The sequence below is a fragment of the Phaseolus vulgaris genome, chromosome 11 (assembly GCF_000499845.2).
Source record: "Phaseolus vulgaris cultivar G19833 chromosome 11, P. vulgaris v2.0, whole genome shotgun sequence".
NCBI classification, from domain to species: Eukaryota; Viridiplantae; Streptophyta; class Magnoliopsida; order Fabales; family Fabaceae; genus Phaseolus; species Phaseolus vulgaris.
This window is the reverse complement of record NC_023749.2, coordinates 44,427,286-44,496,591: the sequence shown is the minus strand read 5'-3', so window position 1 is coordinate 44,496,591 and position 69,306 is coordinate 44,427,286. Positions and strand designations below refer to the sequence as shown.

The 69,306-nt window shown below is 33.5% G+C and overlaps 5 protein-coding genes across 7 annotated transcripts; 3 read left to right on the top strand and 2 right to left on the bottom strand.

The window, feature by feature from the left end:
* Window positions 1-10,946: 10,946 nt before the first annotated feature.
* Window positions 10,947-18,852, top strand: LOC137820817 (diacylglycerol kinase 1-like). Of its 3 annotated transcripts, none has more exons than XM_068625089.1 (14): window positions 11,201-11,547; window positions 11,888-11,932; window positions 12,208-12,415; window positions 12,542-12,664; window positions 12,784-12,912; window positions 13,391-13,476; window positions 14,213-14,336; window positions 14,809-14,857; window positions 15,061-15,143; window positions 15,604-15,668; window positions 16,540-16,611; window positions 16,941-17,028; window positions 17,163-17,279; window positions 18,202-18,852. In XM_068625089.1, the coding sequence occupies exons 1-14, from the start codon at window positions 11,498-11,500 to the stop codon at window positions 18,523-18,525; spliced, it is 1,563 nt and encodes a 520-aa protein (XP_068481190.1). In that variant the 5' UTR covers window positions 11,201-11,497; the 3' UTR covers window positions 18,526-18,852. The 3 variants fall into 3 exon arrangements, with proteins under 3 accessions (XP_068481198.1, XP_068481190.1, XP_068481183.1); XM_068625082.1 differs by having other exon boundaries at window positions 11,243-11,550; XM_068625097.1 differs by lacking the exon at window positions 11,888-11,932 and having other exon boundaries at window positions 10,947-11,209.
* Window positions 18,853-22,130: 3,278 nt separating this feature from the next.
* LOC137820810 (chlorophyll a-b binding protein 13, chloroplastic) lies at window positions 22,131-24,240 on the top strand. Its single transcript, XM_068625069.1, has 3 exons — window positions 22,131-22,519; window positions 22,847-23,008; window positions 23,627-24,240. The coding sequence occupies exons 1-3, from the start codon at window positions 22,382-22,384 to the stop codon at window positions 24,134-24,136; spliced, it is 810 nt and encodes a 269-aa protein (XP_068481170.1). The 5' UTR covers window positions 22,131-22,381; the 3' UTR covers window positions 24,137-24,240.
* Window positions 24,241-26,079: 1,839 nt separating this feature from the next.
* LOC137829933 (pentatricopeptide repeat-containing protein At3g24000, mitochondrial) lies at window positions 26,080-29,839 on the bottom strand. The gene has a single exon (XM_068636965.1). It carries the CDS (start codon window positions 29,667-29,669, stop codon window positions 26,532-26,534), a length of 3,138 nt encoding a protein of 1,045 aa, XP_068493066.1. The 5' UTR covers window positions 29,670-29,839; the 3' UTR covers window positions 26,080-26,531.
* A 10,913-nt stretch (window positions 29,840-40,752) lies between these two features.
* Window positions 40,753-43,231, bottom strand: LOC137808371 (putative F-box protein At1g67390). Its single transcript, XM_068609449.1, has 4 exons — window positions 42,446-43,231; window positions 42,251-42,325; window positions 41,993-42,133; window positions 40,753-41,100 (listed from the first exon to the last, which is right to left on the bottom strand). The coding sequence occupies exons 1-4, from the start codon at window positions 43,229-43,231 to the stop codon at window positions 40,753-40,755; spliced, it is 1,350 nt and encodes a 449-aa protein (XP_068465550.1).
* A 20,411-nt stretch (window positions 43,232-63,642) lies between these two features.
* LOC137820802 (uncharacterized) lies at window positions 63,643-66,799 on the top strand. Its single transcript, XM_068625059.1, has 8 exons — window positions 63,643-63,882; window positions 64,082-64,181; window positions 64,292-64,412; window positions 64,518-64,639; window positions 65,184-65,305; window positions 65,390-65,549; window positions 66,195-66,310; window positions 66,565-66,799. The coding sequence occupies exons 1-7, from the start codon at window positions 63,756-63,758 to the stop codon at window positions 66,307-66,309; spliced, it is 867 nt and encodes a 288-aa protein (XP_068481160.1). The 5' UTR covers window positions 63,643-63,755; the 3' UTR covers window position 66,310; window positions 66,565-66,799.
* The last annotated feature ends 2,507 nt before the right edge of the window (window positions 66,800-69,306 follow it).

Below are 69,306 nucleotides of genomic sequence, written 5' to 3'. Positions count from 1 at the left end.
ACACCAACGCCGCCCTCTCCTCTAGCTCCAACACCACCAGTCCAAGCAACTCCCTTGGCTGTCGCGCCCCCTGTGGTTGAAGGCAGCGAGCCTAATTTCATTGAGAATCCTCCAAGCGCCTCCACGCCATTTGTATCTGCTGGAGAGGGTCCTCCTTCAACCACCTCTATCGCTGGGGCTGCACCAGAAGGAGATGAGGGTGGCCATAACTCGCCAATCCTGATAACAGAATCTCCGACTTCACCACCACTCCAAGAAGCCCCCCTCGCCCTACAAACTCAAGAGGGTGGTGGTGAAAGTCAGTATCAAGCTCCTCCAGCACCTCCACCGGCAACAACCTCAAGTCGCCCCTCTTCTGTCGACGAGGCCTTGAGGCCCTTCACGGCCAAGCTGAAAATGATGGCAGAGGATCTCTCCTTAATCGTAACAAAAGCTGTGGAGGAGTCCAACAAAAGGCTTCGGGACGAGAACTCAACGCTCCAGGAGGAGAACCGCCTGACAAGGATTGAGGCAGAAAAACTGTCTTGCAACCTGATGGTGGCAGAAATTGATCACTCAAGGGTGGAGGACGCCATGAACGCTGAGCTAAGGGGCGCACGAAAGGAGGCCTCCGACCTGCGCCAAAAACTGCACCTCCTAGCTCAAGAGAAAATTGAGTTGGAGAGTAAGCTGGTACCCTACAGGCTCAAGGTGGCCAACTTGGAGGCATCAATGAAAGCAGATGCAGCCAAGGTGGAGAACCTTGAAAAAAGGTCAGCAGATCGGGAGGTCCTCCTCGGGAAAGTCGAGAAGGAGAGGGATGACACCATGGCTGAGCTCGCCAAGGCTCAAGAGGAAAACAAGAAGATCGTTGCAGAGCTGGCCCAGGCGCGGGACAAAGGCAAAAAGGTTGTTGAAGACTTTGCTCAAGCTCGCGGGGAAACTGAAGAGCTGAAGAAACGAACTGATGAGCTGGAGAAACAAACCGAAGAGCTTGAGCAAAACTCCGCCCAAGTCCTTGCCGCCGGGTTCGACGCCGCTTTGGAGCAAGTCTCGTGCCAATATCCCGAGCTCGATCTCTCCATGGTGTCAATATGCAACGAAGTGGTGGATGGGAAGATCGTTCCCTCTGAAGATTAATTGTCTCCCTCCATCACTTTGCTCTTTGAAAACTTGGCGCTTATTTCTGTTTTGTAAAAACTTTACGTGTAATTTTTCTTCTTATGTATTTGAACTGACATTGCTTTACGTAACTCCTTCTGCTTTTTGCACCTCGTCTTTCTGTTTACTTCGCATTCTTTAACCTTCATCTGCTTTCTTACTCGCTGTATGGTTGATCAACTTATCTGGTGAAACTTGCTTAAACAAATCAACCCAGCGATACTCCGGGCTCAACTGTTCACTCACCGCTTTGAACTTGAGCAAACCGTTAATCTTATAACAATTTATTGAACTGTTAACTCAAAGTAAGACTTGAGAAACTTATTAACCTTCAAACGATGACATTTAACGGAACTTGCAAACTTAAGGCAATTAGTTACTTACTATGCAGCAGGCTTTAACTTAAACTGGTATCACAATGCAGTTTACCTGATCTGCCCAGCAAGGTTAGCCTTTACTCCTGTCATCGCCTGGAATTCTTCTGATCGTCATAGGGTTCCAGCGATGTAAGCTTTCTTTGCTTTCATATCTTGGCTTTTGTTCCCTCATCTGAGGGGTAGAGGCGCCTTTCGGATCCTTCTCTACCTCCCTGAGTTTCAGAACAATAAGCCGGATAGCGAGGTGTTCTTTTTAAACCTACCTTAGCCATCTTTTAAAACTTTTTCCACCCTTCACGCCATACCTGAACTCGTTCAAGACGAGAAGGATTTTATCTTGCCTGAACTCACTCTGAGGTGAGAAGGACTTTATCTGGCCTGAACTCGCTCGACGGCGAGAAGGACTTTATCTGGCCTGAACTCGCTCGACGACGAGAAGGACTTTATCTGGCCTGAAATCGCTCGACAGCGAGAAGGACTTTATCTTGCCTGAACTCGCTCGACGGCGAGAAGGACTTTATCTTGCCAGAGCTCGCTTGACGGCGAGAAGGACTTTATCTTGCCTGAACTCGCTTGACGGCGAGAAGGACTTTATCTGGTGCCTCAACTTACCCAGGGTGTACATCTCCTCCCCCCTGGATGCACTGAGGACTTTTTCTCGCCTCCAAACGCACGAGAGCACTGAGGTCTTTAGTCGTCGCTGGTGCCTCCGATCACCGAAAGACGATGAGGACTTTAAAACTTTAACTGATGCCGCCAATCGCCGAAAAGCGATGGGGACTTTAAAACTTTTTCTTAGAAAGCATGCAGCATAACTTTAAACTTGCCTTGAATCACGTACGAGTGATAAGGTCTTTTTCTAAAACTTTCGAAACAACAAGCATGCAATCTTAGGAACTTTAAACTTTGAAAACTCTTCTTTATTGGGTGGCCTCATTAAAAACCCTCCTTAGGGAAAAAAGAGTGCCCCCTTCAAACTGTTTTAACAGAAAGCTTGCAAATCTCTTCATGTTCGTTTTTACTTACAGAGCTTTAACTGTAATATAACTTGAGGTGTGTGGCGTTCCAAGTGCGAGGAATCGCCCCTCCTTCCAATGTCTCTAAGCGGTAGGCGTCGTTCCCGAGCGCCTCGGTTATTCTGAATGGTCTTGTCCACTTAGGCAATAACTTGTTATCTATCTCGTACTGGTGGGCCTTCCTCATCACCAGGTCGCCTTCTCTAAACTGCCTTGGCATCACCTTCGAGTTATACCTTCGTTCAATCCTCCTTTTCACTACCTCGGCCTTTACCCTTGCCTCCTCCCTGACCTCATCCAGGAAATCCAGATTCAACCTTCTTTCTTCGTTCGAGTCTTCCGCTACAAAGTTCTGGAATCTCGGCGAGCTCTCCTGGATTTCCACTGGAATCATTGCATCACATCCATAAACCAAGCTAAACGGGGTCTCATGAGTTCCTGACTGCTCGGTGGTATGGTACGCCCAAACTATGCGGGGTACCTCCAATATTCTGTAATCGGGTGTTACAGAATCAACTGAAATCATTACAGAGTAATCCTATTCCACTTCTCTCTTGAATAACCAAAGCTCAAGTTCAATCTCAAAATGCTTTCAAAACTCTTTGAAAAAACTCAAATATGTTTTTCTTTCTTGTTGTTTGTTATAAAACATTAACAAACTATTTATATTATTCAAATCTTGGTCAAAGCATTTAAAGCAGGAGTGTATTCATTTATGAAATCAATTAAAGCTCTTTTAACCAACAAAACTATTTTCTGTTAGGATTCCAAACAAACAATCGATTGAAATAGCGAATCAATCGATTGTTTGGGTTTGACAGCAAGTCAACCATCCAAAACAATTTTCAAACTTTTTCAAAAACACCTAAGTATAAAACATGTTTCGACAAAACAACAGGTTGTTTTTCACTTAGTTTGAAAAACACTTTAATCTTAAAAGATTTGAAAACACTTAAGCTTTAGATTCAACAAAGAGTGGATTACAAATATAATCTACCCCAGATCCTATTCTAAAGCACCTCAGCAACAACAAGCACATCCAGCCTTCCATCAAACACAATAGATTTGGATTCTTCAAAGCTTGAACACACTTGATTCAACAATATGTTTGCCAAGATTGTTTGTATCATAAGCTTTCTTAGATTAAATTCTAAAGCTTGAATGTGTAATATGTAGTGGAGGTTGTTGTAAATGATGTGGAATGAAAGTAAGAGAAATTCTAGGAGAAAAAGGATTCAAAAGAAACCTGAAATTGGAGTTGAACGAAAGCTACCATTTTGAATATCTTATATAGTGCTTGAGCAGTGCATTCTATTATGTTGAGTGAATGCATTAAAATTTTGAAAAATAATTTCTCTTTTTAGAATTTTCTTAGTGAAACCTTATTCCTCCAGAGAATATTAACCCGAGAGGGCCAATTTTTGAATTCCTCTTTTGGAATTGTGTGAATTAGGTTTGGCTTGAGCGAATTGAAATGCATAACTTTTAAGAACAATTTTCATTGAGCATATCACCATTGGCTTAGAGAATTCATACCCGAGAGCAACCCTTTCTTCTAGTGATATTTCGTTTTAAACGCTCTTGATTTGGCTTGAGTGAATTTCTTTGAAGAGTAGATCTTCATTCTTGATGAGAAATTGACTTAAGCACTTTGAGCTAGGCTTAACTAATTGTCGTCAAATTGAACAGAGGATTGTATGATCAGTCTGCCTGAGCGCTATGTGTTAGGCTGAGCAAATTGTGCAAAAATATTTTTTCTAATTTTTTCAAAAAATGTTTGCATTTGGCCTAACCCTTACTCTTTATTTCGAGTCAATCCTTTCTTTCTTTTGCCAAGGTTTTCAAGAACTTGATTTTTCTTTTAATTACTTCCACTCCTTTCCCTTTAGTATTCTTTTATTTCCTACAAAACATGAAATCACACAAAATTACAAAAATAAAGAGAATTTTGAGTTGCCTTTCAATAAGCGCTTGTTTAACGTCATTAGTTGGACTCATGTCTTCTGATTTTTTATTGTTCTGAAAAAAGGTGAGACTTGAGTCTCCTTTTTCTCCCCAACTTCTAATTTTTGCCTTTTGAATTTTTCTAAAAGAATTTGCTTTGACAATGCATGTTGTCTCACCTTCATTTGTGATTATTTTAAATTAAGTCCCTTTAGGTTTTGGTGTTGCATATTTTTTCATAGATCCACCATAACCTCATCATCTGACACTTGTAGCTTTAGCCTTCCTTTATCAACATCAATCAGCATTCTTCCAGTTTGTTGGAAAGGCCTTTTAAGGATTAAAGGTACTTCTTTACATTCTTCAATATCCATGACCACAAGGTCAACAGGGAATGTGAACTTATCAGTCTTGACCAGCACACTCCCATTAGTCATTCTTAATATCTAGTCGACTTCATGGTCACTCGTCCTATCTTTTTCATTAGAGATAAGGGAAAAAGGTTTATACTAGCCCCTAAATCTTACAATGTTGTATTAAAATGGTTGTTGAGAATGATAAGAATTATATGAATTTGAGGTCACAAATTTGAAATGATATGTAAACAATTGTTTGAGTTATGTATTAAATCAAGAAACTTATATTATAACAAAAATCTCCTTATTTTATTGATAATCCAATCACATAATTGATGACTTAATTTCGGAAAGTTTACCGATTCAGAAGTAATAATTTGTCCCTAAGGACGAATAGAACTCATAAGGAACAATTATTTTAAAATCTCAATGTATAATATTCACTAAATATCAAAAGATGTGCTAAAGTTTGATTGAAATGTTTTTGGTATCATAAATTTATGTGAGAAATTAAATGAAAACAAAGTAAACTATTAAAATAATTCAATTGAGAAAATTGGGATTGAGGTTAATCCTTCTCACTCGTTTGTATTTTCAATGAATAAAAACATATTATACTCCAACTTGATTGGCATTGATATACATATAAAAATCATTCACATCGATTCCTTGCATATAAAATTATTAAGATTGTTGATAAGTGTCAGATTTCAGTAATATTTCACATTACAATATAGACACTTATGAATATTAATTGATAAAATAACTATAATATAATCCTTAATTTATGAATTTATACCTTTTTACATATTTTGTGATTTTAATTTGAATAAGAATGATTTATTCCCAAATTTGTGTTTATTTCAAGATTTTAGGGAGGAATGGGGATGAAAGGGCAAAAGGTGAATATACAAAGCTAAAAAGGGAAAGTTGGAATGCACCAACATTCACCCAAGCTCGCCCAAGCTAGAAGTCCCCAGAGGATCTCGCCCAACGAGCCCTATCTCACCCAAGCGAGATCACTCTAGTAACGTTGGGCCTTTTTTCATGCAACTCGCCCAAGCGAGCCCAATAACGTCCAGGTGAAAAGTCACTTAGCCTAAGCTCAACTAGGTTAAATATGAGGCTTGAGGCACAACTCTAGACATCATTAAGTGGATTGAAATCCAATTGGGAGAAAAAAGATGTTAGAAACTCTAGAGGAGGCATCCGTCAAGGAGAAACATCCTGGATCTTCTTTTCTTGTTTCCCATACTTGTAATAGCCAACATGAGTGACTAATTCTACCATTTGGGATTGGGAGTCTATTCAAACTCTTGTGTATTGAGCTGATATTTAAGTATAATATTTTGTTCTTTATTGATGATTGGTATTGTCATTTTATTTGTAATGTTTGTTTCTATGGTCTAGATTCTTAGATTTGATTGGAAAGTACTTCTAAGTTTCTGACCCAAATGAAATGCTTAACATATTTAAATGCTACGAATAGATTTGAAATGTTAATTGTTATCAACGTCTAATCGTAATGATAAGAAGTTATATATATATATATATATATATATATATATATATATATATATATACGAGGAATAGATATTTAGGAGACTCTCTTAATAATTTTGCATGCGAGGAATCAATATAAATTACCTTTATACAGACATCAACATCAATCAAAGGATAGAATATTACCATGGTAATCAAAATAAAAAAGACTAAGAATGATTAACCCCAATCCCAATTGAACCAACAAACTCTTTGACTTGTTTTCTTTTTAATTATTGCAATCATAAAAAACTCCCAACAAACTTGATTATCTTGTTTTCTATTTAGTGAATATTTTACTTGATTATTCAATGTTCCTTGTGGGTTTGATATCCGTCATTAGGGACAAATTATTACTTCTAACAACACAATGCACTTGTCGTAAATCAATCCTCAATTGTCTCTTAAATATTGATTCCTCACATATTTATAAAAACATTCTTATCATCAAGAACATATGTTATAAAGCAATTAACATTGTAAATTTATTCCTAACTTTCATATATGTTAAGAATTATCATTTAGGTCAGATACTCATAAGTACTTTCTAGTAAAATCTAAGGATCAAAATCGTGAATAAAGATTCAAGCTTTAAGAATAAAAAGATAATACCAATATCAATCAAGAACAAAATATTATAAATAAATATCACCTTAATACATAAGAGTTTAAATAAATTACTTTCAATCTCAAAGGGGAGACTTAGTCACTCATATTGGCCATTACAAGCATTGAAAGCAAAAAAAGAAGATCCAGAGTGTTTCTCCTTGACGGTTGCCTCCTTTAGGGTTTCCTATCTCTGATTATCCTCTCTTCTCCTTTTTACGAATCTACTTCACACCCTTATTTAACCTAATTTTATGTAGGTTAAGTGGCATATCGCTCAAGCTAGATATTTCTTGCTTAAGCGAGTTTCATGATAATAAAAACCAACTTCACTAGAGGAAACTCGCTTAAGCGAGTTTGAGTGAGTTCAGGGCAAGTATGGGCGAGTCCTTGGCGAGTTTTCTCCAAATAGCAAGGTTTGCCTCTAGAGTGATCTCGGTTAGGTGAGTTTGCTCTAGAGAGAAAGTTTGTCTCTCGAGTGATCATGTTTGGGCGAGTTTGAGCGAGCTCTAGGAATTTTAAATGCCCTAACTTTGTATTTTCTCCTCTTCCCTAACTTTTTTATTCCTCTTTTAGCCTTTTATCTCCATTTATCCTAGATTTCTGAAATTAGCATAAACTTGGGAATAAATAGTTCTTATTCATCTCATGATCCAAAAACATGTAAAAAGATTCAAATTCCTAAATTTCAGGTTGAATTATAAATTTATCAACAATTAAAATTCATAAGTGCCTATCTTTTTGCATAAAATACCACTAAATTATGACCCTTATCAATAACCTAAGATATCATGTAGTGAGAAGTTGAGGAGGGAGTTCCACATCATGACATGTATAGATATGCGACTTGAGTTGTAATGAACTTACCTTAATCCATTACTCTTAGGTTCACTTTTTAACCTAAGTATTGGTTTAGATTAGATACTAGTCTCTAGTAGAACATACTTAATACGAATTTCCTAAACACATGAGTTGATATTCCATTTCTTGAATATCCTTTAATGTATGAATTCATGTGTGGTTTATATGGTTTTGTATGTTTTTGTTTGATAGAAATGAACTGTTTGTGCATTGTAAAATTTAATGTTTGTTTACATACATTTGTATTATATTAAAAATTCATTTCAATATTTTTGTATGTGTTTTGTATGGTTATCTCGTATGACTATACTATGTATAGAGTATATGCATCTACATGTTCTAGAATCGTAATTGAAAGAGACTAAGAAATAGTATAAATTATCTTTTTGAAAAACATGAATATGTATACATATATTTTATTATGTTTAGTTTTCTTTTGAAATACTAATTATTTTGTAAAGATTCTCCGTTATACTTGTAGTAGAGTAGATAGTTTTGTAAGACCGCTATATAAAAACTTATATGGTAATTAAGAATTGATTCTTACTAATAATTAAGAGATTTTTTGGTTGCTTTTACTCATTTTTTATTTTTTAAATTATAATTTTTTTGGAGCAGATAGAAGATTAAGGTAGGAAAATTAGCTTTTCTTTATGGACAAATTATATTAAAGTTATGTATATTTTGAGTAGAAACATTTGAAGCAACGTGTAAAATTATAATAGTAAAATAGTTCTATCATAATTTTTCTTGAATAAATAGTAAAATTAAATTATCACTTAATGATTGTTATTATTTAATATATAGGCATACTAGTGTGTTAAATTTTATAGTAATACATTATAATATATTACACCTTTTATAGAAAAAAAAATATCACTTTAGGAGGGGAGCAACTAACGTGTCAATACCTTTTTGAAATAAATGAGACCACACGCATGGCAGCATTTACTGTGACGGCGTCTAGCAGGTGCAGCCATTGCAAGCGCGTACAAAAGACTATTTTTGAAAAATTGAAACACGTGTGGACCCATCTCAAACTCTCTTCGAACTTTCCATTTAGGGTTAAAATTATGACCAATAAAAATCCAGGATTTGCTTAATAGAATATAATCAACATTTAATAATAATAATAATTCTGATTTATTGTTTTAAAAAATATGGAAAATTTAATAGTCATACATTTATTATCATTCAATAATAAGTTATTAGAGTATAATTTCCTTTCTTATACTCTAATTTTTATTTAATTGGTTTTTATGCTCATAATTGAATATGAAATAAAGAGGTATATATTATATACACTTTTTATAAGCGACTCTTCTCTTTTGTTTAACTATTATAGTGTTCGTCATTTGCATATTATTACTTTATTTAAAGCTAATTTTGAATAATATGGAATTTTATATTTTTTTTAAGAATTCAGTATATTTTAAAGTGAATTGGGTTTTATTTTGAATTATTTGGATTTAATTTAATATTATGTGTCTATTTAAAAATAATATTCAACAATTATATATTACAAATAAAACTTCTTGTATTAATTCGTTCATAAGTGATAAGTATTCTTTGATATTAGTTATTTTTAGATAAAAATCTCTCAAATATTTTTTCTTATTGTAGTACTTTTAACTAATATCCTTCATTATCTTTTCAACAAGTTATTCCTGACTTAAGATGAGACAAGTAAATTGTTTTTGTGATCAATAAATCACAAGGTTTGCTCACTACAGAGGAGTTGCGTCTTTTGGACATTTACAAAGTTAAAAATTTTCTCCTAATTTGCTAAAGATTGAATGCAAATTGTGTTCTTACAAAAATTTAAAGGCACAAAATTGTTCTTCTCTTTGAAGCATGTCATTATATAAGTTTGAAGAATGCAATTGTTGCATTTCTTTTCTTCTTTTGTCTTTAAGTAGTTTTGAACTCATTTTAATGTTTTCTTCCTTTTCTTTTATCATTTGTCGATTTTGAGCTTGAGCCTTGAAAAACATTTGATTCACTTCATGTAACATTAATTGTCCTCTTCTTCACACAATTTCCCTGATAGTTGACAATATTTATCGTCCTTGGTAGTAGAAACTTGTGCACCAAACTATAGTAAAAGTGAACATTGTATTAGATAGATAGTTATGTCTGAAACATGTTTATGTTAGGATAGTTGTTGAATAGTGCAACTTTAGTCAAACTTAAGAGATCTTGATGTTGACTTATCTTGAGTGTGGAATCTCTTTACAAAAGACGTTGAAAACATTCTTGCAATACAAACTTAAAGAAGTATTCCTTATGTTTACACTAGCTTTAAAATATGTTAGCATTTATCACTTTATGTTCATCAACACCTATCAAACAAAATGAAAAGTAAGTTGAATGTTTTGTCTTTTGTTAGACAAAACATTTGCACTTACATAATCTGTTATTTTTCTTTAACATCTATACATACATGTTCACACACCCATATGCATAGACGGACACACACATATACGTACACATACACAAAGTTGTATTTTGAAATGCTACATGTATATTCTCTAGTGGATTATATTATATTTTCTCATGCTCTTAAGTGGTTGTTACACTTGTTTCAATGAGTTTTATTATTTTACAGAATTTTTTTATTTTTTATTTATCATTACAATCTTATTCATCTAAATTGAAAATTTATAAGAATAATTAATTGAAGTAAAATTAATTCATAATTACTATTTATTTTTAAAAGTAAACACTAGTCCAATCAAGCTAGACACCAGTTCCACTGCTCAAATAGTCTAATCAAATCTAAGTAAAAAATAAATACCACATAATATAAAATAAGTAGCATCAATAACTAAATTTTGTGAAAAAAAAAATATAGTACAAAATTTATTAACTTTAATGATAATTACTTTAATTTTTATTTGTCCAATATACTAATATTTTACTCTCCTGTGTTTTCCTTTTATTACATTACATTTATGTCTTTTTTATACACAGAAGAGAAAGAAAACAAAAGGAAAAAAAGAGTTAGGAAATTTCCACCTCACACAATTCCGTTGGAGCGTGGGCCCCACTCCTAAAAGACGAACTCAACAATCAATAAAGCCACTGAAACCGTGGCCTGACGTGGCAAACCCTCGCAGTAATCTTTCATTGTTTGAAAGCCTCCATCTTCCTCTGTCACATTCAACCTTCACCTTTTCGTCTATATAACCTTAATCGTTCACTGCAATAATCACCCTTCACGTATCTTCTCTTCGCGCACTCCATAGAAATCTTCTAAGGAATCTCCTCTTGCTTCGTAGCTAAACAAACCAAACGCGCTTTCTCTGGATCGCTCTGAATATCTCGTTACAAAAGCAACTCATCACGCTTATACGGTACCGTTTCGGTAAGGCATCTTCTTCTTTTCTCCTTTTCAAATATCTGCGCACTGCTCACATACGTTGCGTGATGCCTGTTCGTACTACTGCTGCAAGGTCCTGTTTGGAACTCCGAATAAATTAGCTTTTGTTTTCGCTTTTGCCGAATCCGGTTCCTTGAAAAGTTCAAGTCAAAGACAGTTCGTTTGTTAAAAGTTCATTCTCTTTGTTGTGCATGCTTGCTTTGCTTAACTTTGCTGCGTTCGCCGAAGTGGCAAAACGACACGCGTGATTATCTTTCGTGTCGTTTAAGGGAAATGGTGGCGAGAGATTACAAGCGTTCGTTTTTTCGTTTCCTCGTTAGGAGGTGGTGGTGGATCGTCATTACCGTGTTGCTTTTGCTTTGTTTATTTCATTTTTTATTTTTCAACTTTCTAATTTTTTATTATTATTTTTTTTTCTTGAGCGCGTTAGGATGCTTTTGTTTTTTAAATTACTTTGAAAATTTACATGGAAAAACGTTGATTCAGCTCCCTCAGTGCCTTTTCGGTATTGGTTTTTAATTAAAATTAGAATTTCACTTTCTTAATTCCTACGGAAAATAAGTTAAGTGAAACTCTAGTCTTGTTGGAAAAATATTTCGTTTTTGTTCCAATTTATATACTTAAGAAATATAATATATTTTGTTGTGTGACAAAAATACGCAGTTGTGAAATGGCAATGCGTGATGGTGATTACTCTAGAAAGTCGAGGTAGTTTTGTACTTCTAATTACATATTGATGGATCGTCATTACTGTGTTGTTTTTGTTTTTAATTACTTGAAAATTTATATGGAAAGAACTTATATACAACTCACAAGTGATTTTTAGTATTGTTTACCAAACAGAATTGTAAACTAATAGCAAAAGTTTTGCATTAGCATCATAAATTGGGTGAAATTTCAATTATTAAAGAACGTTACATAAAAGTCTTGTTGCATTTTTATATTGAATTTGAATTTTTTCTTTTGGTGATAAAAATATGCAGTTGGGAAATACCAATGGGTGATGGTAGTTATGATAGAACTTTGAGGGAGTTCTGTATTCCGGATTACATATTAGTGTCTGGATCTGAACGAAGAAATGTCTCGCATGTACCTGCGTGCCCTGTGATTGTTTTCATAAACTCCAAAAGTGGTGGTCAGCTTGGAGGGGAGCTTCTTGTTTCCTATAGTACACTTCTTAACAAAAACCAGGTAAACTGTTTTTTCCTGTTTTGTCTTTTTTTTTTTTTTTTTCAAGAGGGCACATTATGTTAGTTTTTTTTTAGGGTGGGACAACCTGTTTGATGGAAAGACAATTTAATCTAACTTATGTATCAGGTTTTTGATTTGGGAAAAAATGCTCCGGATAAGGTTCTGCAGAAGCTTTATGCTACTTTGGAAACACTCAAGCACAATGGGGATAATTTTGCAGCAGAAATTCACAATAGATTGAGAATAATTGTAAGATGATTGCTATGCTGTAATCTCTGACTTGTAGCAAGGATGAAGATTCGAGTTGTTATAGTTTAATTATCTGATGATTTGATTAGTATTTGTTTCTAATGTATTCTGGAAAACAGGTTGCCGGTGGAGATGGTACTGCTAGCTGGCTTCTTGGAGTTGTATCTGACCTTAAATTACCTCATCCTCCACCAATTGCAACGGTGCCATTGGGGACGGGAAATAATCTTCCCTTTGCGTTTGGATGGGTATTTTATTTAACTTTCTATTCGGTCTGCTGAACTATTTGAATTTCATTTATGATTACTTGGATCAGTTTTCGTTTTGTTTATGTTCTTACTAATGAGCATGTCGATCTCAATTCGTGTAGTTTGACTAGTTATAATCACATAGATCAGTAGTAATTTTTGTTTATATTTTTATGGTCATTTTCTAGTGTGAATCTTATATGTCAAATTGCAACGCTAATTCTAATCGGATGCTTTGATTACAGTGGTACAAGATATGCCTGGTTGTTTACAGGATTTTTTTTCTTGGACATTTTCCAATGTACATCAATTATCAATTTATTGCGTGTGGGTGTTCTATAACTTTTTATAAAATATTAATAACCCAATACATTAGGAGCTACCTTCCTTTTTAACCAGGGTCAACTGCAAGGTTTTGTTCTTTGATATAAACAGTGCATGAGTTGTACATGTGCTGAGCATGATTTACTATTTACAGGGAAAGAAAAATCCAACCACGGATCTTCAATCAGTGACGTCATTCCTAAAGGATGTAAGATTGGCAAACCAAATGAAAATAGACAGGTATCTACTCCTTTTATTTGAATTTTCAAATTTGTTGAAACTTCTTACGTGCACCTGCATAAATGTATACTATATTCAATATATCGTTGCTGAAAACATTCAGTGGAAGTTTGCTTTAAATGTCTAGAAATGTTCTGGCTTCAGAAGTTGCATGAGCATTTGTAAGACTTGTGTCCGAGACATGTGAGAGACTACTGCGTGTTTTGATGATAGGCTTCAAGTATTTTTGCATTTGTATAGTATACGTTTTTTTGTCTCGTATTAAAGATACCCTTCCTTGTCCTCCCTTATTTTACTATAGTCAATTCAACACTAAGGTTTCACGATATGATGTACTTTAAAAGAAATGAATATGGATTTTTTTTTTCCTTCAGCAGTAGCATTGTTGATTTCTCTCAGAATAGTAGAGGTCTGGACCGAAATTAGGCATGTTGTGCAATTGGTTATGTTTTTAAGGGTACAACATATCATGTATTGGGTTTATTATGCCATTAGTTTATTTTAAGGTTTAACATTGTTGATTGCTTTAGATTTTAACGATGTTAATTTTACTTCTATTAACCTTGTCGCCTCCTGATCAAATATATACCTGTTAGGATATTGGCTGCTCTGTTTTCCTCTACATCCTGCATTTCCATGTAGGAGCTTGTACAGAAGAAGAACATGACATATGTACCATCTTTTATTAGTTATTTTGCAACTGAATAATTCCTATCACTGCTAATTTTTTTTACAGCTGGCATATTGTAATGAGAATGAAGGCTCCAAAAGAAGGTTCATGTGACCCTATTGCTCCCCTTGAGCTGCCTCACGCTATGCATGCATTTCATCGTGTCTCTTCAACAGATAAGCTTAACATGGTGAGTTATATGTATTTTTTAATGAAAGTAAAGATGCTTGTGAAGCAACAGAGTTCTTAATCATTTGATGAAAAATAAGTTAATATTTACTATTATGAATTTCTTCTTTTTATCAAAAAATTAGGCAATTTCTGGCTCGCTCAGAGTCAGAAACATGACTTATGATTCACCACCATCAAATAGTTGTCATCCTTCATTTGGACACTGTATAAAATGTATGGTATATAGACCTTTTAGAGTGTCAAAATACAATTAGAATAGATTACTATGGCAGGCATATGATTTTAATGATTATCTTGTAATCACATGAATATAAAAGTGTTAGAGAAGTGATTCATTATCGAATCAGGCAACTGCAGTGCTAAGCTTTTATTTCTTTAGTTTTTCTTCTTTGCAAGTCCTTGATATTTTCATATACTGTAAGGAGTCTGGGCATTCCATGCATGCTTATCAGTGAATTGTCTGTTTACAGGACGGTTACCACACTTACCGTGGAGGATTTTGGAACTACTTTAGCATGGGTAAGAAGATCAGACATGTCTTTAAACTGTTAGGGTGGGGGTGGCAAGTACATTTCTGTGTGTACATTAGAAAAAAGTTTTGATCTGCAGAAGTTGCGTAACCACAGCATTGCCTCTGGGGAAAAATAAAGTTTGAGTTTTATAGCTTTTGTACTCGTGCAACCAGAAAGTAAGCCCTAAAATTGTGTATGTGTTTTATGCAGGAATGGATGCTCAAGTATCTTATGCATTTCATTCTGAGAGGAAGTTACATCCAGAAAAATTTAAAAATCAGTTATATAATCAGGTACCAAATTGCTCAATATAATATATGCTATGTTGGAGCGATACATTAGCTCTACTAGATATTTGGGTATTATAGCTATCCAAGCTCAATATGATTTTCTGATAAATACAAAATAGGTATAGATGGTGGTAATAAATTTTCAGTGCATAAACTCAAAATCTAATAGCTTTTAGCTTGTCATCCTTTTGCCAAATTAGCTGACATTTTATAGCTGACATTTTCAATTGTTTTCCTCTTCAACTGCAGTCTATTTTGAATGTCCTGGTCCTGGATATTCATTCAAGACAATTTTCAATTATAAAGTAACTGAAAAATTTGTGGAGGTCTTGAAAGCCGGTTCATATCATTTAATCAAATCAATAATAGATTTTGAAGCTATGGGATATGTTTGGTATAAGTTAGGGGTGAATCTTCGTACTAATAATTAGCCCTCTCATCATACCTTTCTTCTGTTAACCAGAGTGCCTATCTGAAGCTTGGATGTTCACAAGGGTGGTTCTTTTCTTCTCTGTTTCAATCTTCACGGTTAGTTACTAAAGCGGCACCAAGTTTATCTTTTGAGTTCATTTTGGCAAAAAATAGTACAATTGATTTATTCGAGAGCATTTACTAATAGCATTTTACTAAGTTGGGGGTTACAACCATTCTCGTGCAAGAGCTGAGGTTTGTTTGGTGTAAATAAACCTGGTTTTGTTCATACGCTGATGCTGTGTACTGGCAGCATTTACGTATTGTCACTATTGAGAAGATAAACATAAATTTTATTTTAAGAAAACGAGAATTGATCCAGTAGCGTGAAATTTCCCTTTTGCCTTGTCCATTTAAATTTTTTGACCAGTCCTCCACCTTAATTTCAACCAACAAGGTCTAGCACAGTTGTTAGATGATTGGATTCATTAAGCATGCTTTGTTAATCTCTTAGTTGAGAGAGGCAAAACACACTTTGGTAATCTCTTCTAAGAAAGAAATTGGTCTCCGTCTATAGGTTGGGGGAAAGCCTTGGTGCACATACAAAAAAAATGGTTTTAATTTCTAAATCTAGTATTTAATGTCGTTTTTGTTTATCCATTTAAGTTTTCTATACGAGCTCATTATAGTCAGGTCTATAATATGCTAAAGCCAAACCGTTCTAAGTTATGAAAATTTCCTCAAATATTTGCTTAAATACTTATGCTTCTTTGATACTAACTGAGAAAGTGATAAGCTGAATTTTAATATTGTTCAATGGCGATGCAATGCTTATGTCTCAAGTCAGTTTGTAGTTGTAAACAAGAAATGCTAGTTTCTGCTGGAATATTTCTGTTTTTCGTTGTCTTTTATTTTCTGAATTATACGGTGTTGAGTTTGCAATTTATCTTGTGGTAGCCTAATTCAAAATGAATAAATTTTGACACAGGAATATAGCTCAGCTAGCAAAGGTTAAGATTATGAAAAAAGGTCATTGGGAAGATCTCCACATACCTCGCAGGTGACACACTTTATGAAGACTCATTTTTCATTTTTATCCAATTTATTTTGGTAATGCAATTCAGCTTCCCTTAAGATTTCATACATAAGCAAATATCAGTCTCCTTGGATTTCTCTATTAAGATCTACTAGCCATAGATGTGAAAATCTCTTTTACATATTAAGCATTTCGTTTCTACCAAATAAAAGTATTCATATAAGGTATGTCTGAGAAAGGTAACAGCATAAGATGTAGGAATAATGCTGAAGAAGAAAGTAAACAAGACCTGTAACCTTGGTATAATTTTATGAATCTTCATAACTAATTCAAACGTTTAATTTCATATACAGCATTCGGTCTATAGTTTGCCTCAACTTGCCCAGCTTTTCTGGTGGACTCGATCCTTGGGGAAAACCAAATAGGAAGAAATCAATTTATGTAAGTGCCAAATTTCATCTCTCTGTTTCCTCACGTTCCAAGAATCTTGTAGGGAGCATACTTGTTAAGAACTTGGATATATTTATTACGTATGAGGATTCTGATAAAATATTCTACATAATTTTGCCTTTCAGAGGGACCTGACTCTTCCCTATGTGGATGATGGCCTATTTGAGGTAGTTGGTTTTAGAGATGCTTGGCATGGTCTTGTTTTGCTTGCACCAAATGGACATGGGACTCGTTTGGCACAGGTAGGTTTTATGATCATACCAGCTAGTTATTTTTTTTTCTTAGTATATAATATATATGATGGGAGAGCCTTAGACGTAATAAAAATGTTCCTTCTACTACTTCATTATATCTTGTTGTTTTTATGTTTTTCTACATTAACTTTTATAAATTTAATATGATATTTTATGTTTAGAAAAATTAACTTTTAATAGAAATAGTGAATAGGTATCAAAGTCACGTTTAATGTTTTAGTTATAAAAGATTAAAATGAATATTAAAAAAATAAAACAAGCCTTCTTAAAAATTAAAAAAAATATTAAATTTAAATTTTTAAAACACTTTTAGTTTTAGTTAACATTATTAACTTTTTTAATAGTTTAGTTAGAAAGATCCAATTAAGCATTTTAAAATATAGAATATTAAATTAAATTTTCAGCATTGAATATATTAAAACGAAAAAGATACTTACTTGATTTGACAAAATCTTTTGCATTTAACTGCAAAAGTTTGTACGAAATAATGAAAAACAACTTTTTGGACTTGTTTATTTTTATTTTTATTTTAAAAAAAATAATTATTTGAAAACACAAGGTATAGTAAAAATGAGATGACATTTTTATTAATTAAAGTGAAGAATTGAAAACATTTTATTAAATTAAACATATCCAATTTTCTTTATAGCGTTTTCTGGATAATCTCATTTTTTTGTAATAGAAAATAAAGAGAGAAAAGATTTTTCTAATGAAAAATAAAAACAAAAATGGAAATTATTTTTCCATTCCAAATGTAAATGGTCACTGTTAAACAAAATTTAAAACAAATAGAGTTGTTTTTAACTATTCCAAATTTTCTAGTGAGCAAATAGGGATTTAAACATGAGAACAAGCGATTTAAGTTCTCCTTTCTCTCTCCCTTATGTTCTATGTTGCTCTCACTATGCAGACAAGCAGAATCCGATTTGAGTTTCACAAGGGTGCAGCTGACTGCACATTCATGAGAGTTGATGGAGAGCCATGGAAACAACCCCTCCCAAAAGATGATGACACAGTTGTTGTTGAGATATCACACCATGGTCAAGTTAGCATGCTTGCCACCCCATTGTGCCGTTCTAAAAGTATGTATGATCCCTCCTCACCTTCCGTTGACCGGGAAGAAGATGATAGCAGTGATGATGAACTACAAGAAGATTGGGAAGAACGGCGCAAATTTGGTGCAGCTGATACATTCAAATATCCTGATGGAATTGATATAGCTCAAGTAAGTTAGTGTACAGAAAGGAATAACATCTAGCATTGATGTAAGTAAATGAAAGGGTAGAGGTAAATTTTTTCTGGTTTAGTGCATATAGTTTTCCTTACTCTTGCTTGTAATGTACAGATGATTTTGAATGAAATTAGTGTAATACATTTCATGGTAAATTGGAATGTTTGAGGATTTAATTTTTAGCCAAGATTAGTGACTCGTGATTCATGTCATGTAATCAACCTAGAATCGGGTATTGTTGTAATTGTTGGCTTACTTCTAGTGTATATGCATTTTAGGTATGAGTACATTTTAACCATTACAAAATAAATTCTTTCATCTCATTGCCAATGATGGAACATTGTTGATTCATGTTTACTCTTTCCATTCCTAGTTTCATTAGGGAATATTTTGAAAACAAAATATGGCTGAATCACTCCGAAGAGCTGAATAAGTTTTTTTAAACTTTTGATCTATTAGTTGGATGAATTGGTTCTTTTAAAAACTTTTGATTCATTACTAGATTCTTTAGAAAATATTTCTTCAAATTATGTTTTCTCACTATTAAAGAAACAAGATGATCAAAATAAAGAGATAGAGAGGTTGCACATGATTTTTTTTTCAACATTCGCATTTTTCAACACTATAATCAAAACATCTTCACTTGAGGTTTGACGTTGTCTTCAAGTATAATAAAGTATGTAAAATGTTTCTCTCAATTTCTCAAACACCTGATATCCAATTAATCATGTCTTCAATACTTACAAATCATAAATTAGTTAACATATCATTACAAATCATAAATTGGTTAACATATCATTCCAAGTATCTTACCTCAGATGATTCTAAACAATCATTGGACCCTTAAAGAAATATAACACATAATTTCTTAATTAATTCAATTAATCTAAACATAATAATTCTCAATTTTTTTGGAATAAAAAATTATAAAATGTATTATGAAATATGATTATTAAGTGATATTCCCTAATAAATAAAAAATATCTTGGGACCTGCTTTCTTAAGCTAGAATAGGTCACTTGAGAAATAAAATCTATTACTGGAGAGTATCAAGTGATATATTCTTAAGACCTAGAAGCTCTAAGATCCTATAGACCGTCTACACCCCTCTAGACCGTCTGGTGACATATAAAACTTGTGTGAAGATTTTGATGATAACAAAAATAATTTAAGTCTTCTATGTGTTTTATATGTGGTTAATAAACATCTGAATGTTCTAAAAAGTGTTTGATCCCACACAATCATCTACACTTTTAAACTCAAGAAAGAGGGTTTAATAGAATAATTGTTCCTTTATAAAAGACTTTATTTAATCAGTTGAAAGCGCAATCTTTAAACATTGTATAATATACAAATGCTAAAAATGTTTTAATCCAAAGGCTATGCTATGTGAAAAGAAAATATGTTTTCATCGCTAAAGGTCACATGATTATCTTTGTATGGAAACAAAATAGTTTTCAGTTCTGTTATAAATTGGATTTAGCTACGATATATTACAAGTATGTTTGAAGCTCATATCAGAAGTTTGTTTTTAAATAATCTACAACAATAAAGATGAAGACATGCATATATGATTTTGTATTGAATCTTGCCTTGTTGTTTTAGAGCCTCAACAGTCTAATCCAAAAATTTATATAAAGTGCTCAAAAACGAAGATGAATATACATCTACAAAAAGCTTAACAATCTACTTTGGAATTTAGAAAAATACAAATATTAATGAATGCTAAATTTCTACAAGCTTTTGAGAGTCTATCATTTGGATTGTGTGAGAAATTTCTAAATTCTCCAATTTGTGAAATTATACAATTATGAGCTTAATTATCCTTTTTTTGAGAGTGTTATCTTTTTCTTTGAAAGTTCTTAGTCTTAGGGGGAGATAGAGAAAAATAACTTGGAGAGATTTGTGTAGTTGATATAACCTAGAGAGGTTTGTGTAGTCACTATAACCTAAAGAGGTTTGTGTAGTCACTATAACCTAAAGAGGTTTGTGTACTCGGGACAACCTAGAGAGGTTTGTGTATTATGTGTAATCAAGTTTCTTGATTAATGAAACCTCTTAAGCAGTTTGCTTAAGGAAAACTAGACATAGCACGAGTTTTGGTTGACCAATATGAAATGTTTGTGCTATTTTTCTCTAATCTTACTAGACGTCTTTCTTGTTTGACTAGACATCTATTAGAAGATATGTTGTTTTTTCGCTGCGAATAGAGTCTTAAGGCTCCAATCAACCCTCCCTATTCTAGATCCAACTGTCTTTACATATACTTCAATCTTAGCAAATACTCTACAACGTCTCTCAATTTATTAGAACTTCATCATTTGAGTAACATGTTTGCACAATGTCTCCTACAATAATTGCACTGCTTCGAACAATTGATGTAACATATAATAATATTTCCCTTAACAATTGTTTCATTGGGAATCAAATTCATAACATACAAATTGTTGGATTGTGCACCTACCACTTAAGAAAAAGTTATAATTGATAATGAGTATGTAACTTTTTTTACTTAAGAGCATAACAACTCAAATGTCGATATTCGATTATAACTTGAATTATTCGATCTATGTGATGAGACAATTAATCTGATCCACAACAATGACTAGTTAAGCTAGAAATTATACTAAAATTCTATAAAGCTAGGAAAATGTTTCCAAACAAATCAAAACCAACTAAGGATGAAGTAGTTGATTGAACAACTTTTTCTCGCATTATAGAACTAATAAAATTGCCAATTCGTCACATAATACACTAAATCATCAGGGAGAATTGGGATATGCATAGCAATAAAACACTCACTCCAAATTTAATCATGGTCGGATATATTTCTCTTATTTTTTCCGGATCTTTTCTTATGGAAAACGGGATTGAAAATTTAAAGAAATGGGGAAAAAATGAAAATTTTAAAGAAGTTTACTACATAAGAAAGAAGAAAAAAAGAACGCGAAAAAGAACATGCAATGGGCAAGGCCCTTGGACTTCACATTTTCTGTTTGTCTAATTTATTTATTTTTTTGAAAAAAAAATCTGTTTCTTTAACAAACAAAGATTGACAACTCGTTAGCTAAATATTAAAAATTTATTTCAAAAAAATCATGATAATCCACTTTTTTTTATACCCATTTTGACAACTCCCGATATTTTTTTAATAATTTTTCACGTAATTTAATTATAAATTTATACTCTATTATATTATTTTTTTAAAACAATCACATAGTGGTTGTCAATGATATTTTTTCTAAATAAATATACATACTTTTTGTTTTCAAGTGAAAAATATGTGGACAAGCTGCTTTATCAATATAATCAACATTCAGTAAAAATTCCAAATAAAAAGAAAACAGAAAAGTAATGAGCATAATGATTGTATAACTTTATTAAGAAAAAATTATTGAAAATAAAATTTTTGACAGCATATTCTTTAAGTTATTTTTTTTTTCTGACTCACTTTTTATGTGAATTATGCAAATGACTTTATCTCATTTTTATTTAATAAAACTCTCATAAAATACATTTTCCAATTATATAAACAGCAGAAATAAGACAAATATTTTTTATATATTATTCTTCAGCAAAGGATAAAATGTGGATAGAAAGATGAGTAGGAGATTCTATAAATCTTTTGAAGCCTTCTCATTGGTTGCTCCAAACAACACAGTTCCCACCACAAACATGCCATGACATTCTTTTGTTTGTAACCACTCATATCTCAGATTTTCTTTCCCTATATACAATGCTTCATGCACACAACCTCTTCCCAGTTTTTACCAGCTTCTGTTGAACCATTCTTGTAGCCTCCTTCTATTTAAGCAAGTTAAAGGTTTCAAGTTTAGCTGAAGAAAAGCACTTGAAAGCCATGGCAGCAACATTAATGGCAGCCTCAGCAAGCACTGGCACTGTCCTTAAACCAACACCTTTCCTTGGACAAAGTAGGGGAACCAATGCCAACCCTCTTAGAGATGTTGTCTCCATGGGACCTGGGAAATACACCATGGTACTTTCCAATATATATATGTTTATATTACATAGGGTTTGGTTTCCTAATATTGTTGTACTTGTTTTTCTAGTAAGAGTTTATTCCCAAATTGTAAGTTTAGGTTTGTTAATTATTATCAAGGTGTAACTTCAAGAAATGTACTATTTACAATTTAGGAGAATTTTCTTAACAATTTAGATTTGTTTAGATATTCTGGTATAAAACTGTAACTTCCTATCACACTTGTTAGAAAAAAAGGAGGAAGTTTGTTCATATTTTTTCTTACTGCTTTTAGTTTTTGGGTTGTGTTGTGTGGCTTATGTATTTGTGTTGATGAGTGAGCAGGGAAATGATTTGTGGTATGGGCCAGATAGAGTGAAATACTTGGGACCCTTTTCAGCTCAGACTCCTTCATATTTGACTGGGGAATTCCCAGGGGACTATGGATGGGACACTGCTGGTTTGTCTGCTGACCCTGAAGCATTTGCCAAGAACAGGGCTCTTGAGGTCAGTTATTTTTGCTTAAACTGCTATAAAAAAAGATTTCACTTTTTCATAGCACCAAATTACATAAGGTTTCATGTGAGCACAAACATACCATTCATCAAGTTTCTTTAACATGAAAAATATTGAAAACCAAGCCTCCACAACATCAATTGCTCTTTGCAGTAAAAACTCAGTTCTAATTCTTGAGGTCTTTTTGTCAATTTTTATTCTGGTCTTGGTCCTGTATTTCAAAAGTTTTGGTTTTTCAATTGCTGTAATATGTTTAGACCCTATCCTCCTCACTCATATTTGGTTTTGATCCCACAGCAAGACTAATTCTTTAACAAAAGAAACCTTAAGGATTCAACCAAACTTCTAATAGCATGTTTGGTTTAATCTGTTGAGAAGTAGGAAATCACATTGTAGATGGGAAAACTATAACTATAGCTTCTTAAACTCATCCAAGATTTCAAACCAAAAATGCTCCAAGTAAAGAAACCAAACCAAAAATTGAGAAAACTATAGCAATTCCAAATGGATTCAGCCCTTTGTTTCATAAAGAAATCATTAAAAACCAAATATAATTTCTCATTTATTTCTTATGCCATGTTGAGACACTGAATTGTTATGTGAAACAAGGTGATCCATGGGCGTTGGGCTATGCTTGGAGCACTAGGATGCATCACCCCAGAAGTGCTTGAGAGGTGGGTGAAAGTGGACTTCAAGGAGCCAGTTTGGTTCAAAGCAGGAGCTCAAATATTCTCAGAAGGTGGCCTAGACTATTTGGGGAACCCCAACCTTGTGCATGCACAGAGCATCTTGGCAGTGCTAGGCTTCCAAGTTGTGCTGATGGGTCTTGTTGAAGGATTCCGCATCAATGGCCTTCCTGGTGTAGGAGAGGGCAATGACCTCTACCCTGGTGGCCAGTACTTTGACCCTCTTGGCCTTGCTGATGACCCTGTCACTTTTGCTGAGCTAAAGGTCAAGGAGATCAAGAATGGAAGGTTGGCCATGTTCTCCATGTTTGGCTTCTTTGTCCAAGCCATTGTGACTGGCAAAGGACCACTTGAGAACCTTTTGGATCACATAGACAACCCTGTGGCTAATAATGCTTGGGTCTATGCCACCAAGTTTGTCCCTGGCTCTTAAATTGCTGTTCCTTTGCTTGGTTTGTATGAATGCCATGATATGGAATTTTCCTTGTAGATTAACTATTTCTCAGATTAGTGGACCTTTTATGCTTCACTTTCCAACCGTTGTTCATCCATTCAAACAAATCAATGAGAAGACACATCAATCTTAAAGCAACAAAAAAAGTGACTATTTACAGTGTGTAAATAAACTTGAAATTGGAAAAGAGAATGCCAAATCGGTTCTGATAACTAATGTTACCATTTTTCTTATTTTTTCCCCATGCAATGCAAGAGATTTAAGCACTTACAATATCATAAAATAAGAAGAATCATGTTATATTGATTGACACTGTTCAAAGTTGTGCTTAGAAAAACTTATCCAATTCACTGTTTTTTAGTAGAAGCTACCGTATCTTGTGGACAATACTGATTTTCTTCTAAGAAACGCTCGTGGTAAGAAAGGACATTATATCTCCAAAGTAGAAAGTGACAGTTAATCTAAAACTTTCATTCTCAGGAGAAATACAAGATACCAACCTTTTACCATGGAAACCTGAAACATAAAGTAAATATGAAGGTTTTATGTTGTTGGAAAATTAACTATAATTGGAAATATTTTCAAAACTGATATTAAATATGAGAATATGATATTTTGAAACATGCTTTTTTTTTCAAGAATTTTGTGTGATGTATTGGCTCTAATAATTACTAAAATAAATGTCTAATAGTGTTAAATTTAGTTAGAGCCTACCGTCTAACCCTTGTATTCTTGAAGGCAATGCATTTCTTTATTATCTTAATGGTTTTTTTTTTATATATTTCTTATTTTTATATATAGAGACATGTTACTCTTTGGAGTACGATATGTTGTTGATATGTATGCTTTATGCATATAACATTTTACTATAGTATATTTTTTTCTTTCACTCTTGTTCTTGTGTTTTATTGTTATTTTGTGTTACCTAACAATTGACACCAGTTGTGGAGATATAAAAGAAAGTTAAGAAGAATAAGGTTTGAAGACATGCCTATCAAGTTTGACATTGAGAAATTTTCTTGTAAAAACGATTTCACATTATGGAGGATCAAGATGGAAGTTATCTTAATACAACAATGTTAGAGTAAATTTTTTTGTCACAACAAAGTGAGAAACATGAAGAAGTTTTGCCTTAAAGATGTTGAGTTATGAAGCAAATCATGTAACACACAAGTGTTTCATATAATATGTGATACAACACCTTGCAGTTTTCACTTTGTCTCATAAGTGAAATATTTCTCAAAAGATAAGTGAACATAGACCATAAGCTTACATTGTACTTATCAAAAAATTCTTTAAGCATATTATTGTATTGTAGGGAATGTCTTCATCTTTTGTGTACCTAGATGATTTGTGCAAAGCACAAGTCTACATCAAGATCACTAGGGATACGAGTTAAAGTTGTTTTGTTTCAACTACCATCCTAACAGAAGCTTATGTCAACTCTAGTCTAACTATTTCCCTTGTATAGTCTCTACTTTTACTTCGTTTTAGTGAAAAGTTATCTTACCTAATGTTGCTAAGTACTGCCACCAGCTATAGGAATGTTGCTTGAAGAGGCTATAGGAATGTTGCTTGAAGAGGAGATTGACTAATCCAGGATGTTTATCCGGAAACATGTTTAGGATTGCTCAATTCGAAAGGTATAAACAAATTTCAAATTATTAGAGAGATTGCTTCGTATTACACAATCTAGAATATAATAAAAACTATACCATAGCCTATACCAAAAACGAAAAAAAACCACAGTAAATGCACACCTCCAACTATCACCACAATGACAAACAACCACGAACCACCACGAGCCACCTTGCAACTCACGACGAAAGCAACACACGCACTTACCCCACTCACCTCCACTACGAAAACTCCATAACATTTTCGTCTTTCAATTTATACTAAGGTGATCTTCGTCACACAAGTTAAATTAAGTAAAATTATAAATCAGTTTCAATAATTTGGATAACATGTTAAAGAGAACATATCTACATTCTCTTAGTTTCCAAACATGAACAAACAGACAAAATAATAAGCAAGAATAAAATATAATACTGCCATTTCAATATAGTGAACTGGAATCAGATGAAATTGATCTATAATGAACACCTCGATTCCTTGCTGCAGCTAGCTATATATTTTTCATGATGAAAACGTGAAGCTTTGTAAAGAAAATGTATAAGGTGTGGCTCATTTATAATACACACAGCTGCAACCCAGAATGTAAAATGAATTCCTGAAGACTGCAAGCCATATTTTCACAAGCTTTTGTCGCTAGGGCATACCCAAATCCTTGAAAAATCCCCAATTTTCATCTATCTATTTAATTTATAAGTTAAACATCTTTCAAGTACTTCATCCAACTAAATCCAATGCCTTACCAGTAGTCCAAACAGGAGCACATGCCATTACTGAAATGGTGAAACCGGTATGCATCCCTTAATATGATTTTCCTGCCAATTATTTGACTAACCATCTTGAAAACAGAGTGGCAATCACCACAGACACGGAGATTCTTAAAAATTCTAAGAGGCAAGCCTTCTGGGCTATTGATCAACCCAAATGCAAGGGCAATTCTCTCACTATGGTTCCAAAGGTTATGCTCCTTTTGTTCTTCATCTGTATCTTGCAATGAATAGCTAGTATCAGGCACATATCCTGCCTCAGTAATGATCTTTTTGAGTTCTTCCAACTTTGCATAGATTTGTGCATTTTGTGGATGATACTGGTCACCCATTCCGAAAGTAGTAACCTGGCTTTTCAACTTGATCCAACTACAGGCAGGTTTCTTCTTTATGTTGTGTGATTCCATTTGCTTTCGTATATCCTCCATATCTCGCCATCTTCTAGTTGATGCACAGACATTTGAGTAAAGAACATAGGCTGAATCATCTGATGAGTCAAGTTCGAAAAGGCGGTCAGCAGCTTTCCTTGCAAGCTCCAAATTGCCATGTATTTTACAAGAAGCCAACAGGGTACGCCACACAAGGTCATTTGGTGGAACTGGCATCTTATTAATGAAACTTTCAGCCTCAGCAAGTCTTCCTGCTCGCCCAAGAAGGTCAATTATGCATACACAATGCTCTATTCCAATGGGGACACAGAATTCGGTAGACATTGAAGAGAAGTATGCAAGGCCCACGTCCACCAAACCCCCATGGCTGCATGCAGACAAAAGTGAAACAAAAGTGACGTGGTCTGGTCTCAGTCCTAGATCAAGCATCTCATGAAAGGCTTCCCTAGCCTGTTGGAAAAAACCATGCCTGGCTAAAGCTGATATTAAAATGTTCCAAGATCTCTGTGACCTGCTTCTTGGTTGGGGAAGGATTCTGAACACATCATCAATTTCGCCACATTTTCCATACATATCCATTGTTGCATTTAACACGTAATCATTTGACTCAAACCCATGTTTGATAATCAAACTATGAAGCTGCTGACCTTCATCCAGTAAAGTTAAGTTACCAATAATGGCAAGAGCTACGGAGAAGCTAAACTGATCTAAATGAATCCCATCATTCCTCATCTTTACTATAAGCTTTAGTGCCTCCTCACCAGGTCCATAATGAGCATTTGCAGAAACAATGGCATTCCAAGTACTAGAGTTCTTGTTAGCTAATTCATCAAAAATATAGTTACTTGTATTAAGATCACCACATTGGGCATACATTGTAATTAGGGAGCTTTGGACAAACGTATCTAATTCAAAGCCTGCTACTACTATATGTGCATGGATGGGCATTCCGTGTTCCAAAAGGTTTTCGGGAGACAAACAAGCACTGAGAAGATTAACAATGGTAATATAGTTTACAGCTACACCTTCTTCTCTCAACAAATTGAAGGCTTCAATTGCCGCATTGGTTTCCTTGTTATCAGCATGTCCACCTATTAGTGCATTCCACGTTACTTCATCTTTCTCAGGCATAATTTTGCAAACCCGTTTTGCTTCAGCCATCGAACCAAATTTCCCATACATGGTAACCAATGCATTACCTATGATCAAATTGGAATGGAGACCAAGAAGAATCACAAAGGTATGAACCATCTTTAATTTTTCTAAATTATAACAGGCAGATAATGCAGTAGTGAAAGTTACATAGTTCGTCGCCTTTCTTGTTTGGAGCATCTCAATCAAAAGTTGTAGGGCACGTGGATACTTTCCATTCTCTACATGACTTGCCATCATGGAATTCCATGAAATTATATCTCTCTCACGCATTCTATGAAATACAAACTCTGCATCCCCCGATTTTCCAGCCTGAGAATACATACTTAGAAGACTATTGCATACACAAACATTTGATTCCAGTCCGGATTTTACTACCATACCATGAAGCCCTCTTCCCCACCTCAAATTTTGAGCAGAGCCACACACTGGTAACATGGCTGAGATAGTAATATAATCTGTTTTTGTGTGAGTAAAACGCATCTGAGAAAAGTATTCTAAAGATTCTTCACAATGACCATTATGTACACTTGCAGTAATTATCGAATTCCATGAAATAGTGTCACGTTCATTCATGTCATCAAACACACAAGACGCCTCTTCTATGCTATCACAATTACCAAACATGGAAACAAGGGAGTTCGCCACAGACACAGTAATATCCAGTCCGGATTTGACCACACTACCAAACACCTGATAACCCAACTTCTTATCTCCAAGCACCCCACAAGACCTAATAACTGTAGCCATTGCATTTTCATTACAGTACACCCCATTGTGCCTCAAACACTGATAAACACTCAGAACGTCCTTTAAACACCCATTATACGCATAAGCAACCATCAAAGCAGTCCAAGACACTATATTAGGTTCCTCAATCTCTTGAAAGAGTTTGTCAACCTCAGAAACCCGACCACATGTACCATAAAAGTGCAGCAAACTCGTGCCAACAAACACGTCACTGACCAAACCACATTTAACCACAAGGGCATGAACCTGAAGTGCCCCTTCAGCCATGCACCCCGATCTATCACAAGCAGTCACCACACTAGCAGCCACATAACTATTTGGCCTGACACCATGCTCAAGCATGTTGCAGAAGAATTTCATTGCTTCATGGTACCACCCTCCTCGAACAAACCCCGACATCATGTTGTTCCAAGAAGCTTCATTACTCTCAGGCATTTTATCAAACACATGTTGCGCATCTTTGAGACTGCCAAACATAGAGTACATCTTGATCAAGGTGTTTGTGTGGAATGTGCCTAGTTGAAGGACACCCTTCACACAAAACGCGTGTAGTGCTTTCCCAAGAATGAAGTCAGTGATTATTGAAAACCCCTTTTGTGGAAAACATGAAACTTGCGGGTTAGGGTGGTTGCCGAAGCTCAAAGGTTCGTTTTCTTTTGCGCATGTTTTGAAATGTGTAATGAGTGGGGTTTGCACAACGGCAAGAGTGCATAGCTTTCTGCAATGTTCTGATAATCGAATGCGAAGTGGAACACCACAAAACAAATAATCAACACTTGCAAAGAAGCAATGCAAAGTCAAATTTTTTGTAGTATTCATCCAACATAGCCGAATCAGTTAACGGGTAAATGAATAACAGTGAAAGTGAAAGTGGCTAAGAAAATGGCATCGTTTAGGTGGACACGAATCCTTAAACTTGTTGGAGCAAGTTCAACCCAAACATGACAATGCCAATGCAACTTTCGGCATTGAAATATGGAAAATTGGAAAATGTCGCTAATATTTCTTGTACGTGTGTCTATATATATATATATATTCCTAGAATAAAAAATAATAATTTTTATTATTTTTACATGATACTGTGGCAGTTTTCCCGTCATGTTATATATTCTCAAATCAGGTTGGGTCCAAAGAACTATTGAGAAGATTTTTCTTTTATTTTAGCATTTGGATTGTACTTCATCTTCCCTCCTCACAAGCTTTTAACTATTCCTTACTCGTCTTATTTTTCGGTCTTTTCGTAGTCCAGACTCGAAGGGTACCTGTAAAAGGCACTGCGACACTCGAGTCAGTAAAGGTTTTCGACGATGACGTATCTGGACCTTGGAATGTGTGCTATTTATATTATCTTTGGTCGACTTTTCTTATTGGGTCAGGTTAGAGAGTTGGACTGCGTTTAGGGATGTATTACCTAGTTCTTAATCGCAGATTAGCTTGATTAATCCTGCTTGAGCGTAATTGGATTTGTGTTGTCGGTCGGCTTATTGATGTGGGTCACTATCTCAGTCATTATAGTAATGAGACTGAGACATGACATCAATCATACGACCCTTACCGGTACATTATGAGAATCTTATAGCAATAGTATAAGGAAATGTAGTTTCCATACAAAAATTTGTATCATCTCCATGATACACTCATGGTTTAATTAATTCTTTTACATTCATAATCTATGAAATTCGGACACTCCTCTTAAATGGCGTGTCGGTGCTGGATACCTGTATCGGACACCGACACTCATATTATACATGTAGGACACGTATCTGTGAAGTGTCCAATTTAAAAAGTATTTGTTGGATTTCTGACAATTCTAGTACGTTTCTAACACAATTTTAGAAATTGGTGAAGTGTCCAATTTAAAAAGTGTCCAATTTTTTTACTCAAAATTTAATGTAAATTACAAGAGGTGAGACACCCTATTTATAGCATTTGGTGTCTCGGGGAACAAGAGGAGTGGAGAAGGGGGCAACACATGTGAAGGAGTTTCTAGAAGGTAGGTCAACCATGGGTGCCGCACAAGGGAGAGAAACCTTCTAGAAACTAGGTCAAGCGAGGCAAGGGGTGGCACATGGAGTGTTTCTAGAAGCTAGGTTAAGGTGGGCTTTGGCACAAGTCCAATTTATGCTAACTACACCCTAATCTACTGAAATCAAAAGCAGGGAAAATAGTTGGTGCTCAAGTCCAATTATGGGTTTTGCTCTTGGTAATCCTGAGGTATAAGAGGCTCTTAGGCACTCACTATGGGCTGAGCCTAACTAGCCTTGGGTCATGTATCATGCTCTTAGTCATCCTTCTAGAAGGTTGGGCTAGATTAGTAGGTGTTCTATCACTCAGGGTTTCATCATGCTCCTCGGGTTGGAGAGAATTTGTCCACGAATTTGAAACACCTGCTGAGAAAGGAGTTAGATCGCTATCATTTAAAGAATTGTTCCCTAAATATGTATTAGGAAAATCTAACTCACAAGCATTATCATTGATCCTTTTAATGACCTAAAAGGGACCATCACCACGGGGAAGGAGTTTAGATTTCCTTTGAGTAGGAAAATGATCCTTAAGTGAAGTCATACCCAGTCCCCAGGTTCAAAGATCATTTCTTTGTGCCCCTTATTTGCATGTTGAGCATACTTGCCTACCTTCCTTTCTATTTGTCACTTGATGTGTTGGTGCAAGTTTTCAATAAATGTAGTTTTTTTAATAACCATCTTTGCACAACACTTCATCAAGTACAGGGATAGGAAGTAGGTCAAGAGGTGTAAGGGGATTGAACCCATACACAAGCTCAAAAGGGGTGTGAGAAGTAGTAGAATTAACTACTCTATTATAAGCAAACTCAATATGAGGAAGTAAGTCCTCTCACACCCTAGGATTCCTGGAAATAAAGCATCTTAACATTTGGGATAAAGTTCTGACCACTTTTTTTTGTCTGTCTGTTTGGGGATGATGATAGTTTTCGTTTTGCTGTCAGATTAATATGATTCTAGCGTAGACTTGTTTAAGACTATAGAGATGATAGTATAGTAGTGGTCAAATGACCCCAAGTCGTCTTCCAACGAATCCTATAGTAAAATCAGTATTTAGAATCTATCTACAAGCAATGAAAAGTTAACAATAACAATAAAGATAAAAAGGGGTTAAGATTGTTGTGCAAAAAATATAAAAAGATTAAAGCAACATATAAAAAGTGGTTGATCCCCAAGTTCTTCAACCGTTGAATTCTTCACAGGTTCTCTAAAGATTAATCATTTCTCAATCCTCCAATAGAGCTAAACCAGATTGAACATGCGCCAATCTTATTTAACTAAAACACACCAGTAAAACATGCATCTACTAGTTTAATCAGTACCCACTTTGTTCCATGCGTATACTACATGGGAATTGATGGCATTTTCATGAAGGTCTTCTTGAATCATGTAGAAAAAGGGTGCGGAAGCTATGGAGGTGTGTGAGCAAGATCCTCCTAAGAGTGATGGTGATCTTGGAGGTGCATGATGTGTATGAAGCTAGGGAGGTTCGGCCAACCCAAGGAGAGGTGAAGGAGATGAAGTTTAGAGCCTAGAATTCTAGGGAGAAGCAAAGCTTGGCACAAAATGGCACCATAACTTTACTCACAATAAACTTGCAAATACAAGGTGTAGGCTCCTCCTTTTATAGGCTAAGGAGGACCATAATGCAACCCTAATGCTAGCCAAATGAAATGTAAATGTGAAGCACATGGGTGCACAAATGAGCACATGGGGAGGGGTGTGTCTAGTTTTTATGCTCACCCCCTCCATGGGCTTTCTAGACCGGCCTTGGTAAATTTAGAGGTTTTTTTTAGAAACTCTAAGTTTACCTAGGTTGGTGTTTTAGGTGCCAAAATTAATTCTAAGAAAATTACAAATAAAGTTCATATGCTAATTTTGACAAGAAATTAAAGTCTACTCTACACTAGAGTTTATGGCATTTGAACATGTAAAAGAACGTCTTCTTGGATCCTCTTGGCCATAACTCTATGGTTGGCCCAAATCTACCCTTTGGTGGGCTTGCATGTGGGCTTGTGCTTGGGCCTCTTCCATCAGGAATGCTTATCTCCTCTCTCTTGGATCATGCGCCCAAGAAATTAATCAGAACAATGCAAACTAACTAAGAAACCAAAGTTTAAGATAAGAAAGACTTTCAATCATGCATTCAAGTAGAACCTCTCACAAAAACCAATTTTCTAGGATATTAGAATATTAAAACAACTTTTATAGAGAATTAAAAAAAAATGAAACTTTTATTGATCAAAACCTCATAACTCAATGGGGAATTACAAAGGAAACAACTAAAAAGGTTTAGCCTTCCATGCGGAGGCAAAACAAAAGAATTACAAAGAAGAAAAGAAACTAAGGAAACTCTATGAAGTTACCCTAAAATGCGATCCAAAAAGCTCATCTTTCTTCCTCTGAAGTCTCTTGTATAATCTCCTTTTTCCAATAACCTCGAATTTTATTCTTGCTTTTCTTCTAGAAATATTATTGTGAATTCTCTTCAGATTTGTGCATCGATTGTAATTGATTCCAATATTGATGTGAGAGATATTGTAGACGATTTTCTTGAATAATATCATCAAAGTATAGTTGCTTAATTTTTGAAGGATTTGCAGAGGAATTTTAATTGCAGGATTTTTAGAGAATATCCCGGCATAAATTTGCATTCAATTCCCTTTTTGAGATATTTGTAGATTTAATTCTCTAATTCTTTATTTCAGATTTTGTCTCTTGTCTTGGTCCAAAAGAAGCAACTTAGGTTAAAAATACAATATTAACATAAATAACAATAAAGGCCAAAATAAGCCCAATTAAAATAATATTAATTAAAACAATGAGTTTATGTATTATTACATTCCAATAATTTATGATCAAGGTTAATAAATGTGAATAAAGCTAAGTTCTAGAGTATAAGCAAACATGAGTGAAAACACACTAAAAAGAATATTAAATGATATATCAATTAAGGCTCAAAAACTTAGTAGGGACAATCTATCTTAAAAGATTCAACCCAAAATTTCTCATAACCAACTTCTTTATCAATTTTTAAGAAAATCCAAACATTAGATATCAAGAAACCAAGATTTGCAAGAATTATGAAACATGCCTGCCATTAGACGATCCTAAAAAGCTTATTTATTTTAACAGAAGCGAGAAGAAATTCAAACAAATAAAATAAAAACAAAAAACACAAAATAAATCAACAAACGATAAATCCTAAACTACGATTCTTCTCCCCCACACTTAAATCATACATTGTCCTCAATGTAAAATCAATAAATAAATGTGTATGATAAAAGTGAGAGAATAAGTACTCCCTCGTCAAGCTTGAGGGAAAATGGCAGTTGTTGCTGTTTCAACCAGAGTACAAGCCAAGACTTTTCATGCACAGTGGTGTAGAAACACTATCAGTTAAAGCTTGTAACCAAAGCATGAATTACCTTGGTAAACTATGAAACAAACCTATTATGATGAAGAAGCCTTGGAATAATGGATGAAACTAGGGTAGGTTTGGAGGGCATGTGAAATGGTATAGTTTCTTCCATGGATAAGTAATGGTACTATACACATCATAAATGGAAGACAATTTTTTTTTGCAATACAGATGATCTGATATAGTTAGCTATTTGGGGATTGTCTAAGGGTAGTGGTCTAAGGTTAGACAGTCTAGTTAGGGTGGAAGATGGAATGAAATGTAAGTTAGGAGGTGGTGGTGGCTGGTAGAGGGTGCTTTCAAATGTTCCAACTATGATAAAAGGTGTGGCCAGTGGAGATGATGGAATGAGTAATATGGGTTTCACCTTAAATAGTGGAGGTTGTATTCTTTTAAGCTTCAAGGTCGAAAGAATAATATCTTTTGTTTCTTCACTAGTAGCGTCTACCTGAAAGATGGGTAATGTCAACTCTTCCTCCTCTTGTATTACCTCCAAAACCATGTTAGATTCATTTGTTAGTGTGCAATATTTTTCAATAGATTCTGAAAGTATAGCAACATTAACAACTTCTGTACCAATATCTGCATCACAAAGGTTAGTGCATTCTAAGAACTCATCTATCTTAACCTTTGTACATTCAATTGGATTGGAAAAGTTAAAATCTACTAGAAACTCAAGACATTTTCATCCCTAGTGTTTATATGATGCACAAAATGATTTTTGTCAGCAAGTGTCATAGAGTCTAATGCCTCTTGATTAAGCAATGATTTTTCCTCCATCAGTGGAGGTTGGACATTAGTTGGTAATGGTTAAGAGATCCTAACAATTGGTATGGTTAAGTCTATGCACTCTAACTCATTAGATGATACCGGTGTAGTAATGTCAGCGTCTGCATTGCAAATCATATCATCAAACGATATGCATTTGTTTATCTCAACACATGTTGCACATGTATCATCAAAATTCTTAGCAATATCTTCAACTTGTCTAGCCAATAGACCAACTTTCTCTTCTAATTTTGATAGACTAGCATCTAGGATTTGTTGAGATTTCAATGTATTTACCATTATTGTCTCATCAGCTCCTCTAAAGATGGCTCTTCAAGATTCTGAGGAATATTATCAGTTTGCAAAAATGGTTGAAAAGGTGTTTCACTTTCATCAAAATAGTATTGCTGATAATATGGTTGTTGTTGAGGTTACTCATAAAACTGCTGACAATATGGATTAAAATGTTGAGATTGCTGAAAATATGGTTCACATTGTTGTAAGGTGTTTTTTAGAATTTCCATAATAAGATTTTCAAAACGTCTATAGTACATTCTGGAATGTGTTTTCCAGAATAACATTCCCGGAATATATTCCAGAAAGAGCTTTTCAGAATGAGACCAAATTAGATGGGGGCATTTTAATATTTTACCTATTTGATGAGGTATAGGAAGAAATTTGATAGGGTGCACACAAAAAAAAACACCCTTTCTCTCTCTTTATCAATTTTCCATTCACCAATTCATGAAAAACCAATGGTAGACCATTACAATTCAATTCACCATATTCATATTACATTGAAAATGTAGGCCCCACAATTTTCTCTAATGTTCGAATGCATAGCACACAATGCATCATCGAATCAACCATTGTTTATCATTCCTTCATTTCCCATAGGTTGATGATACTTTTAACACTCACAAAATGAAAAACGGACACCAAATGAAAAGCACTCACTTAAAGAAAAACACTCTTAATATCCCTTAACAATAATATTCTAATAATATTTATTTTATTTTTTAAAATAAAAATTTAATATATATTTGTTGAACAAGATGCTTTGATGTCTCCAAATCCAAGAGGAAAGCTTGAACACCTTGCTGCTGGGTGTGTGTGTGTTGTCTAGTTGTTTGAAACTTGTTAATTCACTCCTTAAGATGATCCAAGTTCATTTGAATCTTTAACCTTTTGAAAAGATGTGTCTTCTAAAAAGCTGTCAAAATTTCAACAAGTTGTTTTACCTTAGTAGTTTTTGAAAAAGGTTGAAAGTTGTTTGACTTGGTTGACTTTGCTGTCAAACCAAATCAATTGATTGTTTCGACAAAACAATTGATTGTTTTCTTGAAAACCTTAACATAATTCTGTTAAGCGGTTTTAATATGTTTTAAATGATCCTAACTAACTTGGCTCCTTTATTGAATGCTTTTGACCACTTGGTTGGTCTATATAAAGGTGGTTTTACGCTCCTAATCTTGGAGTAAGAGAAAGAGTTTATCAAAACAGTTTTTCCAAGATTTGAAAGAGCTTTGGATCATTCTTAAGTGTGTGGAATAGGATTGGGTTGTAATTCTGAACTTTAATCTTTGTAATACCCAGGTGTATTCTATTCCCTTCTTCCTTGATTATTGTATTTATGTAGTTGTGTTGCCAATGAGTGTTGTGTGTTCTTGAGGTGTTCAAGACCAACATTCTTGGTGTGGTTTGCCAAAGGTAGTGTGTTTCTTGAAGGGTTCAAGGTCACTACTTTGGTGTGTGATGTGTGTAATCTGGTTTTGATTGCATAGTGGATTACCCAGTGGTTTCTGGGAACTGGATGTAGCTTTTGGTGTAAGAGTGAACCAGTATAAATTTGTTTGTGTGATTCTCTCTTTCCCTGATCTCACATATATCTGTTTTAAGTTGTTTTTATAAACTGCTGATAAAACAACCGATTGTTTCGACAAAAACAACCGATTGTTTTTCTGATATCATCTTAAAACAGTTTCAGGTATTTGTTTCCTTATTCTTTTCTCTGTAATTCAGCATTGGTTTTCATTATACCTTCAAAGTTTGTGAAAATCCCTCTTAAACAATTCACCCCCCTCTCGTTTAAGGCCATATATTCTAACAATATTATTATATTATTAAAGGGGATTGTTAAGTGAGTGTAATTTTTGAAGATAGTGTCAATGAAACATTTTTGTTGGCATAATTCATGTTTTTGGGTTTCACCCAAAATAGAATTTCAATTATTTGTCACTTTATTGTAAAATTCACATTTTTCACTGTACTTCCAGACTACACGAGATCTTGCTCTCGACATTTTGATATTTAGGCAGTATTTTCGATGAGTGTCTCTAATTGAGATTAAAGTCTAATAATGTAATTAGTAAGTAAATAACTTATAAATTGTAATTAAAAAAGACATTTAGAATTGTTTGGGAATATTGAGATAAATAATCACATTACCTATTCAGCTAGAACTTTGAAGCATTGATCCAAGATCAAAGAACTGACTACCATTGTTCACATAATCTCATTCACACGACATCAATCTACTTCAAATTAGGGGTGGTCATGGATTGGATTTTGAAAATTTGGGGTTCGAACGAATCAGCTCGACACGGACTTTGCTCAACATGGGCCCAGGCTGACACTGCTCGACACGGGCTTGGGTCGATTCTGCTCGACTCAATATGGGCTTGGGCCGACTCAACTCGATATGGGCCTGGGTTGACTCGACTTAATATGGGCTTGGACCACTTTGGTATATATGGGCCCAGGCACACTCGGGTCAACATGGGCCTGGGCCGACTCGACTCGACATGGAATCGGACTAACTCGACTAGATATGGGCCCGAACCAACTCAACACAGGCTCGATTACACTCTGCTTGACATGGGCTTGGACTGACTCTTCTCCAACTCAGGTCGAACTAGGCCCAGGCCAACTCGGCTCAACCGGGGCGTAGGTTTGACTTGGCTAGACCTTAGCTCGAGCCGACTCGGCTTGATCTTGACCTGGGCCGACTCGGCTTGACCTAGACCTGAACGTGTCATATGCCAACTCAGCTCAACCTGGGTTCAGGACGGCTCGACCTAGGACTGATCGACTTGATTTGGCTCGACCTGATCACGGGTCGACTTAGCCCGACCTATGTCCGAGCCAACTCAAAATCCAAACCAAAATCTATTTTGGATAATCCAAAAATGTATCCAATCTATATCTAATCCATATCCAATTAAATGGATTGGACTTAAAATCCAAAAATATGAATTTGGATTTGAGATAAATACATTTAAATGGATTAAAAGTAATATGGATTTAGATAATTATAAATTGGATTTGGCAATTTGGATTTTTTGCCCACCCATACTTCAAATACAGCAATTGGAAATTGGAAATTGAAATGGACAAGCTTCGCTTATGATTGGTGCAATTTCATCGATTCAGTTGCTTGCAAAAGACATCACAGAACAAGTGCACTACTACATGTGAACTTGAGGAACCAAAAACAAAATCACGGAACAAGACTACATGTGCATCCATTGAAATTGAATCACCTGAAACAACAAACTCTTAGCAGTAATTTCAATTGTTATTTTGAATTTATTTGAAAGTGGTCGTTATTGGAGGAAGATTGTTAGGGTTGAGAAAGAGAGGGGAGATAAAAGGATATAAGGTTGATGGTGATGATGAGGCTCTAATGTGGAGACATGTGTGCATAACAATGCCACTCACACTTGTCACATCATTACTAGTTAATGTAGTTCATGCAAATTTAACATAAAGGACCAAATTGCATATTTTTAACAAACCTTGGGATAAAATTGATTTTTTTTAAAAACCACTAGATCAAATTGACTGTTGAGCCTTAATGTGGGACCAAAAAGATTTAGGTTTTAGGGTTTATTATCAAAATATCATATTTATTCTACACCACATATGCACTCAACTTCTACTGTGTTTTCACTTCATTTTAAAAGAAATTACTATTTTGGTATGTTTTTTTCCTTGTGGCTACGACAACTCCCTTATCAATTGTACTACAATTGACTTGGTCTTCTTTTCGATAATAGATTTAAATAATCACTCATTCAAGCATGAGTCATAGGTCGTCTAGAGTTTCATGAATTGTTTAGGAACTTAACAGATCGTCCAATATCTTAATAGTTCTTAATATACTTCCACACCGTTTTTCAGTTTTGTGATAATGGATTAAAAAAGAGAACAAAAAATTGAATTCTTAGCCAATCTCTAAGAATAATCGATTAGCATGCTTAATAATCGATTAATATGTTCTTAAGTTTTTTGAAAATGATGAATGACAAAATAACCAATTAAATGGTTAAGTAATAGATTAAAATATAGCGTTTTTCACTTATATATTCACCTTTTTATGAGAATAATCAATTAACAACTTAAGATAATTGATTAAATGCATATAAATAAGATTTTAAACAGCTTTTTGAAACTTCTATAAATTGAACATTTGATTCAATCTTAAAAATCACATATCATACTTTACAAAGCGTTATTGTAAACGTTTAGAGAGGTCAAACTGAGTTGTTGTCATTTATTCTAAGACACACATATACTTGTTGGTGTATATTATATATGGAGATTTATATGATATTCTGACCCAATGGATGTCTAGATTGAAACCAATGTGGTATTGTTGCCTTATTATGGATGTGTGATGAGTATATCTAGAATGTTATTAGGTAATATTAAGCATCAAACACATTATAGAATTTTGTGATATTTCACCTGCCCATTTTTTATATATATTATATAACAAAGACTTTTACAAAAATTACCAACAACTATGTTTACAAGAAAAGTTAATTTATCAAAAAATCACTATGGTATCATTCTAGTTCCTTTTTTTTTTACATGTCGTGTATCATTTGAAAAACATAGATACAAAATGAGTTAATTTATAAAAAAAAAATCACTATAGATTAATTCTATTCTAGTCCTTATTATTTGGACATGTCGTTTATCATTTGAAAAAGTAGATCATTGGAAATTCACACAAACCATTACGTAAGAAAAAGAAAATAAATAAACATATAAATTATTTGTATAAAGTTTTATATAAACATGTAGAATAACAGGAACAAAACTTGAATCATATTTTTGCAAATCTTTTTTTATAATAAAATATCTAACTAGAACTTATAATGAACTCCCCTAAATAACACCTACAAAATGTGGTAAAAGGTCAATTATTATTTTCTATAATTTACTTAATTAGAGTATTAAATTAGTTTTACAAAAAGAATCAAGTTTCATAACATATGGATTTAATAAATGCAATATCACACTTGAATCAAGTTAATCATTTTGGAAACTAAAACAAATCCAACTACTAGCTTTCGAGATTGCGCCATATCTATAAAACTATTATAACATAACCAAAAAAATTTCTTTGTGCATTTTTTCAAGATTCTAACACATACACACACAATAGAGAGATATTTATGAATTACTAAAAATCAATCACCATCCATGAATTGAAATGCAAATGTATAACCACTATAAAATACCATGTTAGTTGGCTCAGTTATAAGATACCAACTTCATCAGAATATGTAGGTTCAGTATTGGTAAAAAACCAATATATAATAATAACACCTATCTTTGAAATAATAAAAATCCATAAAATTATATAAAGTGACTATTAAATATAAAAGCATAAAATGGATAATTATTCTTGTGCTGCCACCACATCTTGGACTCCAGCAATGTCAACCAATTCCTTTTTCAATTCTAGGATGATGGAGAGATAAGGTGAAGTTCTTAAAATTGAGAGTAGATCTTTTGCCTCATCAACAATCACAGAATCACAAATTATGGTAATCTTTTTCACCCTGTTGGCATTTGTAATTATGTGCTTAACAAATTTCACTTCTTGCTCCTTACCTTTGAATCCTTTTATAGTAGCATATTCCAACTTGTAATTGATGCAATTGTAATATACTCCTTTTCTTTCCCAAAATGTTGAGTTGGGAAATGGTAAACTACAATCATGAGAGCCATCATTGGATTTATCATCCTACATATAAAAAGAATGTTCTGAGTGCATTAAGGTAGAAGTCACATATATATTGTTCAAACTTATTTGAAAAATAAAATGTAAAACTCTATCTCTTTTTTTTTCAGAATAGTTTGTACCCCACTTACTATAGATCCTTAACCCAATCCATCCCACTTTATTAATAACCCCAGTTGATTTGAATAATTTGATTAAAGATGTAAATCTCATAAAAACTAGATTTAATAAGTAACACTAAACAATGGTTATTTTAATAAATAGGAAAATTTCAGTTAATATTATGGTTCAATCTAGATTCTTTATAACACTAAACAATACATTATGCCTCATTCACTCAATATATTGTATAGGTTAAGCATGTGGGTATCCATGATGATTAACTTGGAATTAGTTGTAAAAGAAAAGATGCTTGAATTTAGTACTAAATGCTTAGGAGTTTGTAGTAACTTGTATAGTATATTTATGTTTTACTTTTTTGGATTGATCTCTTATGTGTTTATATTCAAAATTTCCATGTCCATAAAATCTTGTTATAGATTGAGGTAGGATCACTTAAGGTTAAGGTGATAATATACATTTATTATTTTATATTTTGAATAGAGTTTTATGTCAGCTTAGTTTAACTATTAGAGTGATTTTGTAGGTATTTTATCATCTCTTATGGAATTCTTAGTCATGAAATTTGGATTATATCCATTTTAGCTGAACAACATTGATTTAATAGAATAGACCATCAAATAATTTGAGTAAAAGTCAATATCTTATCATTTCAAATTTAGCATCAAATTTTTCAATATGGTATGTATTTCTAATATTATATTATATTCATCATTTAATTTAAAAACCAAAAATATAATATAAATTTTAGTTTTGTAAGGTTATGATAACGTACCGGTATAGTAATTTCAAGATTCTTGAGGTGGACACATGATTTTAGTATGAACGAAAGGGATAAGGCTTCTCTTATATTGTTCAGATCCAAATCAATTGACAAGAGTAATAGATTTTGAAAAATGTTCATTGTTCGAGATCCCTACAAAAGAGAGAGAAATTTAAAATTAGCACCATTACACGATACATTTAAATACAAACCCAAATTAATAATGAAAAATATTAAACACAAAATCATATGGGCTTATGCATAACTTACCAAAAGATCGCTACAATTTTCAAAAATATCTTGAGCTTTTAGAACACTCTGGTTCAGTTGATGAGACTGCGATGTCTGAAATAATGCATTATAAATATAATAAAAAGAGTCTATATTTGGGGTGGAAATTCTCAAACCTTCTGGTGGGCAAATTAGAGAATTGAGCATCACAACTTGAAGGTTTAAAACAAAAACATTTAGTTCACTAAGCATCAACAATTTAAGCTTCAAATATTTCAAACTCGAGTTCATAATGTTGAGTTTCTTGAATCCAGATGACTTAGTGAGACTAAACTTCTCCAAGCACAAGCACTTATCCAAAATTCCATTAATGGTTGCATCCTCCATAACTATTTTCTTCAATTTTAATATTCTCAACTTCTCACAACTTTCAAATGCAAATGGTGTTTCAATATTCAATGTGTAGTTGGTCAACTCAAGAGAATAAAGATTTGAAAAGATCCTAGGTTTGAATTCAATTTCCCCATCTGGAGACGTGTCCAAATAAATATGGTGAACATCTTGAATCAATTGATCACACTCTAGGTTTAGGGAACTTAACCCTTTTTTCATTATCACAAACTCAACCCATTTTTCCACATCACCAGCACAGAGGTGTTGACGAAAGTGCCTAAAACGACAACTAATCAAATCACCAAGATGAAGATGCAATACCTGGTTGACAATTTCATCATATGCCTCAGCATATTGTGAAACTTTAATAGGATCAAAACTCATACTTTTAGGTAATGAATTATTAAGTTGAGATAAAGGATTAACCATGCGTCTCCCATCAAAGTCAAGGCAAGAGGTTTGCTTCCACAAGGGTTTCCATTGTTTGGAAAGGACACTACTTCTCACTGCTTCATCAATGGAAAGTGAAGAGATGATTTGAGACAACACTGCACCTGGAAGTTGATTAATTATGTCTAATTCTTCATTGTTTCTTCTTCTCACATTGGTAATTTCTGGTGTTGTCATCAGATTTTGTTTTCTCTTGCGCAAAAGATATCTCAGGAAATGTGACTTTTGAGGAAAAGGATGTGAGTTTAATCATCGTCTTGTAATAATTTATAATGGAGATAGAATATTACGTTACTATAATAAATATATTTAATATTAACATTTCTATTTTTCTTTGTTGGCAATTGTTTTTCTCCATTTATACTTTTTTTCCTCTATTAACACTTATTTTCTAATATTTTGTTAAAATAATAAAGTTATAGAAAAATATATGAATGAATTAAAGAATATTTGAAAATAATTTTTTATTTATTGATGTGAATTTATTTTAAAATGAGATTAATATTTTTTTTATATTTTACAATTTTTTATCATGTCAAAATAGGATTACAAAACACAGTAATAGATAAATTCATAAATGAAATTGATGACTCTCATTATACTTAATCTATTTGGATTGAGGAGGAGATTTGTGGAGAGGGGAGGAAGTGGATTTTTGAGGATTAGAGAGGACATGTGGGGTTGTTTGGATTGAATGATGACATGATGAACTTGAGAGGATGATTTATTGAAATTTCTTAGTGATATGATAGTTGGAAAAGAATTTAGAAATTATTTTAAAGATGTAAAATGTAAGTTTATAAATTTATTTTTGATATTAAAAATATTTGAATGAATTATGACATTTTTTGTGGTTTTGAATTAATTAAATATTTTTAATATATAATATCCACAATTACTTGTATTTTTCAATAAACAATTAAAAAATATAATAGAAAATATTTTTTTGTTAAATTGAAATAAATTTATTAAATATATTAAAAATTATAAAAATAATATTTATTATTATTTATATTTGTTATTTTATATAAGTATATATGTGTTGTTGTTATTAATAGTATAATTAAATATTTTTGAAATTGTTAAATAAATTTATGTAATATTTAATTTTGTATATTATAATAAAAATGCATACACAGGGGTTTTTGGATAAATGCGATAATCCTACATGGAATCAGCAAAAACTTCATTTGTGTGAAAATTGAAAAACCACTTTCACTCTCTCCTCCATCCACTCCCAACTCAATTCCTCATATATCACTATTTACATTTTTATTTCCTCATCTAGCACCATTTTTTTTTATTTTCCTATCTAGCACCCTTTTGTTTTTATTTTCCTAACTAGCACCATTTCAAAAGGAAAAAAAATAAATTAAAATATATATATATATATATATATAATATTTAAAATAGTTATTAATGAATAAAGAAATGAGTTTTTACAAAATTAAAAAAAAAATTAAAAAGTTTAGTTTAATGTTTTTTTAAGAATGAAGAAAATAAAAAATTAAATCCTACAACATAAAAGTTGAATCTATAAACATAAATTAGTATTTGTTTTTATTATTATTGATGATGTAATCTTGTTAATTTTAAGTAAAAAATACATAACATAATTATAAAAAAAAAATAAACTCAATTCGTATTAATTAGTAGTGGACACACAGATAATATTGAAGTGTATACCCTAAATGCAAAATCCTAAAAAAACTAATGCAAATTTAAGATGAGAAATTTCTCGTAACACTTTTAACAAAATTTATTTAAGATAAATACTTGTATACGTATAAGTTATTTCAATATAAAATAAATTATAATTATAATTATTCTAACTTACGATGAAATAACTTACAAAAGATACGTTGAAGGTCAGAAACTCCTCATGACATTTTTAATGAAAATAACTTACAATAAATATTTATATAGATATAAATAAAAAAATATTATTTTAATATAAATTAAATTAAAATATTAATTATTTCAACTTACAATGAAATAATTGACAAGAGATAAGTTTTAGGAAAGAAACTCCTCCTCATGACAGTTTTAATTACTTACAATAAATATTTATATAGTTATAAATAAAAAATATTATTTAAATACAAATTAAATTAAAATAATAATTATTTCAACTTCCAATGAAATAACTGACAAAATATATGTTAAAGTTGATGAACTCCTTGCTTAACCTGAAAACTTTTATAAAAAGAAAAAAGTGAGAAACTCCCTATAGTTAGGGATGGAAATACAACCCGTCTCGCGAAATGGACGCATGTTGATTTTTTTGCCCCGTCCCGTATAAGGGCTAGCCCGCGGGTCTACGGGCCAGCCCGTGTAAGGTTTTTTCTAGTTTTTTAGAAATTTAATAAAAATATTTGATACTTTTGCTACTAAAAAATTGAATATAGAAATTCAATAATTATAAAAAAATGAATATAAAGGAATTCAATCAAAATATTTGCTTCTTTTTGCATTATTACTAAAAAATAATATAAAAATTCAATAATTATAAAAAATGATTATAATTGAAGAAAAAATGAACATATGCTTTTTAATATTATTTCAGTACGCTTTTTACTAGCGGGTTGCGGAACAGTCCGCATGACCCATACGGCATTGTCATCCCTACTCATAGCACTTGTAATAAAAATTATATATAATAAATACTTGTACACTTATAAATAAAAAATGTTATTTTAATATAAATTAAATTAAAATATTAATTATTTTAACTTACGATGAAATAACAAACAAGAGTTGCGTTCAAGATGAGAAACTCCTCACAACATTTTTAATAGAAATTATTTACAATAAATACTTATATACTTATAAATAAAAAATATTATTTTAATATAAATTAAATTAAAATAATTATTATTTCAACTTACAATAAAATAACTGGTAAGAGATGAGAAACTCCTCGTGACACTTTTAGTAGAAATGAATCACAGTAAATATTTATATAGTTATAAATAAAATTATTTTTAATATTAATTATTTCAACTTATGATGGAATAACTGATGAGAGATACGTTCAAGGTGAGAAACTCCTCGTAGCACTTTTAATAGAAACTAGTTACAATAAATATTTTTATACTTATAAATAAAAAATATTATTTTAATATGTATTGGTTGGGTGCGTATGATCGAGTGGAGACCCAATGCCTGGTCAAGGCCAACCGAAACCATCATGCCCAAATAGGATTAAAGAGACTTAAATTGTTATATAAATAAAGACTTAAATTTATAGTTATTATTATTTAATTTTAGATATTTCTTAGTTTTTAAAATTATAAAATTATAAAGCAATTTATCTCTGATGTAAATGAAAATAGAGACTAAATTTACTCTTGTTAACTCATTTCACATACTAATAACTACTCTCAAATTGATAAACGATTATAGACTAGTTTTATTTATTTATTTTTATCTATATTTATTAAATATAAATAAATAAAAAATAAATTATAATAATATTTTTGAATTATAGACTATTAAACATTATATTTATTAAATAATATTTATCAATATTTCATAAAACAAAAAATATAAATAAAAAATTTCATTTTATTAAATAATAATATTAGTTAAAGTTTATTTTACATCATTAACCCATGAGTGCACTTTGTTAAATAATGAGATTCATAATCTACAATAAATTATAATAATAATAGAAACTCTGAATATTTTTATATTTAGTTTTTTCTTGGGGTATAGAATTGATTATGAATTATGAACTATCAACCACAAGAAATTTTTGATGAAATGGAAGAAACTAATTATCCACCTGGTTTCATAGTTCGCCCAATATATAAGTAATAATCATAGCACAAACCCAGCAACACAAATAACCCAACTTATTAAGAAATTAAAAAGAAGAGCTCTTAGGTAATAAAATAATAAAATTGGTGGTCCTGTAAAATGGAAACCACAGAAAAAACTAGAATACGAAATTTCTTTAGAACTTTAAGTGATTTAAGCTTAAGAATCAAAGATAAACAAATAATGGTTAAAACTCGCAACAAAAAGCTTTGTCTTCTAGTCAAGAAAATAATAAACAAAAAGAATTACAAATAGTTAAGATAGAAAACTCGTTACATAATTAGTAAATACCAATAGTTAAAAAATGTGAATTATATAAATAACATAAATTTTGGTCAACAACTCAAGGTTTTCCTCATATCACTTACATAAAATCTTAGTAAAAATTTCAAAAATATTGTTGTTCAAATGTGTGTATAGAACAAAATCCTAAAAACCAGATGTCAACTATTAATTTCGAGATGATTAAGACCTAATTATGAGGGAGGCCTAAAAAAATAACAAAGTAAATTTGCAATTATATAAATAAAAGCAAGTAAACTGTAGAAAAAAAAATCTTAAATGAAAATGCAAGTGACACTTTGATCCCTTTAACACATTTTCACATGTAGGGATATCGTGTGCGGAAGCGTGATAATTTCAACCAAAGATTATGAGAAATTAAAGTAACAAGTAAAGTGAGAATGATACCAGAATTTTTAGGTGGAAAACCCCTTTAAATAGAGGTAAAAAATCACCGGCGAGAGAGCCAAAACTTCCACTATAATGGTATTGGGAGTACAATGAATTCCTCTCAGGCTAATAGAGGAATAACCCCAAAACAAATTCTCTCTACATGGGTTAAACACTTACACCCAAGAGCAGAAATAGAGAGTATAGGAAAAGGGAGAGGAAGCAAGTGTATGTTGTTGTTTGTTGTGTCTTGTGTATTACATTGCTTGAAGGAAACCACTATATATAGTGGTTATAGGAGACAACAATAATAAATACAATTAATGGCAATTAACCTCTCTTTGATGACAATTAATTGTAGTAAGAAACCTCCATTTGATGACAATTAATTTTGGCAATTAACCTCCCAATTATGTCAAAAAAACAAAAAGGTGAGTCATAACCCACAAATCTCCACCTTGACTCGCCTTTGACTGGAACACTCTCTCGCCATGAAGCCTTGATTAAGTATGGATAATACCAGCTAAGTTCAGGCAATGATCGAACTTAGCCGATGGAAGTGGCTTGGTTAACATGTCTGTAGGATTTTCAGCCGTATGAATTTTTTCAACAATTATATCTCCTGTATCAACAATGTCTCGGATAAAATGGTGTTTAATTTCAATGTGCTTGGTCCTTGAGTGATACTTATTGTTCCTGGTTAAGTGGACATCACTATGACTATTACAAAATATAACAAGAACATCTTGTTGAAGACCAAGTTCACTTACCAAGCCTCGAAGCCATATAGCCTCTTTCATACCTTCTGTAGCAGTAATATATTCTGCTTCAGTGGACAAAACCGCAATGGTTTGAAGTGAAGAATACCAACTGATAGCAGACCCACATAGGGTAAAAATGTAGGCTGAAAGTGAACTTCTCCGATCTAAATCACCACCATAGTCAGCATCAACATAGCCAATTGCTCCTCTGGGATCGACTCTATGTTGATCAAATACCAAACCAAGATCTGGAGACCCTTTCAGATAACGAAGTATCCATTTAACGGTTTCCCAGTGTGCCTTGCCTGGATTATGCATGAACCTGCTAACAATGCTAACAGCATAAGCTAAATCAGGTCTAGTACATACCATAGCATACATGAGACTTCCAATTGCATTTGAATACGGGACATGTGACATGCGCCTTTTGTCCTCGTCTGATTTTGGACACTGATCTGATGACAACTTGAAGTGGGCGGTAATTGGAGTATTAACAGCTTTGCAATCTCGCATTCCAAATTTGTCAAACATCTTAAGAACATACTTCTTTTGTGATAGAAAGAGTTTTCCAGCTTGACGATCTTTGTTGATCTCCATTCCTAAAATTTTCTTGGCAGGACCTAAGTCCTTCATATCAAATTCACTACTAAGTTGGGCCTTTAACTTGTTAACTAAAGATTTATCTCTTGTGGCAATCAACATGTCATCAACATATAACAACAAGTATATAAACGACCCATCAGATGTCTTTTGAAAATAGACACAATTATCATAGCTACTTCTAGAGTAGCCATGTCCAACCATGAAAGAATCAAACCTCTTATACCATTGTCTTGGTGATTGCTTCAAGTCGTAGAGAGATTTCTTCAAACGACATACATGGTCCTCCTTTCCAGGAACAACGAAGCCCTCCGGCTGCTGGATGTAAATCTTTTCCTCAAGATTACCATGAAGAAAAGCAATTTTCACATCTAACTGTTCCAACTCCAAATCATACAAGGCAACTAAAGCAAGTAATATACGTATTGAAGTATGACGAACAACAGGAGAAAATACTTCATTAAAGTCAATACCTTTCTCTTGATCAAAACCTCTTACAACAAATCTTGCTTTATTCCTTGTACTCTCAACACCAGGGATCCATTCTTTTCTCTTAAAGATCCACTTGCAACTAATGACTCGTTTTCCTTCTGGTAACTTCACCAATTCCCATGTTTCGTTTTTGAGAAGACTCTCAACTTCTTCTTGCATAGCAGCAATCCACTTTGTTGAGTCATCACCAGAGATAACTTCAGAGTAATTCTTGGGTTCACCTTCTTCACCCATCTCTTGTGCAATAGTTAAAGCATAAGCAATGTTGGCAGATTCTGCAATTAATCTTTAAGTCGGTTTTCTTGGTCTCTGTTGTGGGAGTTCTTGAACCATAGACCACGGTTGTGGTAACCCTCGTCGTTTAGGTGGACATTGCTCATGTGGACTCAAATGTTCATTTGTACCATAAATAATAGTGACTTGATTATCTTGAGTACTGGAGGAATTGGGAACATCTTCCTCATGAGCGAGTGTTTTAATCTCAAACTCCACCTTCTCTCGAGCCTCTTCCTGGCCACTTGTATCAATTGAGGAAATGACAGTATCTTTTACAGAATAGAGCATAGCATTTTCATTAAAGGTCACATTCCGACTGTGAATTATTTCGTGAGATTCTGGGTCATACCAACGATAGCCTTTAACCCTTGAGCCATAACCCAAGAAAATGCACTTCTTAGCACGAAGTTCTAATTTTCCCTCGTTTACATGAGAATAAGCAGGGCAACCAAATATTTTAAGATTAGAATAATCAACAGGGTTACCTGACCAAACTTCTTCTGGAATGTTGCAATCAATTGATTTGTTAGGAGAGCGGTTTATCAGATAACATGTCGTTGAAGCCGCTTCAGCCCAAAAAGATTTGCTCAAACCAGAATGGGAGAACATGCAACGAACTCTCTCCAGGATAGTTCTATTCATTCTTTCTGCAACCCCGTTCTGTTGTGGAGTACTTGGGATGGTGAAATGTCTGAAAATGCATTCCTTCTTGCAGAAATCATTGAATTCATTCGAACAGAACTCAAGGCCATTGTCTGTCCTTAGCCTCTTTATCTTCTTGCCAGTCTGATTCTCAATCAATAATTTCCACTCTTTAAAAGTGGAAAATGCTTCATTCTTATGTTTGAGAAAATACATCCAAAGTTTTCGTGAGAAATCATCAATAATTGTCATCATATAACGACATTTACCTCTGGAGGGAACTTTTGACGGACCCCAAAGATCCGAATGAATATAATCCAAAGTACCTATGGTTCTGTGTATGGCTTTAGAAAAACTAACCTTTTTCTGCTTACCAAAAATACAATGTTCACAGAAATCAACCTTTCCAGTACAGTGGTTACCAAGGTGACCCTTCTTCTTGAGGATTATAATTCCCTTCTCACTCATGTGACCTAATCTCATATGCCACAACTTGGTGTTATCTTTGTTGGGTGAGGCAACAACTGCAGAACCTGTAACTGTTGAACCCTGTAGCACATACAAACTATCACATCGAATTGCCTTTAGTAACACAAGAGCTCCTTTAGACACTTTTAAAACTCCACCTTCAGCTGAGTATCTACACCCATAAGATTCAAGGGTGCCTAAGGAAATGAGATTCCATTTCAACTCAAGGACATATCTAACACTTGTTAAAGTTCTAACAATTTCATCATGTGTTTTGATTTTGATTGTTCCTTCACCAACAACTTTGCATTGAGCATCGTTTCCCATCAAAACAAGACCATTATAAACTGGTTCATATGTGGTAAACCAATCTCTTTTGTGAGACATGTGAAAAGTACAACCAGAATCAAGAATCCATTCATTTTTAGACCTTTGTTCAGTGTTGGAAGCTACAAAACAATCCCCATCAGATTCAGTTTCAACAATACTAGCTTCGGCAAATTTTTCTAGTTGTTTACCATTTCCCTTATCTTCTCTATCTTGCTTATTTTTCAATTTATAACATTCAGAGATCTCGTGTTCCTTTTTCTTGCAATAACGACAATATTTGGAGTTTGTTTTGCCTTTTCAAATATTTAAGAGACTCATGATCACTATGAATCACAAACTCTTTAGGAAAAAGATAATGTTGTCAAGTAAACAAAGCTTTAACAAGGGCATATAATTCTTTATCATAAGTGGAATAGTTGAGATGACTCCCCTTCAATTTCTCACTAAAATAAGCTATGGGGTGGCCCTCTTCAAGGAGAATAGCCCCAATGCCTATACTTGATGCATCACACTCAATCTCAAAGGTTTTAGAAAAATTAGGAAGGGCTAAAATGGGAGCATTAGTCAATTTTTCTTTTAAAATATCAAAAGCTTTTTGTTGTGCTTCTCCCCATTGAAAAACCACATCCTTTTTCACTATATCATTGAGAGGTGCGGCTATTGTACCAAAGTTGGGTACAAATCTTCTATAAAAAGAAGCAAGTCCATGAAAACTTCGGACTTCATTCATACATGTAGGTGTAGGCCAATTTTGAATGGCCACCACCTTAGCTTGATCCACATGGACCCCTTTGCTACTCACAACAAACCCTAGGAATTCTATATGATCAAGAGCAAACATACATTTAGCAAGGTTAGCATACAAATGTTCCTTCCTAAGGGTTTCTAAGACTTGTCTAACATGCAACCTATGGTCATTCAAAGATAAGCTATAAATGAGGATATCATCAAAATAAACAACAACAAACTTACCAATGAAAGGTCTCAAAACATGATGCATGAGGCGCATGAAAGTACTTGGAGCATTAGTTAAACCAAAGGGCATAACTAACCACTCATATAGACCAAAGTTGGTCTTAAAAGCCGTCTTCCATTCATCACCCGGTTTGATACGGATTTGATTGTAGCCGCTTTTAAGATCAATCTTTGTAAAGATTTTAGAACCATGTAATTCATCCAACAAATCATCAAGCCTAGGTATGGGATGCCTATAATTAATTGTAATGTTATTGATAGCCCTACAATCCGAACACATCCTCCATGTGTCATCTTTCTTAGGGACAAAGATAATAGGCATAGCACAAGGGCTCATGCTATCTTGGACCCAACCTTTTTCAATCAAAGCCTTTATTTGTTGGCGAATTTCCTTGGTTTCACTTGGATTGGTCCTATAGGCCGGACGATTGGGTAAGGAAGATCCTCGAATCAAATCAATTTGGTGCTCAATCCCTCTCAAAGGTGGAAGGCCTTTTGGAGGATCTTGAAACACATCTTGAAACTCCTTTACCAAATTATCCAAGTCATGAGGACTATCAACAAGTGGTTCTAACTTAAGAGGTCTAGGGATAGCTAAGAAGATAGGATTGTGAGCTACTATTTCCCTTTGAACCTCATGCCTAGACGCAAGAAGTGTAGGTTTATGACTTTTTTCTTTTTCACTCTCCCTCTTTTTCTTCATAAGAATTTGGTCCTCATGGACTTCTCTTGGAGAGAGAGATTTCAAAGTAACCTTGTGACCATGGAAATCAAAAGAAAGTTTGTTGGTAAAGCCATCATGAAAAACTTTTCTGTCATATTGCCAAGGCCTTCCCAAAAGAACATGGGTTGCTTCCATGGGCACAACATCACATAATACCTCATCTTTGTATTTTCCAATAGAGAAATGGATGAGGACTTGTTTATTCACAACTATTTCTCCTACCTCACTAAGCCATTGCAATTTGTAGGGCTTCGTATGAGAGATAGTAGGCAATCCAAGTTTATCTACTACTCTTGTACTAGCCACATTAGCACAACTACCCCCATCCACTATTAAGGAACAAATGTTGTTTTGAATAAGTCATCTTGTATGGAAAATATTTTCCCTTTGACTTTCATCAAAAGGTTGTGAAACTTGTCCAAGAAGTCTTCTCACAACTAACAAATCTCCTTCAAGTGGACTCTCACTCTCATTCTCACTAGACGCCCTAGAATGTGAAGAATGCCTAGGTGAATCCGAATCATGCTCACTCATGACAATGCCATTATGCACAAACATATTCCTTTTAGAAGGACAATTAGCCGCAATGTGACCATAACCCATACACTTAAAGCATTTCTTACTAGACGATTTAGTTGGTGACTTAGGCATAGAAGTAGAAGGCTTAGATTCCCTTGGTTTGAAAGAAGAATCTTTAGAAGGAAATTTAGAAAAAGACTTTTTGTTCTTCCAAGAATTGTTGTAGTAACCATCATTGGGAGTATTTTTGAAAGTATTTTTCTTAGCAAGTTGGGCTTCCACCTTCATTGCAAGATGAACCAAAGAACCCAATGATGAATACTCTTGAAGTTCAACAATATCTTGAATATCCTTCCTTAGACCACTCACAAACCTAGCTATCATAGCTTCCTCACTCTCACGCATTTTAACCTTAAGCAAAAGCATTTCTAATTCTTTGTAATAAGCATCCACACTTAGCGTGCCTTGTTGAAACCGTTGGAGTTTCAACATGAGGTCTTTCCTAAAGTGTGGTGGAACAAACCTAAGGCGCATTTGATCCTTTAAAGAGTTCCAAGAGTCCACAAGAGGACCCTTATGATAGATAATGTCCTTTACAACCCTATGCCACCATTTCATGGCATAATCACTAAACTCTAAGGTAGCTAGCTTAAATTTGTGCTCATCTTGGATCTCATGGATCTCAAAAATTTGTTCACATTTAGCCTCCCAATCTAGGTACACATTAGGATCACTATCCCCATTGAAACTAGGAATTTTGACCGAAGGGAGCCTAGCCTTTGCATCTTGGTAGTAGCCATCTTCATGGTGGCGTCTATCTTCATGAGCATGAGGTCTATATTCACGAAAGTGTGGTTGAGGTCTTCTTCTTCTATGTTCCTCTTCACGGCCATGATCATTGGAAGAGCCTCTAGATGAAGGTCTATGATGATGATGCTCTCCATGGATAGAATGAGAGGATCTAGCTTGCTTCATTTCAATGCTTTGCAATTTTTCCTCCAACCGTCTAATAGCTTCATCTTTGAGTGTAATGGTTCGCTTGGCCTCTTTTAATTCACCAAGAACAGAAGCTTTGCTAGGAGAATGCTGGTTGTAAGACTCATCACTAGAATATGAAGCCATTGGTAAAAGAAAACAGCAAACAACAAAACAGCAACAAAGTTAAGAAAACAAAGTTAGCAAAATAAAATTGGAACCAAACTGCCGAAGTGACGTGTCACTTAAATCACTCTCAAAGAAAGAATACTCCCTTTACCAAGCTGATCTTGAGGCCTTGAGTAACCTCAAATGAAATATGTCAAAGCAAGAGCACACAATCTTCAAAGCCAATCACCACAAAACCAATGAATAATGAAAGACAAGCAAGAAAAGGTATAAGCAAGAAAAAGGTTATTACAAAAGGAAAAACTAGATGTATGACAAACTCAAAGAGTAATGAATAAAATACAAGCAAGAAAATAAGGTACTCAATGAAAAAGAAGGCACACAAAAGATACCTAAAGAAAAGCACTAGAGTAGATGAAGAAAACAAAAACAGAGCTACTGGAAAATATTTTTGTGCAAACTGTGCTTGATGTTCACCGATTTATCTGGAATGATATAAAGCGAACTGGATTATGAAATTTTAACCACAGAAAGTTCAAGATCTTAGCTCAACAATGGCACTGGAATTACTTAAAAACAGGAAGCCAATTAATTGAGATAAATTTTCTAAAATCGCTGCCAGATTACCGTATTTTTTTTGGCAGAACTGCACACTCTTTGTTTTTTATTTATCATTTTTTTGTACTTTGAATTTTGAAGTACTTCTTTTTCCTACTGTTTTAGAACACTTTAAAGAACACAATTCCAGAATTTCAGAAATTTCTAGTGAGTAAATCAATTGCAATAAATCTAAACAGTAAGCACGTTTTCAGAAAAACAGAGGAATCCTAACAGGAATAAAAAACAGAATTAAGAACTAGCAAAGACATAATGGAAATGATGTATAGGAACTTGTATAGATCTAAAATACAAGTATGAACTCAATACTAAAATATAAAATGTACAAAGGATCAAATATGAAACTCAGAAAACTGTATTACACCAAAGCAAGAAACAAAAAATTCAATAAAAGTACTACAAGAAGTGATGACATTCTTGGAAAAAACATGACTATGACAAAACTTGTATGGATTCAAAAAGGAAAAGATACAAACACATGATAGGCACAAATAAGAAAACAACAATAAAACTCAAATTAAGCCTAAAAACAGAAAGATAAACAACAGGAAATATAGAGCTCTTGAATTAAAAGTGCAACACAACTCAAAATTAAACAAGAACAAACCTAAACTCTAGATACCACATGATATGATTCCAGTAGCAAAGTAGGGATGATTCTTTGACATTCTATGGAATCAACTTGACTTGGAGAATGAATAGGCACTTTTAATAGAATTGGATCAATGTTCTATGTTTCAAGAACTCACCAAAACTTGCACCAAACACCAAACTCACATGGAAGATCCATCTATTGTCAATTGAACCGATTAAAATGTGTTTAAAAGCAAAAGAACCGAATAGAATGCTTCAAATACAGAATTGAACCGAACAAACAAGCTAGAACAAAAATGAACCGAACATAAAGTGAAAAGGAAGCTTAACACGTAATAGAAAGAAGCTTAAGACATGTTTAGCATTTTGTAAAGCTTAGGAAATGAAATGGAAGATAAAGGAGAAAAGAACTTATGGAGATGAAGGACTTGGTTTTGGATGGTGAAGGCTCCAAGATAAGTGAGCTAATGCCGCCACTTGAGAGAACCAAATGCACTCAAGATAAGACAAGATGTAGGAGAAGACAAAGTTCTCACAATTCTCTCTCAATTTGAATAGAGTTTCTCTATATTCAATTTCCAATCTCAACTGTGAAGGACCCAAGCCCTCCTTTTATAGGAGTAAGGGTCGACCAAATACAAACTTATTCTAGAAGCTACCTACTCCTACAACACGCCCCCTACTAAGCTCACTCCTAAGCTCACGCTCACTACTAAGCTCACCCCCCCCAAGCTCTATAAAATCCTAAGCTAAAGCCTAAAAATGCTTTTACAAAATAGGTGTCTCATGTTTCCCTCTAAGCACTTTTTATTACACAAGAAACTATAAAAAGAGAAAACAACCTTCCATTATTTCCTAATGCCTTGAATTGGCTTCTTGTAAGCCTTTGAGGTGGGCTAAAAACTCCTTGAGCGTCTATCACTTGAGCCTCTACCTCTTCTTGTCCTTGATTATTGGCCTCCATTTGGTCTTGATCTTGATCTCCATCATCTTGCCTCTAGATTTTGACGTAGATTTATACTTATTGTTCCTACCTTTCTCTTGGTTTCTCCCTCTAACTACTAATCCTTCACCAGAACTTTCAGAATGAATTTGAGTATCAAATTTTTCTTTGGTTAGTAAATTAGTCTTGACATCATCAAAGCTTAAGTTAAGATAATTACCGTATAACATAATTTCTTTGAATTGTCGATGCGAGGGTGGTAGAGAAACAATAAGTAGAATGGCTTTATCCTCCACATCAATTTTAACATCCAAATTTTCCAAATCAATTATGATGGAATTAAATTCATCAAGGTGAGATTGGATGGGAGTACCTTCGGACATTCGGAGTGTAAAGAGTCACTCCTTTAACCGGAGTTTGTTTGCAAGACTTTTGGTCATGTATAGAGACTCCAATTTACTCCATATGCCTGTTGTAGTTTTCTCGTTGATGACCTCACGCAACACCTCACGGGACAAGCATAACTGGATTGCAGACAATGCCTTTTCATCCATCTCATCCCACTACTCCTCTGTCATAGTGGTTGGTCTCATCATTTTACCTGTCAAAACTTTCTTTAAACCATTCTGGGTGAGAACGGCTAGCATCTGGACTTGCCAGATAGCAAAGCTGATTTTACCATCAAATTTCTCAATATCCAATTTTGACATTATTGAACAACAGATCCTGGTTGAATTATCGAAAAGCTCTGATGCCAATTTGTAGGGATATCGTGTGCGGAAGCATGATAATTTCAACCAAAGATTATGAGAAATTAAAGTAACAAGTAAAGTGAGAATGATACTAGAATTTTTAGGTGGAAAACCCCTTTAAATAGAGGTAAAAAACCACCGGCGAGAGAGCCAAAACTTCCACTATAATGGTACAGGGAGTACAATGAATTCCTCTCAGGCTAATAGATAAATAGCCCCAAAACAAATTCTCTCTATATGGGTTAAACACTTACACCCAAGAGCAGAAATAGAGAGTATAGGAAAAGAGAGAGGAAGCAAGTGTATGTTGTTGTTTGTTGTGTGTTGTGTGTTGAATTGCTTGAAGGAAGCCACTATATATAGTGGTTCTAGGAGACAACAATAATAAATACAATTAATGGTAATTAACCTCCCTTTGATGACAATTAATTGTAGTAAGAAACCTCCATTTGATGACAATTAATTGTGGCAATTAACCTCCCAATTATGTCAAGAAAACGGAAAGGTGAGTCATAACCCACATCACAAGACTAAGTGATTTACTATTACAATGTTTAACTTTGGAATTGCTTTAAAGGCATTTTTCCAAACACAAAACAAACAAAAATTACAAATGAAAAATTAACACAAAGTTCTATGACAATAAGATTTTACAAAAATAAATTTTGATGTTTGATCTTTGTAGCTTACCAAATCTCCCTATCAAGTGTTTTTTATTCTTCCTTTTGAACTTTCACTTGTTTGTTCTTTAAAGAGTGATCATTCTTAGCTTGATATTTTTCTTCTCCAAAATGCTACCTAGCAATGTTAGTCAACATTTTCCAAAGATCACAACTAAGAGATAATTTCCATATCAAGAGGTCAATAGAATTCAAAATCAAGAAAAACTCAAAATTAAGAAAGTTAAACTGAAGAGATTAGATATAAGACAAACTCAAAGATTATCCAAAAATTTAAGAGAAAACGAGAAATTAAAAGTTATCAAGAAAGTAAAAGGAATTCCCTAAAGATTGACACTAGAGTTGGATTATAGAAACAAAAAGTAAAGAAAGATCAATATTCTCAATGGTGCATAAGATCCAAAAAGATGTTGGCCCAATATGGCTTGACCCAATTACTTTACTGCAACAAAATTGATTTTCTATTACGTGCAACACTGGTTCAGTTCAATCTTGTGGACCACCCCACACCAAAATTCTTCAATTGCACAATCCACCAAAATCATGCCCACTAATTTGTCAGGCAAGTCTAAATTTGCGTATTTTTCCAACTATGTAAAGTTTCCAGCAATTGTTGACGTTCATTCAATCCTGCAACTACTGTTTCTAAATTTTTAAACAATGTAAAAAAATATTGCATGACTTCGATTGTTAACAAAAATTGCACCAATCTACTTCCAATTCAATGTGATGCTACCTTACATTTATTATTTTATTTGAACCAAATGAGTTGCGCCACTTGCCCTCAACACCGAACAACAAATTAAGTTGCAGATCACCAAATTAGAATTAACTTTGAAAGTTGCACCAAATTGGAGTAAGTAATATGTTTTCAAATGTAACAAACAATAGTAGCTTCAAAATACAAGTCAATTTCAGATTTATTAATTGCTAGCAGCTGCAACACAATTACATAGTTGCATAAAACCAACAAAATTTCAACAATTTGCACCAATTTTCAGTTGCATCCAAAATTGAACAATTACACAACAATTTCTGCACTCACCGCACCAAAGAGTTTTAGTGCACATACTCAATTTCAAGTTCACTACTTACAACTCATTCATTAATGCTTGATGAATTTGGCCATTGCACGTTATTGCATAAATAAATGTATTTAACTTGATCATTTGGTTGTCAAACGCTTTAAGTGAAAACTCTTGATATAATTTCTTGTCGCATCCTTGATTGAGAGTTATATTTTTGTGAATATATTATGCATCAAATATTAATTTAATTGCATAAATATACCACTAAACTGTTATCTTTGACTTATCTATTAATTTCAATTCAAATAATAATATTTCCAATTATTTCTTAATCTGTAATTAAAATAGACGTTGTCAATTAATACAAATTGAAAAATTTAAACATATTTGAAAAATATTTATTTATATTCAATTATATATGTTTTTCAAAACTATTTCTGAACCAACATTATCTATTTAATACACTTTAAAATAATTTTGTACAATAGAATATTAACTTGATTTCATACGGATGTTGTCCTTTCTCAACTACATTTTAAACACAAATATTTATCATTTCAGCATGCTCTTAATTTATATTAATAATCTTATTTGAAAAATAATTTATTTTCTAATTTCGTTTATCAAATAAGTTCAAAGATTAATTCACACAATATAAGGAAGACGTTCTAAATAATATGAAGGTAGAGGGTAAACACTCCCTTATGTGTTAGATCGTCTGGCATGTGTGTTCCGTGTGACACTTAATTGTATGGATGTTCAACGTGTCGTCAGAAGCTTTGCACACAATGTCTGGTGTATGCGTCTGCTCTTTGTAAATGCATTTTATCATGAGCCTTGTGATGTTTGATTGTGCATATAATTTTACACATTGTCTGGCATGTTCTTCTAACAAGTTCTTGTGTGGATATACCTTCTAATGTCTTTCTAATAATTGATGCACACTTAAAAAATTTATTTAGAACACTTAATACATCTTATAGTGTTTGTTATCATTAAAACACATAGATGCTCGTATCATGAGATCGTTTAATGAATATTAGATCATCTACTGACTTAACACCCTTGACCATTTGCCAAGTCGAGGACAAAATGAGTTCCTAATCGTGGCCATGGATTATTTTACAAAGTGGATGAAGATCCAACAGGCAATTAAAATCACAACTCAACAGGTTCGCAACTTTGTTTAGAAAATCATTATATGTCGCTTTGGTATCCCACAGACGACCATCATAGGTAATGGTCATCATTTCACTAACAAGAGGATAACTGAGTTCTACATCAAGTTAGGTGTTAAGCATGTCACTAGTTTAGTTGAGTACCCACAAATTAATGGACAAGCTAAATCAACAAACAAGGTCATCCTCACACAACTAAAGAAATAATTAGGAACTAGGAAGGGGAGATGGGCCGAAGAGTTTTAGGAAGTACTATGGACCTATTGATGTACACCTCAAAACTCGGCAGGAGAAACACCTTTTAATTGAACATATGATACCAACACAATGATCCTGGTTGAAGTAAGAGAACCAACTATACGTCAGCAACTCAAAGACTTTAACTTGAACAAGGAATGCCTTAGAACCGGTTGGACCTTATGGAGGAACTGCGAGATAAGGCAAAAATTTGGGAGGAAGCTACCAAACGAAGGGTTGCACGGTGATACAATGGTAAAATTAAACCTCAAAAAGACTTATCACAAGGGAGTCTAGCATCCAACTAGGAAAGACCATTTTGAATAAATGAAAGCCTCGGCAATAAAGCATACCACCTCCAACACAAAAGAGACATACCCCGAACATGGAATGCATGTCATTTAAAATATTATTTTTGTTGAAGTCAAGAATGAAACTTATATTTTAAATTAAAAAACTCTTTTCGGGATCACAAAAGACTTTTCTTATCTTCTTGATGTATCACCCAAAGTGAATCCCTCCCGATAAGACCTATACAAAAACCCTTGACCTAATGCATTTTCATAAAAGTGAATCCCTCCCGAGGGTTAAGTATCTTCGGTTTCATCTACGAGTGTGAATTCCTCCTGACAAGTCTAGAGTGGACTTCTCAGACAAGGAAGATTTCACCACAAGCATTTACTGGAAAATCTAAAAGAAGAACTCTACCTATGAAGATCCCAACAATTAATCATGTCAACAACTAAGTCCAAAAGTTATATCCAAGGAAAACCCTTGAATAAGACAAATAAAGAACCAACTAATCAACTATACTCAACCCCCTACTTACACCTTTAACTTATAATTTTCTTATCCAATTATAGGATTTGTTACTTAGTTATTTGTAATTTATTTCAATTCGAAAGCTCAATCCAACACCAAACAAAAGAAAATAAGAGCGTAGTAAAATGTATGACACCAAAACATCATTCATTAAGAATCAAAATGACCATTTGGCGCTACCATTCACATATAAAAAAAAACTCTAAAAGATGAATGACCACAAAACTAACACTATTCGATGTTAATAGTAGGGTATTCATCAAAATTTCCATTGTCGTTTATCACCTCAACCTCTACATCCTCATCACAAATATCTTCAACTAGGATGACTTGACCTTTATAAAAATCTTTTCCTGCATTGAAGTTTCCTTCATTAATAGGAATCTTGTAAAAGAACTCGACTTGATGAGGAGCTTTGGAGAAACCCTAGTCATGCTGATCCAACATGAACTATTGGGCCTCCTCCAATTCATTCTCAAGTCGCTCACATCATTCTTGCTCGTCATGGTGAGAGAGCGCCATGTTGATAAGATTTTTGTTCAAATCCTCTTCGGTCAACATGTTGGCAATCTTGTCCTCTAAAACATTCCTTTTTACTTTCTTACCAAAAGTGAGCTTTGATTGTCGCCTTCAGTTGCTACCCCAAGGTTGGATTAGAGTCCAGGGCAGCTTAAAGAGAGTGGCCCGAGTCTTCCAATTCCTTCTTCAATGCTTCGACCTCGGAAGGAGACACTTCTCTCAACCTCCTCCCCTAATCTTCTACGAAGAAAAAGGGTACAAGTCGAAAGCTCAACAACAACATATGCAAAATAGCTAGGAGAAGTTGATCATAATAACTCTCTCTCTGCTCCATTAAGGCTAAACAAAAGCTTGTTTGAAATTCGAAGACCCTAACCAAAGAAATCATCCAACAATGGAGTTGAAGGACCCTAAGACCATGGAGAACCTTCTTGGGTGATTGAGTCGACAAATGAGAACGCCGGGAGGGTTTTTCTTTCCTCTTGTGCTTTTTGTAAGCTTCTGAAGGAGGGAGAGTGTTTGGAACTTGATCCAGTTGATGAATAGGGGTTGGAACTTCAGCGTATCGCCGTTATAGAAATATTTTCCATTGGCATCCTCCAAAAGGACTTTGAAAAGCATCATTTAAATTTTTTATAAGAAGATGTAAAGGGGTTGAGCAAACAATATTTTGACTTGCTAATCAAAGAAAGGCAACATGTCCACTTACCAAACGAGTATTGTAAAAATGGAGACAAAGCTAAAGGAAGATGTGATTACCTTGAATAAGAATACTTTTCGGCAACTTGGATAAAAAAATGGAGTGGTGTGAACCCAACGTTCAAATTGACAAGTATTTATAGGCACAATAGCGGCGAGTCAAACATTGTCAAATCCACATTGTTGGATCCTATACGATCCAACGAATGTGAGCTCGCAACCTTTCACATCAACTTTTTCAGCTACAATTAATGTGCACACTGCTGAAGGAGAATACAACTCTTCACTCGCGATACGATGTTTCGTCACTCGAGCCTAGGGAACCATGTATGGTTATTCGAAACATGTTACTCCTCGACCTAAAAAGAAAACACGAATTTTGTTTTAGGATCATAATTTAATACAAGACTTTGCATATCTTTGGATGAGTCTGTGGAGCCACTGTATCGATTGACCTGAATCAGTCGACTTGGCTAGTTCAACATATTGACTTGTCGAATCTAAGATCGGATTAGCCAAGATGTTGACCTATTCGATATTTAAATATATCAACCGACCAAAACGTCATCCATCAAAACTTCCACTAATGATGTTAATAATGATGTTAAGGGTCAAAAACATCAAAATGAATACTTAATAACAAACAATAATTAGGGATTAAACCTTAATTACAAATTGTAATTGTAGCAGGTTTGAGTTTGGATAAAAGTCCAAACAAAAAGCCCATTACCTAATAGTATAAATAGGTAGTTTGGATAAAAATTTAGATTAGACAGCATTTATGACCCATTAAAAAAACTCTTGCTTACTTGATTAGTCAATGTTGAACTAAATAGAATAAAACGAGATGATACTCAAGACCTTAAAAGACCAAACGCTGGATACTGGAAACGTCGTGGAGATCAAATAGCAAAATTAGTTTTATTTGGTAAAATAAAATAGTCTAATATAAAAACAACACCAAGAGCATTTATAAACAAGTATATCCCTTTTCTCTAACAATTACATAAATAGTTTAATTACATATATATAATTTAAATAAAGTTTAAGTGTATAATATCTATTATTTATCATTATCTGAAATAAAATAAGATAACTATTTCTATTATTTATTTGTTTTTAAGGTGGGTGGTAATACTAACTCGATCTATAATGAAATGAAAAGGTGTTCTACACAACTCATACTAAACTTGTGTTGTATCAATCGCTGAGCCTGAGACAGATTTTCTCCATCCGCGCCCAAACCATGAGAAATCGCAGCGTTTATGCATCGCTGGTTGCACTTTTTTGCTTCCTCGTACTCATGATCGTTACCCCAGCAATTCATCAGTCCCAAGATTATCATAATTTCGCTGACCACCGCAAATTCTTCGGTAACCCTCTTTCTTTTCTACTGTGCTTTCGATTCACTTTTCGCCCTTTTCTAATTTTACTGTTTACCCTTTTTTCTTGTTTTACTTCTTGTCAAATGGGTCGCCTAAAAAAATGAACTTGACTCTACTGATTATGATTTTGGAGGAATTGGTGTGAATTGAATGGAGATTCTTTTGAATGTTCAGTGTTAATTTTCAGGTATTCCTAATGCACTTAATGTGATATCAAATTTCCCTTTTCTGGTCATTGGCCTCGTTGGACTTGTACTCTGTCATCGTGGAAACTACTTTAGCCTCAGGTACTATGCATAGTCTGTTAATTTTTTTTGTAGCAATTCAATTTCTCACTGCTGGCAAAAATCTTGATCCTATTTGTTGTGTTCTGTGTGACTGTGATGCGTGCCAAAAGCTTGCAAGGTGAAATATGGGGCTGGACTTGCTTCTATGTTGGTGTGGCTGCTGTTGCAGTTGGATCTTCATACTATCATCTCAAGCCAGATGATGCCCGCCTTGTGTGGGATAGGTTACCAGTGAGTTGTACAAATTCTTTGCCACTTCTGAATGCCCTTTCCCCCTTCTTTTTGGCCCATTTTAACTAGTCAACTTTTTAATCTACAAGCTGATTATGATTACAGATGACTGTTGCTTTTACATCAATCATTGCAATATTCATCATTGAGCGGATTGATGAGTGGAAAGGAACGGTTTCAATTATACCTCTACTTTTGGCTGGTATAATAAGCATTGTATATTGGAGGCAAGCTTACTGTTTATTTGTTCTGCATTTTATTTGACAGAGTTTTGTCTTTTAAGTCGAAGGCAGTTGTTCTTCATATGTGTAAAACATAAAACTTAGTGTTGATTCTACAAATACATTTGGCATTTTATGTAGTTACATGATTCATTATGGGGATAATCAACTTGTAGAACAGTTCAGAGTGTCAAAAACTTAGTTTTGTTATTTTCCATGTTATTATTCCTTTATTTGATTTCTATTTGAGGTTAATTGTTAAGTATCTGTTTGGGTGAACGTTGACAAAGCAAAACAAATCAAATTGTTTTTGAAAAGCTACCTAAAATGTTCTTTCAACTCAAAATCTATTCTGGACCCATAATCAATTTCTCAATGTGGAACCAATCATGTCTAACTTTACCTAAAACCATGTTAATTGGTATTTCAACATGATTCTGGAGATTTCAACATGAAATCAAATACGCACCAAATACTTGACCATTCAGCTGACTTAGTTACCTGAACTTTAACTCTTGAAATAATTGTTCTTGTCTTCCATTCTCCTCAGGTTCTTTGATGACCTTCGTCCATATGCTCTGGTCCAATTTGTGCCTTGCATTGCCATTCCTCTAATGGCTATTTTGTTACCTCCAATGTACACACATTCAACATATTGGCTCTGGGCTGCAGGTTTGTTATGTTATGGTATAAATTCCCTCTCCTTGTTTGTTATAAACACCAGCCATGCTTATATTTTAAATAATTTCTTTCCAGGGTCTTATCTTCTAGCTAAAGTGCTAGAAGCTACTGATGAGGTGGTCTATGAATGGACACACCATATTGTCAGTGGTCACACACTAAAGCATCTAGCCGCAGCAATGGTCCCTGTCTTCTTAACATTCATGCTTGCTAAGAGAAGTGTTCAACCTGAGAGGTATATGCATGTCTGCGACACTAAAACTGCATATAATTAATGGATTTAATTATTTCAGCAGTTGAATTTTGTGCAAGAAAACAGCCTACAATTGTGTGAACACGAGATGTAGTTAACACAATGAATTGGCATTAAGCTTAGTTCCTATCTGCTTTATTAAAATGTAAGCCTTGGCTATTGGCTTGCACATGGAGCATGGAAAAAGAAAAGAAACATTAAGAAATACCAGTTGAATATTTTTCCTGTTTACCTGACTATATGATCTATATGTTGATTACAAATCTTTCAGTTTTTTTTTTCATCTGGATTACAAACTCTCGATCAGTAGTCACTTTCACTAGTAAACACGTGTTGCATTTATTTCTTTAATTTAACAGTATATTTAACTTACGATTATTAGATTTAACATATTTTAATTTGTTAACCAAAAATGTGGTGGGAACTAGATTTGCGAGATTGTCAAACCATATTGTAAATTTTCCTAAATTCGCCCATATGATTGTAGCATTAGTTGAAAACTTGTAGTTCATTACTTCATTTTCTGTTGTATTTGGAAACAACTTTAAAATTGCTATTTCAGTTTGACTACTAACTCGAATATTTGATTGCTGTGAATGTCATTTGATTGTTGTGATCTGCATGCAGGCAAAATTTGCTCAAGACTTGGAGGGTTTCCTGGGTGAAGTTCAGACAGGGCAATTCCAACGTTGAGAGCTACTCCTATTCATACACAGATGTGCCGGTTGTGGAGCCACACTGAGGTTTTAATTTCCCATAGAACAAAATAAAGGCTTATACTGGATTACATAATACTGTTAAACTTGAATGTGGACCAATACAATGCTATTTGTCTGTAATTAACTCTGTACAGTCCCCCATATGTACAACATAGAGCGTATCGATTTTAGTGATGAATGTGTGATCTACTTTTTATTTCTCACCTTCTTCAGACTCTGCTGATGCTTGTGTTGACAAATTATACTAATGAAATTAGAATATTTCTGCTATTTTGTAGTGCTCATCACAGTAAATTGAAGTTGAGCTGAAGTTTATATTAGAAACAACCAAAAGAAGAAAGATGAAAAAGAATGCAGAATGAAAGAATAACCTATTGTGCATTTTAAGACATCCACTTCCCACAATGAAAACAATGTTGGAACATAATAATACTAGTAAAATGGTATTGCAGCAAACAAACATGAAAGGAACAGCAAAAGAAGACAATGTATTGAAATGTGGTTGTTTGGTTATTACTGATCTTAAACAAGGACAAGTACTCTAGAAGTTAAAATATATTTACAATACTTATGTGAGTACTCTAGAATCAACCTTTTTTTATAATTTTACTTCCTATGATTTTACCAATACTTATATAACATGCTATTTTGTATATAATATACTAAATGTTTCACTTACCAGTCCACTTTTTGGATTGTGAATTCATGACACAATCAAAATCTTCATCACATTGTTATTTAGGACTAGATTTTTATTATCATGTTTAAATTTAAAAGTAGGGCTATTTTTTTTTTTTTAATAAAAGCTCATTAAATGCAATAAGTTTCAATGGTTTGGTCATGTTTAGGTTGAGAAATTAATTTTTCTCAATTTGTTTTTTAATTTAGAGTTAGCATCTTAAAGTTAAAATAGTCCAATTTTCTACAAAGTTTAATAGTATATTGTTCTTGCAGTACTAATATATTATCTCATTTTCTTATTTCTCTAACTCCTAAAATTACACTTACTTGACCATGACTTTCCTTACAAACTTATATGTCATAAATAATTTTATTCTTGAAATTATATTATTGTGTGTATAAAAAATTAACATGTCAATAACATAAAAGTATATAATTACACATGTTTTTATATTTAGTGTAAGCACATTGATCAACATTGTTATTAGAAAAACCATCACTGAGTAAAAATTATTAAGTTTTTCATGTCATTATTTTGGTGTGTTTTAGCCCATGTAAGGATTTAAAAAGTTTGCATACTTTGCTCTCTTGATAAGGAACTACACACCCTTTACATTGAGTCGTGATTCTCTTCCTCTACTTCATTATTCAAAAATGTTGTTTTAACATTTATTTGGTGAATTAACTAACTTATGGATAGAAGTTAGAGATTACAATACTTAGAGAAAATTTTGATAATTGAACACATGTACCAAAATGTTGGTTTTTGAGTAAAACTATTCGTTACTAATCTTATTTTATATTTTTTTGTGGATACATTAAGATGATACTTTTTCTTAAAGATCACATTTAGAACTAATTAGTTTTTCTCCTTTAAGAAATCTACTAAAGTCCAAGTGTTATTTTTCTTAACAAAAACAATTTCAATTCTAATGGAATTATCCCAATATTTTGCATTAGGAGTACTAATAGTTTTTAAAAATCTTACTAGATAATTTTCAACTATGTAAGTGTAAAATTCATATCCAAAAGAAGTTTCTTTTCTTGGTGTTTTAATTCTTCTCAAAATTTCTTTGAAAAACATGTAAAAACATAAAAAGAGAGGGTTGAATTGTGTTTTAAAATTTCTTACACATTTTGTAATGTCTTGTTTGATATCAAGTAGTTAGATGATAGTTTCGGCTCAACACACTATCTGTTAAATTAGTTTGTTAATCTCTTCCTATTTATTAATGCAGTACAATAATATATAATAAATAAGGATAACGAAAACAAGATTTACCTATGATTTTTATACTGGTTCGTTTAAAAGTGCAAACTACATCCAGTTTTCAATCTGCTTATTGAGTTTCACTCTGCAGACTACTGCTACAACTTACAAACTGAGTATTATTTGAAACACAATTGGTCCTAGCTAATAACCAAAGTATTGTTTGAACACTCAACCATTCCTAGTTAAAAAACTCCAAGTATTGTTTTGAATATAACCACTCTTGATTAAACATTGAGTATTCTTTGGACCTCATTCATTCCTGGTTAACCCAATGAGTATTGTTTGGACCACAACCGCTTATGGATAATACAACGTAATTTTTGGAATGTAACTGCTCCTTGATAAATTAGAGTATTGTTTAGACAAAGTCAGTCCGAGCTAAGACACTGAGTATTTTCCAGAACACAGTCACTCATGGCTACACAAACAAAGTTTGTATAAAGAAGTGATCACAAAGATCACAAGAGTTGGCTTACTGAAATGTAATAACATCTTATGACCTATATGTTAGAATGGATGGCTTTAAACTAGAGGGGGTTGAATTGTTTAAAGAGGGTTTTCGCAAACTTTTAAGTCAAGAATGAAATTATCTCAAGAAACAAGTTTTGAAAACTTATCTTGTTGGTTCTGTGAATTGAAACATAAACCAGCCTTTCCAAAAACACAGCTTTGAGATGCCAAGGCATTCTCAAAGTTAGATTTCCCCTTTGAAAGCTTGTCCACAGTTTCAACAAGATAATGAACCTTTTTCTCAAGATTTTCACAATTTTCGCAAATGAGAGTGTCACACTTGCAAGAAGAATTTTTGAAATGATTTTCCAGATTTTTGAAATCATTTTTATATTTTTCAATCTTATCTTCAAGTGATTTCACTATCTTTTCCAACCAGCTGTTAAGATCTTTCAATCGATTGTTTGAAAGAACCAATCGATTAGCTTCATCATGAGTTTCTTGAAAAGCTTCAAGCAATTTACTGTAATTTTGTTCATTCAAAGAAGCACATGAACTAACCTCACTTGAGCTGCAAGATTCATCATCATCTTCAGCAATCAAACAGATGTTTGCT

What these genes read in the sequence shown, in the direction of transcription:
- LOC137820802 (XM_068625059.1), top strand. Translation starts at nt 63,756, where the DNA reads ATGAGAAATCGCAGCGTTTATGCATCGCTGGTTGCACTTTTTTGCTTC. An exon ending in ATAAGCATTGTATATTGGAG is followed by an intron (nt 64,640 to 65,183) that starts GCAAGCTTACTG and finishes CATTCTCCTCAG; the next exon opens with GTTCTTTGATGACCTTCGTC. An exon ending in AGAAGTGTTCAACCTGAGAG is followed by an intron (nt 65,550 to 66,194) that starts GTATATGCATGT and finishes ATCTGCATGCAG; the next exon opens with GCAAAATTTGCTCAAGACTT.
- LOC137829933 (XM_068636965.1), bottom strand. Translation starts at nt 29,669, where the DNA reads ATGAATACTACAAAAAATTTGACTTTGCATTGCTTCTTTGCAAGTGTT.
- LOC137820810 (XM_068625069.1), top strand. Translation starts at nt 22,382, where the DNA reads ATGGCAGCAACATTAATGGCAGCCTCAGCAAGCACTGGCACTGTCCTT. An exon ending in GACCTGGGAAATACACCATG is followed by an intron (nt 22,520 to 22,846) that starts GTACTTTCCAAT and finishes ATGAGTGAGCAG; the next exon opens with GGAAATGATTTGTGGTATGG. An exon ending in CCAAGAACAGGGCTCTTGAG is followed by an intron (nt 23,009 to 23,626) that starts GTCAGTTATTTT and finishes ATGTGAAACAAG; the next exon opens with GTGATCCATGGGCGTTGGGC.
- LOC137808371 (XM_068609449.1), bottom strand. Translation starts at nt 43,231, where the DNA reads ATGACAACACCAGAAATTACCAATGTGAGAAGAAGAAACAATGAAGAA. An exon ending in TGATGCTTAGTGAACTAAAT is followed by an intron (nt 42,326 to 42,445) that starts GTTTTTGTTTTA and finishes GCATTATTTCAG; the next exon opens with ACATCGCAGTCTCATCAACT. An exon ending in AAAATTGTAGCGATCTTTTG is followed by an intron (nt 42,134 to 42,250) that starts GTAAGTTATGCA and finishes TCTCTTTTGTAG; the next exon opens with GGATCTCGAACAATGAACAT.
- LOC137820817 (XM_068625082.1), top strand. Translation starts at nt 11,498, where the DNA reads ATGGTGGCGAGAGATTACAAGCGTTCGTTTTTTCGTTTCCTCGTTAGG. An exon ending in TTCCCTTTGCGTTTGGATGG is followed by an intron (nt 12,913 to 13,390) that starts GTATTTTATTTA and finishes TACTATTTACAG; the next exon opens with GGAAAGAAAAATCCAACCAC. An exon ending in GATCTCCACATACCTCGCAG is followed by an intron (nt 16,612 to 16,940) that starts GTGACACACTTT and finishes TTTCATATACAG; the next exon opens with CATTCGGTCTATAGTTTGCC.